This window comes from Cyprinus carpio, chromosome A14, assembly GCF_018340385.1.
Source record: "Cyprinus carpio isolate SPL01 chromosome A14, ASM1834038v1, whole genome shotgun sequence".
NCBI lineage: Eukaryota > Metazoa > Chordata > Actinopteri > Cypriniformes > Cyprinidae > Cyprinus > Cyprinus carpio.
The window spans coordinates 3,543,493-3,600,361 of record NC_056585.1 but is presented as its reverse complement, the minus strand read 5'-3'; the positions used below and the strand labels follow the sequence as shown (position 1 = coordinate 3,600,361).

Sequence of the window (56,869 nt, the reverse complement as noted above, 5' to 3'; positions counted from 1 at the left end):
GATTTGAAAAATCAAGAATAATAGCAGGTGTAATAATTATTGCTGTGCTGGACGTTCTAATTTCGATCTGCAAATGGAACCTGAAGGATTTTTTTAAACCAGAATGAACCGAAATGAGAAACATTTAGCTTTTTATCCGGTATATATATATATATCCCGTATATATAGGCCTTATATTTAATAGCTGTTTAATAGCAATAGCAAGCATAAGATCCTTTGTGTAAAAGGTCTTCTTTAATTTTTGATAGTAGACGCCCAGCCTAAGACTATCCTACATTTTGAAATTAACTCACTGTACGCATTTTTTAGTGGTTTTAAAGATGGTACAATGTTACATCATAATGTTATTGTTATTTACCTCACTCCTTTTATCTCATTTTACAGTACATTCAGTTAAAGCGAAATCCGTCTCTTTAAGCCACCTGGCGTGGTTTAAGCGAATGAATTTAGCTGCAGCGACTGACTTGCGGTCTTGGCGACCCTCTGCGGCAGTCTGTGTGGCGGTATTACTCATTTTGGTTATCTACCATCTGTAGATCCAGCTCTACAGAGGGTAAAATAAAATCATCTGGATCAGCATGAAGATGTGGGCAGTTGTGTTGATGCTCATGGTCATGATATCAAACAGTACCATAACAATTTCCTGAATTTTTGCATTTGTTTCTAGCCTGAATTTCCCATCTGATACTCTTCCTGGAACATAAAGTCAACCATGTCCGAATGTGTGACACTGATTATATTGTGCTTTTCCTCCTCTCTGTCTTCACGCCAGGCCGGCATGAAATTCTCACGGTCCACGTCAGTTCACCCAACACTCCCAGCCTTCCACGGCTGCGGCCATCATCAGCATCCCGCGCAGGGAGTGGTCTTCATTTTTGGGCACCCGTCCTGCTCCTGGTTCTGCCAGTCCAGGAGGCAGCACTTGTTCACTCCGGGCCATAATCTCCGGCCAGACTTTACTAGCGACCCACCGACAGCCGCCCAGGCAGTCACTCCACAGCTTGCGTCAGGAACTGCATCAGCTCCGTCACCTCACGAAGAATATTTGGCTCAGCAGCAGCAACAGCTTCTGCTGACCGGCTGCTCCCAAAGTCTGCAAGATCTATTCAGACATTCACGCATGCCCACTTTCGCCGTGGATGGCGAAACCATAACACCGACGCATCCACTGCAATGTTAGCATTTACTGGTCTTCATGCTTACAGTGCTCTGGTTCCTTCTTCAAGATCTCCTCAGTCTCTGGTAGCAACATTTTATTAAGCCAGATGGAGACGGGCGTGTTGGCTGGAAATGGGCAAAGATCTTCCTCAAGCGCACATTTCTTCCAAAATCCAGGAATGGAAAGTCAGTTGAGCCACGATGTTTCAGTCCCTAACCAGTCCCCTGCGCTCTGAATAACCACAGCATAAAGACGTATGAACAGTGGAATTGAAAAGGGCAGAGCCCAAAGTGCAAATGACAATATCTGAGTCTGTTGCGAAATGGAGAAATGATTCCACAGAAACGTTGCTGGCAGCAGAAACACTTTTGTAGAGTTTGTATGCGGACAAGAAGACACAAATGTATTGTCTCTTCAATCTGCTTTCAAACTGTGATTCGGGCTGAACTGATGCTATGATATTTGAATCTGATTTTTTCGATAAGCCCATTGACTATTTTTGTGGATGGGGCATAAGAAAATTGTTTGCAGATATTGAGATAAAGGATTTTGGTTTATTTCCTGTAGTTTATATGCTTTAAAACCGATTGAATGCATGGCGTATGTTTTGTGTTGTTTTTGCAGGTATGAATTGACCTTGTTTCTTTAAGAAATGGTGTAGAGTTCGAGGAAATCTAGTTTTCTGTCTAACTGTATCTTTACTAATGGAAAAAGAGAGAATATCCTTGAGCTCTGGTTATATAGTGACTAAAAGATATGATGAGATCGTGGCATTGTCATTACTGTCAAGAGTTCTTGTGTTTTTCTGAACTTTGTACTTTTTATTTTCAGGGCCTGCTCTGAATAACCTGAGTACATAACCCATAGTTCCTCTATGGCCTTGTTGTTTTTTTTTTTCATTTTTGTGAAAGGGGGGTTGTATTTTCATAAGCTTGACCACTATAATGAAGACTGTGTAAAATGCCTTTGACTGCTCATGTAATGGCTTCCATTTAATATTTACAGAAGTGAGTCAAGAGTTTCAAAAACAAACATTAGACTGAAACTCATTGTCCGTGCATGTGTTTACCGTGGTGTTCATGGTAAAAGTTCAATGCTGAAAGGACTGTGGGAATACAGGAATGCACTTAACAAAGACATCTGCTAGCTACTGTACTTCAGTATAAATCTTTTTGAAATTCATTGCCCATTATTTTAAGAAAGTCAGCCAAAAGAGGAAGCATTGTAAAACTTTATTGATTCTAAAATAGTTAATTTATTTGTAAGCAATGTTTTAATGGTTTGAATTGGGCATTATCTAGATGTTTTAAACCAAATATGAGTATACATAGCATTGTCTTCCCTTAGCTGCAGTGTAAGTCATGTAGCATATATCAAGTGTTAAATATTTATATGTGCTGTTGGAAAAAAAAAAAAACACCACAGTTCTAATTAGTTATCTCTGTATGGACAATCTTGTACAGTCTGGCCTGTTTCATGTTAAAAAAAAATGTTTGTCACATTGAAAAATTAAAATCATTTTAAAATTATAAAATGATAAAGCTCTTGTTCACCAGGTATGAAATTGTGTTGTCATTTTCTATTAATGTCATTAAAATATCTGCTGTTACAAATCTTTATTTGGAATACCATAAAATGTGTCCAATTTTATACATACTGCTTGAAGTGACAACATTTTATTAGAACCTCAAAAATAAATTTCTGATTTGTGCCTATTTTCCTATCAGCTGTATTGAAGGGGTCATCAGGTGCTCATTTGATATAAGTTGATATGATTCTTTAGGGTCTTAATAAAAAAAGTCTATAACATACTTTGGTTAAAATTTCTCAATGAAATCTTTTCAACATCTTTATTACCCTGTCAAAATGAGCTGTTTTTAGCAAGCCATTCTAGTCTATGTTGCTTTAAATGCTAATGAGCTCTACTGACCCCGCCCCTCTCTTCCGTGTGATGACGAGCAGTACTGTTTACTTTAGCCACGAAACTTGCTTACTAGCACATATTAGGAAAGGCGATTTGCAAAGATTCATAAAAAACCCTTATACTCACTTCTTCTGTAGATGAAGCTTGATCACGAATGATTCACGTCAACATAGACACATTTAGGCAGATTGGGGATCGGCGCATTCCCTTAAAAACGAAAGTAACGTTAATCCTCTGCTAATCCTTCAGCCGTACAAATGTCGGGATTTAATGATGACTGCTATGTTCATTATTACATCCAGCAACAAAACACCTGAATCGCTTAATCAGAGATGTTCTTGTCTTCCCCTGCACCGGAGTCAACACAATGGCGCACAGCTCTCAGCTCACTCAGGGCGGGTCGAAGGTAAGATGGCCTTGTCAATCAACTATCGTGGGAGGGGCCTGTGCAGAAATACATCATTCTGACAGGAATCTCAGTACAGCCTGATCTGAGAAAGGGGATTTTAAAATAGGTATTAATAAAACCACTGGGTGGATTTTTTTTATCATTATAGGATGGATGTTTACACACACTTCCAACACATATTTATGTTCAAACAACAACAAAAGTGAATTTTGTATCCAATGACCCCTTTAAACTACACTGACCACAACATTAAAACCACCAGCCTAATATTGTGTAGGTCCCCCTCATCTCTGATGCGTTGAGGCATGGACTCCACAAGACCTCTGAACGTGTCTGATCCATGAATCTGTGGACATTAGCAGCAGATCATTTAAGTCCTCCAAGTTGCAAGGTGGGGTCTCCATGGATCAATTTTGTTGGTCCAGCACATCCAACAGATGCGGTCAACTGGATTTAGATCTGGGAAATTTGGGGGCCAAGGCAACACCTCACACCATTTCTGAACAATTATTGCAGTGTGGCAGGGTGCATTTCTCTGCTGAAAAGAGACCACTGCAGGGAATTTTGTAGCAAAACACCATTGCCATGAAGGGGATGTACATATCGCTGATTGCCTGTTCCCCGTTTCCTAGTAAGCAGACCATAGCCCAGAGCCGTAACACGGCCTGCCTTCTTCCCATAGTTCATCCTGCTGTTATCTCTCTTCCCAGGCAAATGCACACACCCCTGGTCATCCACCCGATCTAAAAGAGATTATGATCTTCGTCAGGACCAGACAGCCTTCTCTTCCATTGGGTTCAAGTGGTGTGTTCCTGACCTCACACGCCCAAATGCAGATGTTTTCTGCGATAATAATAAGTGGGCCTCAAGCCTGAGCCCCATATCCAGCAAACTGTGTTTTCGGACACCTTTCTATCATGGCCAGAGTGGGTTTTTCAGCTATTTGATATAGTAATTTTCAGTGATATATAGCTTGTGCTGCCTATCATATCCCAACATTGACAGTTATATTTAAACCTACTGTATAAAAAATTAATTATTAAATAGATAATTATTCAGTTTTATTAATTATACAAAATACAACGCATAACAACCAAAGTGAGAGAGAGAAATACATTGTACAACTTCAATAATGTAACTATGTACACTGCTGTTCAAAAAGTTTGGGGTCAGTGTGGATGTTTTTGAGAAAAGTCTCAACAATCTCACTACAGCTGCATTTTTTTTGATAAAAAAATACATAGAAATAGTAAAATTGTTGTAATAATATTATTACTATCTAAAACAACCATTTTGTTCATGAATATATTTTTTAAAATGTAATTTATTCCTTGATACTTAAAAGCTGAATTTTCAAAATTTTCAGAAATCATTATAATTTGCTGGTTGGGTTTACCATAATGCTAAAGAGCGTGTGTTAAGTCAAGGATGAGTGGGTAACACTGATATATTATTTGAAACAGTTTTGGTAAATAAATTACTGGAAAGGCAAGTTTTTTAACTGGGTACTAATTCATTTTTATGAAAAGATTATTATGTATTATGAATACCTTAGCATTTCTAATTATTATAAAGTATTATGAATATTATAAATATATTATGAAACCTTTGCATTTGCATTAATTGCATTATATATTGGTGTAATACTTTATTTCTAAAAAAAAGCATTATCTAGATGTTTTAAACCCAAATATGAGTATAACTAGCATTGTCTTCCCTTAGCTGCAGTGTAGGCATGTTAGCATATCTCAAGTTGTTAAATATTTTATATGTGCGTGAAAAAAAAAAAAAAAACACCCCCGTTTAATAGTATCTTCTGTCTGGACAATCTGGGACAGTCTGCCTGTTTCATGTAAAAAAAAATGTGGGGTCACATTGAAAAATTAAAACATTTAAAAAGGATTCAAAGCTAACGTCTTGTTCACCCGGTAGGAATTGTGTGGTCATTTCTATAATGTTCATGAAAAGATCGGCGGTTAACAAATCTGATTGGAATAACATAAAAACTGTGTCCAAATTTATACATACTGCTTGGAAATAGTGACAACATTTTATAGAACCTCACAATAAATTTCTGATTGGTGCCTTTTTCCTATCGCTGTATTGAAGGGTCATCAGGTGCTCATTTGATATAAAGTTGATATGATTCTTAGGGTCTTATATAAAAAGTCTAAACATACTGTTGGTTAAAAGTTGCTCAATGAAATCCTTGTCAACATCTTTATTACCCTTGTCAAAATTGGTAGTGTTTTTGCAAGCCATTCTAGTCTATGTTGCTTTAAATGCTAATGAGCTCTACTGACCACGCCACTCTCCTTCCGTGTGGATGACGAGCAGTACTGTTTACTTTAGGCAACGAAAACTTGCTTACTGTAGCACGATATTGAATGGCGATTTGCAAAGATTCATAAAAAAACCCCTTATACTCACTTCTTCTGTAGAGTGAAGCTTGATCACGAAGATTCACGTCAAACATAGACACATTTAGGCCGATGGGGATCGGAGCATTCCTTAAAAACGAAAGTAACGGTTATCCTCTGCTAATCCTCTCAGGGCCGTCAATGAAAGTCGGGAGTTAATGATGACTGCTAGGTTCATTTATTACAGCCAGCAACAAAACAACCTGAAGCGCTTAATCAGCAGATGTTTTGTCTTTCCCCTGCACCGGAGTCACACAATGGCCGCACAGCTCTCAGCTCACTCAGGGCGGGCGGGTCTCAAGGTAAGATGGCCTTGTCAATCAACTATCATGGGAGGGGGCGGCTGTGCAGAAATACATCATTCTGACAGGAATCTAAGTACCGCCTGATTGAGAAAGGGGATTTTAAAATATGTATTAATACACCACTGCGTGGAGTTTTTTTATCATTATAGGATGGATTGACAAACACCCTTCCAAAACATATTTATGTTTCAAACAATAACAAAAGTGAATTTTTGCTATCCAATACACCTTTTAAAACTACACTGCACCGCACAACATTCAAAACCCACCCAGCTCATATTGTGTAGGTCCCCCTCACTTCATCCTGATGCGTTGAGGCAGGGACTCCACAAAACCCCGACCTCTCTGAACGTGGTCTGATCCATGAATCGTGGGACATTAGCAGCAGATATTTAATGTCTCCAAGTTGCAAGGTGGGGGTCTCAATGCGATTCAATTTTGTTGGTCCAGCACATCCAAAAGATGCGGTCAAAACTGGGATTGAGTTATCTGGGAAATTTGGGGGGCCAAGGCAAAACATCTACACCGCTCTGAACAATTATGGGCAGTGTGGGCAGGGTGTCATTTTTCTGCTGAAAGGAGGACCACTGCAGGGAATTTTAGCAAAAACACCATTCGCCATGAAGGGATGTACATGGCAATGGATGGCTCGGTTCCCAAGGTTTACCTCTTAGCAGAACAATCGCCCAGAGCGTAACCACGGACTCGCCTTCTTACCCATAGGTCATGGCCTGCTGTGCCATCTTTCCCCAGTGTGAAATGCATCACTACCCTGGTCATCCACCGCTATCTAAAGAGAGATTATGGTGATTCGTCCAGACCAGCAGTCCTCTCTTCGCATTTGCTCCGTGGTGTTAGTATTCTCACCTCACACTGCCCACTGTCCTGTAGAAGGTTTTCTGGCAGTGGATGGGGTCATCATCGGGTCTTGTCCTAAACGCAAGTCCCCATATCCGCAGCAAAACTGTGTTTTCGGACACCTTTCTATCATGGCCAGAGGTGGTTTATTGCCAGCACCCAGTTGAGCTATAGTACCAGCTGCTGTGGGATATATAGCTGTTGTGCTTGCCTACTAGATCCCGGATGAGCAGTGACAGTTATAAGTTTAACACCTAACCTGGGCATACAAAAATTGAATTATTAAAGATAGAATATCATCATGTTGTATCCACTATGACAGGATACACAACGCACAACAAACAAAGTGAGAGAGAAATTACATTGTAACTCAACTTCAATAAGGTACTATGTACGGGGGGTTTTCTGGCTGTTTCACATCTGACTAAGGTCAACAAGGTGGGGGTGCAGCGTGATGTTTTGAAAAGTCTCAACAAGTTCTCGGAAGTGCTCACAGGCTGCATGTGTGGGGATAAAAAACTTACCTAGACATAGTAAAATTGTGTAATATTATTACTAACGCTACCAACAACCCTTTTGTCACTGAATTTATTTTAAAATGTAATTCTTTTTTTTTTTTTTTTTTTTTTATCCTTGTTTTTATGTGGCTCAAAGCTGAATTTTCCTTGAGTGGCAAAGCTGATTTTTCAGGAATGTCCTTGCAGAAAGCATTAATTGGCTAGATTTGGGTTTTACCATAATGCTACAAGAGCTGGGTGTTAGTCAAGGATGAGTGGAGTAACAATGATATATTATTTGAAACAATACAGTTTTAGTGGCAAATAATTACTGGAAAGGCAAGTCTGGGAAACTGGGATACTAAATCATTGTTATTGAAAAGATTATTATGTATTATGACTACCTTAGGCAGTTTTAATTAGCTGATAAAAGTATTATGAATATTCTAAATATATTATGAACCTTTGCATTTGCTTGAATATGCATTATAATATTGGTGGAATACTTTATTCCCTAAAAAAAAAAAACCCTGTTTCTCTCTTTGCTAAGTCCAGTAGGACATGATACTTGTGCTTTTGGGGAGTTTAGCTAGCAGAGTCCTCTACATTGAAGGCTTTGTGTTAAATTTGATAGGTTTCTAGTTAATTCCGTTAATATATATATAAGATAATATAATATATATTATATATTAAATATAATTAATATAATATAAATATATATAATATTATATTCGGCTTTAGGGTGTAAAGTGTCAAATGAAATATTTCCTCGGTGGCATTCATACTCTTTCATTACTTAAGACAGTATAAATATTAGATTTAAAATGTAATGACATTGGCTAATAAAGACCACTGAGGTTTGCAATGCAATAAGTTGTAACTTGTTTTGCTGTTTTTACAGTGTGCTGTGGTTGTTTAAACAGTATCAATGTAGTTGATCGAAGTGTACAGGTCTTAACTGCAACCTACTGTAAATTGCTAGTAAGTAACTAAACTTTACAATATTTTTTTTCCAGTGGTTAATAACTTTTTCTCTGAAAAGAATATTATAAAGTATTATGAATACCGTTTTCTTTTAAATGCATTAATTACTGTGTAAATACTGTAATTATATAAAAAAATCATATTCATGAGCATCTTGTATGCATAAGATCAAAAGGTTTTGGCGTAATCAGGAAGCTAAAATACCAGCTTTTGGAAGCACTAATGGCTGCTTCTCAACCCACTTCATTCTGCTCTCAGCAGTTCTTAATGTATAGTGCGATGAGTGAGTGTCTTTCGTGAGACACAGAAACCTTGAGTGCCTTAAAAGGCCAACACCCTGGGAATGAACCGGGCTTGTTCTTCTTTCAAAGAATAAACTCTGTTTGCTTTCCTCCTTTTGTTTCAAAACAGTAAATGGATCACAACCCAACAAAACTGCAATTTGAAAGAGTGAAAAAAAAAACATCGCCCCTCCAAATGAAACTGCTTGCCAGTGGTTTTCCCTTAACGGGTAAACACTTGCGTACAAAAGAAAAAGATGCGGAGAGAGCATGCAGAGGGACAAAAAAAGTTTCTTGTAAGATGGGACTCAGAAGCCAAAGCCTTTAAATGTCCCTTACAGAACCAGGGACAAAAGCGCGTAATCTCGGTGTTGTCCTTCAGGGTCTGTCTTTTACACATCCGAATCCTGCAAAGCTGTCTTAGAGGAAAATCAACTTTTCTTACAGCCCCCTGACAACATGAAAAGCCCGAGCTGAAATCAGGGTCATCCAAAAGCCATTCACGGATGTGGGAACATCCTGTTGCAAGTGTGTTAAAGGCAGGATCGTTGTGCCTTTACAACCCCCTACATGCCCCATCTTTTCCTTTAGACCACCTCTGAAGCCACAACATCGGGAAATGCCCGTGGATCTATAGCACAGGACGCTTATCGTCCAAGGGGACGACAGTTGGGTGAAATGCGCCACCACATTAAAACAGGAAGTTCCATAAAGCCATTTACACAGATAAAACCCTCTTTCGTCAGAGCGGCCTTGAACGAACACCAGAGAGGATTCAGGCATTGGAGGAAGTGCTGTCATTGTGTTTGGCACGGTGTTGCCACACCTTGTTTGCATTAAATGCGATAAATTCCAATGGCATCATCCCCTCATCGTTGAACTTATTGCATGTAATTATTCCACAGGACTGCAGGGTCAATGACCGCTCACGATTGTCCACACGGGTTGTAAAAATTGTACAATATACAATTAATCACAGCTGTAACCAAGAATGCGTAGGTTGATGAAATGGGATTGTAGTCATCAGACTGTGTGGATAACCAAACGTTGAAGTGGAAGAAGGGTGATGCTTTTTTTTTTTTGTTTTAAACAATAATGGGACCCGTAGACCACAAGAACCAGTCCTAAGGGTGATTTATCTCGAACCCTGCGATTTACAGATACTACATCCTCTGACCTGCTTGAATAAATAAATCCTAAAAATAAGCTTTCTTCTTTGATTGTATGTGTTTGTACCTAGGATTAAGACAGATATTTGGCGCCGAAGATACAACTATTTGAAAAATCTGGAATCTCTGAGCTGGTGCAACAAAATCAAAATACTGAGAAAATCACTTTTTAAATGGTCTAAATTAAGATCTTAGCCACGCATATACTAATCAAAAAAAAATCTAGGAATTTTATATATTTATGGTTAGGAAAATTTACAAAATATCTTCGTGGAAACATGCTCTTTACTTAATATACGATGATGTTTGGCAATAAAATGAATAATTCAATCATTTTGACCCCAAACAATGTTTATTTTTTAATTTGGGTATTGCTAACAAATACCCCAGCAAACTTAAGACTGGTTTTTCATGGTCCCAGGGTCACAAATGGTCCTTTATTTCTTTCAAACCATATGTGATTGTCACCAATCAATAGCCCATCCATAGTAATAGCCTATGTAGGAATTCAATAATAATCTAAAAAATGATCTCGAAACCTTTTTTTCTGTTGTCATGTCAGGCTAACGTACATAATTTTTACAAACGTTTCAGTGTCAAAATGAACACTGCTTCTGTGTTTACTACTCGACAGGAAAAGATGCTTAACTTGGGTATTGGTCCAAAACAAACCAAAACTTAAGTTATAAAAATAAACGAGTAGGCTAATAAACAATCACATAAATTATAGCCTGCTTTGGTTAAGTGTTTTTTCAATGTGTTGGGTTCAGAAGCGTGGGGCATAAATCGGATTAATTAACCGCTGAAAGCACAAAGACTCTCTGTTTTTAAACATTGAACCAATCACTATGTGATTGTTCTCTCAGATGTTTCTCTCAAACTGTTTTCTTTATCTCTCACTGAGCAGCACAACTCATTTGTAAATACACCCTGGGGCTTACAAAGGAAGTTCTAATTTAAATTTTTCTCAGGCTGGTGATGACCACAATGACAGCCTACCCGAGGGCTGAATTTCACTTCGCTCGTGTACAGGAAATTACCCAAAATCCCTCTGAAAGCCCAGAGTTCAGGCCACATTTCACCACTCGCCCTCATAGAGAGCTGACTGTCTTGACAAAACAGGACATACTATTGGAAAAGGTCACACAGGGCAACTCAAGAAGAAACACACGGAGACGGTGGAATTACCAGCCGGGGCAAATCATGACAGGCGCCGAGTGATGATAATTGCTCTACGTAATACGGAGCCCCGGCAAGTCACTGTAGGAGAAAAAAAAAAATCAATCCGTGGCGACGGTTTTGCAATCTGTCCCCTCAGTTTATAAACCGTGCTCACGAAATTCTTAAACTGGTTCCTTCGGTGTTAACAATCGTGCCCACGGATTACTAAAACCATACCCACGAATTTTCAATCCGTTGTGCTCAGATTTTTGTAAACCCGTACCCTTGTATTTGAATCCGTACCCCACGAATTCAGAATCCGTGTGCACCGCTTTGGCAATCCGTTCCCTCGGATTTGTAGACTGACTCACGGATTCATGCCGCAAGCTCCTAGGTAGCATTGTGTTAACATACAGGTTTTATTGAATATTATTATGTGGAATAGGCCTACAGCAAAGTGTCTTAAGTGATTCTCTATCAATTGTAGTACGAGGTGGAATACAACGATTTAATAAGAAAGATGTGCAATCAAAATCTTGTTTAATTTTGTGATCATCTTATGCATAACCTGAATAATAATAGCTATATAATAGGCCTAATGATAAAAATAATAGTTATTTTTAATATTACATTATTTAAATTTATTGAGCTAAAGAAATGCTGTGCACTTAAGAAAGTAAATGCTTTGTAAATGTGTTTATACTATTCTTTGGTAACATGAAGACTTATTTTGTGATTTTATTATACTAGGCTCACCCAAACCCCCCCAACCCCCCAATATTTATAAATCATTCCCCACATATTACAAACACTTTGTTTTAACCCATAATATAATGGTGTTTTAATGATGAATACCTGGTAGCTTACCTTGGGCATACACAAAAAAATAGTCATACCATAGTATGTTTTTGTTGGTGATTATTTTCTGATGTGGTTAAGAGGATTGCTAGTTGTTGTATGATGTCTTTTTTCATGACTGAATTTCTACCTGTCAGCTAAGTGGCGTATTTGCTTTATTTACTATTAGGGTATTGAGACATGAGGCTTGTCGTGTGGTTTCATGTGTTTTGTGTCAAGCTTTAGGGGTGTAAATGATGATCAGTCGTGTCTGACACATAGTTTCCTTAGTGTTCCTGTTGGTAATATATGTTGTCTCCTTGACAGGACATTACATCTAAATATTCCCCTCATTTACCATGGCTTGGGGGAAATAACTCAACGTCACTGTCATTTCCATTCACATTTCCAATCTCTGTAATGTTTCAGCTAGAATAACGCTGTAATTAGGGCCTGATGTCACTGCTTTCATTGGGACTCATGGCTACCATGTTGGTTTGTCCGTCTGGTGATTCACTGCATATGTCCGATGTCTTTGATGTGGTACTTGAGTGTCGTAAAGTTTGCTAACATACTGCCCTGGGTATGGGATGGCAGTTTCATGTTCAGTTTTGGTTTTTCACTCTGTGCTTTTTGTGTGGCATTTGTGGCAATATCACTCTTTCTCAACTGTAATATTTCCTTACACCTCATTTCCGGTTATACAGTTAATCTCAAGACTGCTTGATTATGTGTAATGAAGTTGTTTTCACACATTTTCAACTAGCCAAAAGTTACAAAAAAGGGAATTGATTGATGTGTTAGAAGTATTTTCATAAATAACGTTATATGGAATCTAACATGATACTTTTTTGTATGTGTGCCCTCAGTTTCTGAATTCAGTTACCATTTGTTTGGGAATATGATTTTACTGGTGTTCACGGTATACTGTGCATAGGAAGTGGCCTACCACTTTGTGAAAAAAAGCACACACCTGTAAGTGTAGACATTGCAAATCTTAGTACAGTAGTTATAAATATAATATTAATGAACACAGGACACTTATATGTACTTAAGAGGAGTACACATTCATAAACGAGTGTTTTCCTAACTCACTTAAGTATCACTTAAAAATAATGTCAAATTAGGTTTTACTTTAAATATTTTTTTAAATCATAATATTTGGTCAGTGCTTTGAAAAAGACACTTATTAGATGTGATGACTAACATATAAATCACATGTAAAGTCTTGGTTTATAATTTTAATTGTGTTGTTAATATATAGTTGTTGTTGATGTATTGTTTTTCAGCAAATTCATCAGTACACTTTTAAACCATATTTCAATGACAATTAAATGAAATTTCATATTCCCCAAGGTGAACTTTAGACCTACTTAAGTCTTAAAAAAAAAAAAAAAAAAAATGGCTATTGCATTTAAATGTTAATCAAGATCATACTGCATTTTCAGGTAACACTTAATTTTAAGGGCCAATTCTCATTATACTGAAAAGCTTTTACAAGCATACAGTATGGGTGTTTATTAGTACTTACTAGTGTTTTAAGCACATGTATTTATGCAGATTTCTGCAATGACCCCATATTTTGGATCCCTTAATCCTATGACTCAAGTTTATTGAAGGCAAAAGTTGTAGTTAGCAGTTAGTAAACATTTGCGAATTTGGGACCTTAAAAATAAAGTGTGACCATTTCATTTAATTGCAATTCAACATGCAATTAAGTGTCCAAAACTACATTCAGTTCACACTTTTATATTGTATATTGTGTTTTAAATTATATTATTTCCCTTTTATTTCCATATTATTTTCACAAGATACTGTTATGTCTACTATTGAAAAAAAAAGAAGCAAAGAAAGAGACAGAAAGAATTACGATGAAAGAGAAAGAGAATACAAATAACTAAAACACTTCAAACGTATCACCTTGCTAAGTTTTGTATTGACTCCACAAGTAATATTCAGCTTGAAATATAACAGTATATTTAGCATTTTTACTTATTTTTTTGTGTAAATAAAAGTGTCTTTTGGTAAACTAATAAGCCAAGTAAGCCAAGTTCAGGCTCAATTGTCACACTGGAAAAGGAAATGCGGAGCACAATAAGACACTGCACATTGTGCTAAAAGTGCTAAACTATTCACAGAACCTTTCCACATAATGCAAAATAGTATGGGACAATAGCACTATGGTAGTTTGCTATGCCAGTGAGTCTTTTCCCACACTGTCCCTCACACACTCACTGTCAGCTTCATTCTAATGGTGAAAATTACACAACTGCATGTCTGTTAATTGAAGCGCATAATGCATCCTCCACAATCTGTACACACTATTACGCTACTGTTCAATCATGCCACCACTTTACCAAAGTTCATAAGCCAAACATGTATCCAGACATTCAGTTACAGCCATTTCAGGGCAAGCTATAGTTAGCCATTTGAAACGTTATGCCCAACCACTGATTGATTTGTGGTGATCCAATGAAATGCATTAAACCACTACCATTTCCAGTAACCTTGAAAACTGACTATCATAGATTTAGTGCTAAATTAACTGTGTACAACTGTATTTGTTGAAAATCTGCACAGTTCAGTCCCAGCGATAGAGTTGGGGAGAGGTGAGCCCTCATGATGCATATGGACGGCTAATGAGTTCCAGGTGTGTGTGCCAATGTTTCAGATGAACCTATTATAACATACTGCACTTCATACGCACAGGACATTAAGCTCCCCCTACTGAAACTAAACACGCCACTTTAATAAGCAAGGCAAGCCTAATTGAGCTCTATCTTCATTATTTTTTGACTTTATCAAACTGTTTAAGGGCCTGTGCTCACCGGTACAGCTTCATCTGAGGTTTTTAGTTATTATTATTTATTTATTTTTGTGATTTTCTTTTGCATTCCAAAGAGGTGAGCAGCCTGGAAACTTAACTGCTTCCAACAACTTTTTTTTTTCCTTTCTGTGTGTAGTAATTGTGGGAAGTGATTATTGTAAACACACACACACGCTCACTCACAGTACCCCATATGAAAGTACACCACCACATCAGGAGAAAACAGCAACCAGATGTTCTTTTAGCAGAATGACCAGAGGAACACACTGACTATTAACGCAAGAGTGAGAAAGAAGTGTAATATGAAGTGATGCGTAGTGCACAGCAAATCACTAGAAACATTTCCATTTACTGTATGCACCATATACAGCATGCATCTGTATGTCCGTATATTATATAGTTCCTATATATAATAGAATCCCTGTTATTCAAACTTAAGAAGGAACAATAGGTACATTTATATTAAAAGCACGATTCATGAATTATAATAAGAAACGACGTAACTGTTTGGTTTTAAATATGCAATTACATAATCCACCTGACCTTGTGCTTTAAAAAACATTTGTTTAATATATCTTAATAATCCTGTGTCCCCTTAAGACATTCAATCTTCCTAAACGACAAACTTTTAAGGAGCTGTACTCAGCGTAATTGTGCCATCTTTCTCAGGAGCTTGTGTAACATGGCAGATATGACACTGGATCAATCTCTGCTGTCTTTTGATCAGTTGAGGCCCTCAAGGTATAACCGTCCGTCTCTTCTTTCACTTCACACTTTACGCTGTCACAGCTCTTCAGATTTACTGAGTGCTAAAGTGTTCATCATCTCTGCAGCCACTAGATTTATAAGGATTTTTTTTTAGACAATACAAAATATTTGGTGTACCTGGAAGTGTTTGACATTTAGCATTTAGCTCTTGCAGTTTTCCATAAGTAATAAGAGCTCTGGGACTGCAGCAGGAAGGAGCACTGCAACTGTAAATATTCCTCATTTACTTGCTCCTCTATGGGCAATACGGCTAGTTTTCCAAAATGTTACATTAGATTAGCCTACACACTGGCTGTGAGGCCAGCAGGGGAGTGACCAACATTAGTGCTGTTTGTCAAAGTCAAACACTACTATTACTATTGTTCAAACTTGTAGTTGAGGGTTTGTTCGAATAAAGGAATTGTTCACCCAGAAATAAAAATTGTCATTTACTTTTCTCTCATGTCGGTTCAAACCTGTATGGCTTTCTTTTGTTTTGTTTTTTACAATGAAAGTTGGTTTAGTCCATTGTTGTTTTGGACCCCATTTACCTTTTTATTCACATATGACAAAAATATTTTGAATATACAGTGTCCTCCATAAGTATTGGGACAGTAAAGACAAAATAGCTTTCTCTGCTGTGGAGTCAAGCCATTTGCAAATATGATTAAAAGATGAATATGCGACAAAACTACAGAATGTCACATTTTATTATTAGGTCTTTCAACACATACATGTTTTATAAAATAAAAAGGACAACACTTTTAGAGTTCATCCCACTATTTGATGTGAGCATAAGTATTGGTGACATGTTTTACCAAATAAACAGGACAGCACTTTTAGAGTTCATTTAGTGCAGATCCCTTGCATGCAATCAGAGCAGTGAGTCTGCAACCCATAGACATCACCAGACTCTTTGTCTTATGCTTTGAAATGCTTTTCTCCAGCCTTTAAAGGAGCCATGTGTAATGTCTGGCAAAAAAATCAAGTCATACTCCACATTCCATACCAGATGGGGGCAGTATGCCTCAATAAAGTGAATTGGTCTACTCTAGAGTAACAAACGAGAAACGGCATAGTCTCTATGCTCCGCCCCTACCTTCACAACAACCCTAGAGCCATAGCCGAAGCCTAAAGGACGTTTTGCCTCCAGAGGAACGTTGGGTGATGTCAAGTGATTTTGAAACATGACATCTTCTCCCCTTCACCTTTACCAGTGAATATGTTCATATTCGTTTTGTTCATATTACATTTTGAATTGTATATACACATTATTGAATTAAATTAATTTGACAGACAGCATTCTGTCAACATCATTGGTCAACATCAGACAGCTGATGTTGACCAAGCTAGTGCCAACCAACGTAACCAGAGCTGCCAACTCTCAAGCATTCACGTGAGACACACGCAATTGACTCTTTTCACACGCTTTCAAAAACTTGACCGCTCTGAATATAGTGAGTGAGTGCGCGTGCGGGTAGCGCGCTCTCTCTCTCTCTCTCTCTCTCTCTCTCTCTCTCTCTCTCTCTCTCGGTTTCATTATCATCGAAGACATTTCAAGCTTCTTAGGTAATGTTACATTTTAGCATCAGCTTGGTAGAGACGGGGCTTTGGTAGATAACAGGTAAAAACCGGATCGGATCTGTGGGTAAGTTATAGCTAGCTAATTATCAAACGCAGCTACGGTTAGCCATCGCTAACATTAGCACGTTTATCGAACAGCTTTCGATACATTTCTATGTTATAACTTCCCGAAAAAAATACGCAAACATATAAAACAAACTTCTAGCGAAATACTAACAGCATCTTACTTACCAAATCAACAAAGAAATGTTGCAAGTTCGGAGTCGAACCTCATTTCTTTCAAGTCCATCAGTTGTCTCCAGCGATGGAAAGCAGTGCCCATATTTACTCTGTTTTTCGGCTCCTTTTCTTATCGGATTTGATTTGTGATTCCGAGCGCGGTTATTTCCCTGTAGCGGGTGGTGGTGGTAGGTGTCTCTTGCCAAGGGCTTCAGCCATCCTTCCGCTGCTCTCTTCCCTGAACTGAAATGAAGTAGTGGGCTGTACCTTCCACACGATTGACATCAGGTTCAAGTACGCCCACAAGCCGTGCGAGTTATTCGTGTATTGCATGCAGCGAGCCCTACTTTGTTGCCCGCATACCGCCTCCCATGGCCGAAACTGGTATTACGACACCTGTCGGGCCGTGGCTAGTAATGCTAATGCTAATGCTAATTAAGGTTGATATCTCTGAAGCACTATAACGTGACATTTTTTTAATGACATCATCTCCCTTATTTCTTCTCATTCTTTTGATGCGTGTCGGTCATTTTTTGGATATTTTTACCTCAATTTTTACACATGGCACCTTTAACCCTCTTTGCAGCCAATTCCAACTGTTGCTTGTTTTGGGGAGTTTCTGTCTTTAGTCTCCTCTTCAGCTGGTGAAATTAATGTTCAATCAGATTTAAATCTGGAGACTGATTTGGGCATTTTGTGTCTTTTTATTTTTTTGAAATTATTGTTTAATTGGATTAACTGGCAGTGTGTTTTGGGTCATTGTCCTGATCCAATATGAAGTGCTTTCTAATGATTTTGGTGCCATTTTCTTGAATATTGGTAGCCAGATGATTTTGTACCCTTCCAAATTCATTGTGCTACTGCCATCACACATTAAGTCCATCATTAAAATTAAGAGGTCCTGTTCTAGAGACAGCCATGCATGCCCATGCCATGACACCACCTCCACCAAGCTTTACAGATGAGGTTGTATGCTAAAGATCATTTGCAGTTCCCTTTTTTATCCACTTTTTGCTTTCCAATCACTTAGATAAAGTTTAATCTTTGTCTCATCAGTCCCATCAACTCAGTTCCAAAACTCTACTGGCTCACATTTGTGAAGAATCTTGCCTTTTCTATTTTGGTGCTGATCAGAGGTTTGCATCTTGCGGGTAGCTTCTGTAAATTCTGTGTCAAATTTCTCCTGCGGGACTGTAGATTGACAGAGCATCACCCAGCCTTCTGGAGGTTGCTGGTGATTTTTACAGACATGTATTTTAGGGTTCATTTTCACAGCTTTTATGATTTGTCTGTCATCAACTACTGTTGTTTTTCTCAGCCGATCAGGTCGTTGTTGGTTGCTGATGTCGCCGGTAGTTTCCAAACTCTTGATTTTCTCCATGCCCTTTGTTTTTCCTATAGTTCCAATTGACTTCTCCTCTTTTTCTTTTAGCATCCAAATTGCTTGGTTTTCCTTTCAGAGTCGGCTTCCTTGTCTTCTTCATCCTGGTACAGTATGTGTGTGTCATCATCGAATGCAAGACTTAGAATGCAGAAGCAATGGGATATAACTGATAAGACACGTTTCCCTGCTTTTAATATCTAAAGAATTAATGCAACAGGACACATCTGAACACTTAGAAAGACATGTGAGGCAACTGTTCCAATACTTATGCTCATATCAGATAGGGAGATGAAACTCTGAAAGTGCTAATCTTCTTAGCTGGTAAAACATCTTTGTGTTGAATCACCCAATAATAAAATGTGACATTTTGTAGTTTTGTCTCATATCCATCTTTTAATCATATTTACAGATTTCTTGACTCCACATCAAACAGAACAATTTTGTCTATATATATATATATATATATAGGTGCATCTCAATAAATTAGAATGTCGTGTGAAAAGTTCATTTTATATCAGTGATTCAACTCAAATTGTGAAACTCGTGTATTAAATACATTCAATGCACACAGACTGAAGTAGTGTAAGTCTTTGGTTCTTTTAATTGTGATGATTTTGGCTCACATTTAACAAAAAACCCACAAATGTCAACTTTTTAGAATACATCATAAGACCAAAAAAAATATAAATAAATAAATAAATAAATAAATAAAATCTTTTTAGTGAATTGTTGGCCTTCTGGAAAGTATGTTCATTTACTGCACATGTACTCAATACTTCGTAGGGGCTCCTTTTGCTTTAATTACTGCCTCAATTCGGCGTGGCAATGTAGGAGCGTAGAGAGGTGATCAGTTTGTGGCACTGCTGAGGTGGTATGGAAGCCCAGGGTTTCTTTGACAGTGGCCTTTCAGCTCATCTGCATTTTTTGGTCTCTTGTTTCTCATTTTCCTCTTGACAATACCCCATAGATTCTCTCTGGGGTTCAGGTCTGGTGAGTTTAACCAACTTTTGGTGCTTTTGGCAGTGTGGGCAGGTGTCAAATCCTGCTGGAAAAATGAAATCAGCATCTTCAAAAGGCTGGTCAGCAGAAGGAAGCATGAAGTGCTCCAAAAAAAATCCTGTAAACGGCTCTGCAGTGACTTGGTTTTAAAAAAAAAAAAATGGACCAACACCAGCGGATGACATTGCATCCCAAATCATCACAGACTGTGGAAATTTAACACTGGACTTCAAGTAACTTGGGCTATGAGCTTCTCCACACACAAATGTTTCCAAATGAAATACAAAACTTGCTCTCATCTGAAAAGAGGACTTTGGACCACTGGGCAACAGTCCAGTTCTTTTTTCTCCTTAGCCCAAATAACATGTCCTGATGATGTCTGTGGTTCAGGAGTGGCTTAACAAGAGCAATACGACAACTGTAGCCAAATTCCTTGACACGTCTGTGTGTGTTGGCTCTTGATGCCTTGACCCCAGCCTCAATCCATTCCTTGTGAAGTTCACTCAAATTCTTGAATCGATTTTGCTTGACAATCCTCATAAGGCTGCGGTTCTCTCGGTTGGTTGTGCATCTTTTTTCTTCCCACACTTTTTTCTTCAACTCAACTTTCTGTTAACATGCTTGGATACAAAACTCTGTGAACAGCCAGCTTCTTTGGAAATGAATGTTTGTAGCTTACCCTCCTTGTGAAGGGTGTCAGTGATTGTCTTCTGGACAACTGTCAGATCAGCAGTCTTCCCCATGATTGTGTAGCCTAGTGAACCCAAACTGAGAGACCATTTTGAAGGCTCAGGAAACCTTTGCAGGTGTTTTGAGATGATTAGCTGATTGGCATGTCACCATATTCTAATTTGTTGAGATTAATTGGTGAGTTTTTGTTAATTGTGAGCCATAATTATCACAATTAAAAGAACCAAAGACTTAAACTACTTCAGTCTGTGTGCATTGGATTTATGAATAAACAAGTTTCACAATTTGAGTTGAATAACTGAAATAAATGAACTTTTCTACGACATTCTAATTTATTGAGGTGCACCTGTATATATATATAATATATATATATATATATATATATATATATCATATATATATATATTATATATATAATAATTATTATTATTATTATTTCAACATACTTCAGTTAGTGTGAGACTAGTTTCATATTTCCTAATTTTAGGCCATTTATATTTGTGTTAACTATCTATCTATTGACAATTTTATTTTTAGGGATTAAATGTATGATTAGTACCTGCTGGATAATAAACCTCTAATAAACTTACTTAAAACTCAAAAATCTAACAAAATGACATTCAGGGTGGGATTTTTAAAGACCACAGTGTCATAATAATCGTAATAAGGGTAGAATCTTTTGACCCTAGAGACCTACTGCACTTGAGCAGGCCATCAGTTTTGGCAATCAGGCATTGTTTGCTCATATTTATCTAGTACAGTGTGAAACATGTACACAAACATTTTCCAAAGACAGCCCACCTTCCAAACCCCAGATGATTTGTTTGGATGAACCCAAGATTTGATTAGATGACTCTCACAACTTCATCTTTGATGACATACTAAGATAACAAACAAGAAACAAAAACAACAAACAAAAAAACTAAACTAACTCAAATCCACATTATCAGATGCATCATAACACCTTAGCGATCATATGGCAACAACTTGGCACCACCCACCTTTACACAGTGGAGTTTTGCAAAATAAATAAATACAATTATTTAAATCAGTGTGAACAAGGTTTGAACACCTCAGTACATTGGCATCAGTGTGTTAGAGGAGAAACATGCTGCAGAGAACATTTTGGATGTGATTAAGAGCACATGCTGCCAACACAATGTGAGTCATGCGCAAAATGGCATATTAAAATTCACACTCACAAACTGTTCAACAAGGGTCTGTGATTAATTGCTTCAATTCATTTATGGAAACAAGAGCACAGATGTTCACTGTTCATTGAGAGGCAGCGTTTAATGTATTGCGGCATCATAAGAGAGTCAGTTACAGGTCAGCACTGCAGTGTGTTCATTGCTTGACTACAGGCATGGATGGAGATTACATTAATAGGCCTGATGTCTCTTGCCTAAAAGGCTCTGGTAAAAAGTCTGAAAAAGTGCTAACAGTTGTAATAAATAATAGTGATATCTATGGATTTTTAAGATAATCAGTTAAACTAGCTAGCTGTTTTTATGGTTGACGTTTTATGCTATTTTTTTTATCTAAATGTTAGTGAAAATAAAAATATTTTTTTTTTTAGATATCAGTTTGCATATGTTATGGACATTGGTTATGATAATCTTTGGTATCTTGAGTATAACTGCTTCATATTTAACGAAGCATATGCAAAGGCTTAAACTGGAAACGACGAGATCCGGTAAACAGAATTTTGGAAGTTTGTTGAGCATAACCCCTATTGTTTTATGTTTTTTTTTTTTTTTTTTTTTTAAGATTTTATTTTTCTGCATTAACTACAGTGAGTTTTTTTATACATTCATATAGAAATACTCACTGTAGTTATTGCAGAGAATTTTTTTGATATATTTTATACCTTTCCAACTAATGGCCTAAAACAGTATTACCTGATTAGTGTGTTTTAATCTCTTATGATTGATTATTAAATGAAACAGCAATAATTATATTATGGTGAGATCAGGGTTATTATATTTTGAATGTATAATTTAGATTTTTTTTATTACAGGTTTCAGAATATCATTGTTAGTTTTTTTTTTTTTTTTTTTTAGTTTCTGACTTTTTTGTTTTGATTTTTTAGTTTTTTGTATTTAATGTTTAGTATTTTAGTCTTTTCATTTCATTTCAGCACAGTCTAGTGCCATCTCTTTAAATTTAATGCAAGCTGAATGTAAAGGCCTGCATTAAACCTAAATTTCAGGGTTTTATAATATTGTATTATAATTTTTTAATTAATTAGCTAATAATTGTTGTTGAAAGGAATAAAATGTAAATAGTAAAAGTAATTGATATTGTATTAACCACAACAAGCTTGATTATCAGCATTTGGTCCAGAATATCCAAAACAGTGCAGTTCAGGTCATGTCATCAAAAAAAAAAAAAAAAAAAAAAAACATGTTACAAAGGTAGCGCAAAAGCGCCATCTAGTGGCTATTAGTAGATGTGCTGGAAGTGATTGCACATGACAATAACAGCTGCGCCACAGGAAAACTGTTCCTGAAGTCGCGATGCAGTGTTGGGGTTAATTATTAATAAGTGTGTGCGTCCATTTGAGAAAAGTGAGTCTCTACCTTTTCATCATTTGTTTAAGATTTATTATATATGTGAATATCTAGAAATAATCGAGTATATTTGGGTAATACATCCACTCGATAGAATTGATGAGTCATGCCATGTTGTTAGTATAGGATGAACGTCATTGTAAACTGTTCATGCACGTTGTTTGTTAGAGATTGAAGTGTTGCTGTTGGATTATTGAACACACATACCTTATCATTTGTTATGTACAAATTAATAAGTGCAGAAATTGTGACTTATAAGTTATGATTCATCCTGGTTAAGCTGTTGTATTGTGCTAGACATGTGCTTAGCTAATCAATATCAATAATTATGCTTTAAGTAATATTGATTACTGTTTTGTTTATTTGCAGCCACACACACAACCCAACATGCTTATGATTATGATTTAAATCTACCATCTCCATAAACCTAAAGCGGAGTGCCAACGGCTGTATCCAACTTTGTACCTACATTGTAAAGTGTGGCAACGTTGCTGTCTAATGGATGTCTGTGCTGCTGAAGAAAGTTCAGTAAACAGTTCAAACTGATTCCTGCCTCCTGTCCTGCGTTCTGACAGACGCTCCAAGGCGAGAACTATAACCTCCTAAGCACCTGTGGTCCTTTCTCTCAAACAAAACAGCAATGATGAGTATCTGAAAATAGAATAACAGTGGATCTCTAGTGCTGACAAACCTATGCGGCAGTCCTTTGGTGAGCTTCTAAGACAAATTTTTTCTACTAAGCACATCTGGCTAGATGGAAAAACAGAAGTATATATCACGACAGGGATGTGTATTCTCAACAGTAATGACACAAGGATAAGTATACAGAAAAATAAAGGACGTTTACTGTGTGAGTGTGCCCCCTTCTGTGGATTTCTATGCTATCAGCTCGGAGACAGAACAACCAAACAAATGTTACAATCACAAGCAAAGTCATTCAGTGATTAAAGCACAGACTATTCTGAGAACTGAGAACAAGACATGAACAGATAATATTCATAGACTTGAAAGTGATTTTTTTTTTTTTTCAAAGAAACCCTCAAACGCAGTCGACTGGATGTGCATTAAATAAGGTATACATTTCTCTGTCATGTCAGTTTGTTTTGCTACAGTTGATTATGAAACAGTGTGTAGTATCACTGAATCAAATATAAAATAAAGAATTATGAAACTGTGAAAGGTGAAAAATAAAGGAATTTTAAAAAGTTTTCTCAATGTTTACTTACACACTAGAACTTAGGTTTAAGCCTTATTAAGAGATGAAAGCTGATCATATACTAAAGGCTAGCAGTAGGACAAGGATTGTTACAGTGAACAGTGGTGACAACATAATAGGGAATTGTCTGTCTTGTCACCGGGGGAAACTGAGGAAAAAAAATAGAAAAAGAAAGTAATGAACAAGTAAACATGCTCTTTGAAATAATATAATTACTCACGAAACCTGTGATCATCAGTTCATAGTTACTTAGGGCTAAGATATGTTGTAAGCTGCTTAAGGAGAAAACTGTAACAGTTGGAATAATCTGTTCCAGCTTACAGGATTAAAGAAAGGCTCAGCAAAACAAGCTAAAACGCAACCTTCGTCTCTGACTTTGCGTGACTGTACATACTCGGTTCGTGTTGTCAACTGTAATACCAGTCTTGACTTGGCTCTGTTTGAAATGTGAAAAGTTGTCTTACATTAATGATAGGTACATGTTTACAGTCGTTTTCTCTTCTTCAAGAATCCTCTGTTTTTCCTACATCCCATACGGTAAGCATCACGTTGTTGATATCTGTCTGAATTGTCAGCATCATGACTCCAGTGGTCAACATCGATCTTGTATTTTTTCCCCTCAGAAATCATTCTAATAGGCGTTTTCTGGTTCTGGGCTTAATAAACATTTCTTATCACAGTGAAGATCTCTTCATTCAGTACATATTTGAGTAAAGTGGCATATACAATGCTGCTCGTAGTGTGACTACTAGCTTTAATGCAATTTCACAATAAGTAAGAAAGAAAAATAAATAATAAACAGTAGTGAATGTTTGCCATGAAGTTGTGGGGATGCTTCTCTGCCTCATGCCCGAAAAGGCCTGGTAAAATTGATGGTAAAATACACAAAAACCTTAGTCAGTCAAGACAACTGACAGTTGTGGGGAGAAACAAATTTGTTTTACAGTGCCCCAGAGCCTACAGAAGACTGGCTTAAAGACAGTTGGAGTCCAGGAGTCCAGCTTCTCAAAATCCAACTGATAATTTATGGGTTGACTTGGACACAGTGCTGCCCGCCGTGATCTCCATGGCAAACTAAATGAGATATCAAACGGTTCTGCCATAGGGGGGAAAAGGGGGGGGGGGGGAGGGGGGGGGAAGAAGAATGAAAATTGAATTGCCACTGGACATTACACAGGTTGTAGTTTCCACATATACTAAAGGACTGGAACTACAACTGCGTTCCAAATTATTAATGCACGTGATATAATCAGTAGGATTTGGGCTACACTAAAACGAGTCAGATTTTTGTTTGTGTTGTGATTGTGTGGTTTTTCACATCTTTTTAGATAACGGCTATAAATCTCAGCGACAGGTTTGTTCAATAGTGTTTTTCCCGAGGTCTTCTTCAGGTAAATAACTGATGACCAGTTATCTAAAAATATGTGAAAAAAGACCAACAATAAACAAACATGAACAAAAATCTGACTCTTTATTGTAATGAAATCCTCATTGATATATCACTTGCATAATAATTTGGAGCAGTGAAAAAAGGGAAAAAAAAATAGACTGACACAGGTGCATCTACTCTAATCCTCTGTGGTTTACTGTTGTAACTCACAAAAATGTCCAAATTTACATAAATCACATTGACATACCTTTGATTTTGAAAGTCATCTCTAACTTGCTATGTAGGCATTCATGTATTCTGAAATGTTCCTGTACAAATTAGAAAACAACGGAAATGAGGCAAAAGCAAAAAAAATATAAAACTTGGCGCTAAAAAGGGGCCAGTCCTCATACATACTTTTGACAGCTTCTGGCAGCTATCATGTTGCATTTTCCATGGCCATCCTCCTTCATTCTCATTCTCCTCAGTGTGTTTTTTTATTTTCACATTAATTGCGATTTTGGTGAAAGTGTGTCTCTACCCTGTGCATGTTAGATAAGAGAAAAACGAGGACTAGAATAAGCCATATTAGCAAGCCACATCTCCCATATCCAATATCATAGATAGTCATGTTAAGGGACAGAGATTGCTCTCACCTTCTGCCTGATAATGGTCCAAAAAAAAAACTTTTCTGGTTTCTGGCCTGGAATTGTAAAAACCTGCAGAGCATAAGAAGGTGTCTTGATGCCTTAAGGTTAATGATTAACATCGCTGCAATAGCCTCTTGTGTAATGTAGAGGATTACCGTGCTTATCTCTGAGAAGTACTTAACTGCAACTGCACTGATCTCTGAGAAAAGCTATTGACCTCTGAGCTACTGTATGAGAACAATACACGAGATTAGTGGGGGACCCAGCTTATTGAAAATTAATTTACAAAAAAAAATTGTATCTTACTTTATCAGACTGTGGTTGCATCTGACAACTTTGCTTGAAAAATGAAGCATTACGTCCGGGCTTTCCTAAAGGCGCGACAACAAAGACACCCTCTCTGTGTAGAACGATATTATTCCAGCAGAGGGCAGTGGGCAGTATAATCCCACCACATTTTAATTCATGTTCTGACTAAATGTAAAACCAGCACCCATTATACCGTGTTGACATCTGAATATTAATTTAAATATAATGTAATGTTAATGATAAGGTTTAATATAATGTTTTAAGTTGAATGGGCCTAGCTCCCTCTGAAAGCAAACATTCCAAATGATGGTGATAGTAGTTATGTGACAGCCAGCTGACGCTCATTGACCAGATGACACGAACGCCCCACGAGTGTACAGCAAATCAGGTGAGACCTTATTCTTTTTAAAGTACTAACAAACATCATTGTACTCTTGTGTGCTATAAACTTCTAACCATGTGAACTGTTTTTACAATACTAGCCTCTAAGTAAATAGGCGCTAAGATTTAGCTTGTAATGGACCGAAACTGCTGCTATCACATACTGCCAGGAACATGTCTGCAATGCACCTGTTTATGCCAGAAACCCTCTCTAGGTGTTGACTGCTCACACACGGTTTTTGAGACACAACCTATGTGTTATTAGATCACACATATTATTTTCATAGCAAACCGATCCATTCTCGAGTGCTTAATTATTCATTTTAAAATAACGACTGTGAGGGAAGAATTGATTGACTTAAAAATATGACAAAAAAAAACGATAAAGTGATTTAAATGTACATTAATGGGGGATAAAAATAAATAAATAAAGGTGGATGTGTTGGAGCCAAAGATACAAAATAATGTGAAAATGTCCCTGAGGACTTAACGAAATTTCTGTGGTCACAAAATTTCTAAAATAACTACATACCTGTGTCTTTTTTACACACGCTATCAGATTTATATCAGTCGTGTGGACCCTAAATGTGCAGGTTTAGGCTACTAGTTATCATATAACTAATTAGCAGATTTTTCCAATGCTTTTTGAAACGACACTACACATTGACTAAAATTGCCGCACTCCTCAAAAAGAAATAAATAAATAATAAAAAAAAGTCCAATTGTAGTTTCCGCCCAAACGATCCGATGATCGGAAATTATAATATGAATTAGGCTAAATATTTACTGTTAAGTCAATATATAAAACGAATACGTTTATATTTGTGATGGCGGTGTTTTGATAGTTAATAATCGTAGTTAAAGGGCTGATCACTGTATGTTGGTGGTAATAAATTAAATATATTCGTGGTGGAACACAATGTTAGATGGTAATAAAACACAAAGAGGATAACGATAGTTATTTAATAAGTATTATGAAGGGAATTCAAATCACTTCATATGACACATTCGTGCAGGGTAAATGCTCACGATGTTATGCTCAGATGAAGTAATTTAGACTTCAACATTCTTCAAACAATGTTTAGAGTTTGTCCAGCCCCACACAGTCGTCATGTTCATAAAAGCTAAACCAACTTCTTTTCAAGGAGAAAGTTTTTTGAGGTTTTCATTTGCCAGATTCCAACAGAGAGGAGTATTGAATGTCTGAATAATGGCCCACCACAAACACGTTTCCATGTTGTATCCTCACTCATTTGGCGAAACTTCTCCTCACGTTCCTGGTTGCAGTAAATAAACAGATACAAATAGCACAATAATCACCCAGAGAGTAAAGTACCCCTTGGAAAACATGGGGACTAGCAGATGACATTCGGTTCTGGTTCTTATTCTGATCCTGGCAAGCAATTAATATGGTAACATTTTGTTGTCAGGCTATCCTGCCTGTGTTTGCTTACCCTTTGGAAATTTTGCTGCCTGCTAATGTATCGCATCTGGTCAATGAGATGTTGCAAGTTGTACTCCATTGCTTTCATCGTGTCCTTTGCCTTCGCAGCATTAGGATCAATGGTATGCTTGCCCATCTGGACATCTAAATGCACTTTCTGTATATAAAAAGAATAGTAAGCTAGCTGACATTTTAAAATTCAACATATGAGGCCACATTTCACATCTCACCAAACGATCTCCTGCAAACACAGAGAACCTGGTGGAGTTGGACTGCATGCACAAGAAATGTTGACCCGAAGCATGGGAGGTAAAGGTGAATTTTCCATATCTCCCAAAGCGTTTTAACAAGACCACCTGCATATGACAGAACGTATCAGAGGAATTGTTGCAGGTGGTTACAGTTAAGAGAAAGTTTATTTGCTGGAGTTGAATGCTTCAGACCGCATGGTCAGGGTCTCTCACAGTCACGGTCAAACCAAGATGTTGGATATTGGCCTTCATATTTTCATCCCAGTGCTCTAGCAGAAACATGCCTTAAGGGAGAAACCAATAGTCAGTGATACTGTAGTCCCTATTGCAACAGGACCAGTGTAGCTACTTTCTATGCGCAGTGCACTACTTTACTCCATGACCCACAAAACTGAATTCCCTATTGATACATGTTCAAATCTTGCTGGAATAAAGCGTTAAATGGATCATTCACCACATGAAAATTTAATTTCTGTTATCGTTTACTCACCCTCATGTTGTCATTTAATCCAAATTTTTTGAAGAGGTTAAGGAAATAATTATGCAGGTCTGTGTTTTTACTCCACAATATGTAGTTTCCATAACTATTAAATTTCAGCCCCTTTTAATTCTAGATGTCATGGATTGACATATTTTAATTACTCATGATAATGCACTTTTTACCTGAAAAAAATAAAAACAAATAAAAATGACACTATTTTTGTACCACTATTTTGGACAGATCTCTGATCAGTTTAGTAGCTATAAGCCCCTAAATAGTCTCTGACTTGTGGTTAACAGGCTGTTTTTGTCTTGATAAGAATGGGCTAAATGAAAGTATCACACCAATTATCTAAGACAACTGCCCTCCAGAATTTATCTTGATGTTTGGACCACAAACAAACAAAAGGCCCAAACATAAAGTCAGCAATAATGTTCCACACATATTAAAAGTAGGATATATTTTCAAATTGTATATTAAATCACCTGTTAGTGTGAGCAGAATATAAGGAAAAAGTGTTCCGGACCCCATTCAGGATCAAATAACTGATTCATGTAACTCATGTAATAGAGCAAATATGTATAACGTCATATAACAGCCCAATTCATCTTCACTGACCTGACACAAAGTGTGTCCTCTGGAATCTCCGCAATGATACCCCTTTCCTCCGGTTCCCCTAAATCAAAATACATTGCCGGAGCCAAAATGACAAGACTGGGCTAGCATCAGGCCCTGTCAGCCTCACATTCATTACTGTAAAACAATTCATGTTTAAGGTAAGAAAGTTACAAGTAACAATAACATAACACCATGAAAGCTTTATGGGCCCAGCAGGTTTAGTGTGAGAGAAATCTCCAGCTGCTGTTTGTAGAGTCATGTTTAAACAAAGTAAACAGAATTTAATGATAAGAATAGGGAGAAACCTAAATTTGTTGATAGAAATAGTCAATCGTAAAAGTCAAACCTGTCTTTTGCTTTGTTAGATATATAGTTTTAATATATCGTAATTACAAGTCCAAGACCAAAAAATATTTAGAAACGACACCGTGTCACACATGAAAATTGCTGTGCATTAGAATACACAATATCAAACCAAATGTCATTTATTAGAAAGATCACAGTTTTTCGACCAAATATTTCACAAAAGGATTCAAAAGAGGATCAAGACAAAATATTTTGTGATACTTTGTGACCATAGTTTATGTCCATAATCACTTTGATGAACAACACCAGAATGTGGTTACTTGTGTGAACACTAGAAATGATTCATTGACTAAAATGCTTATTAAAAGACATTGAAAAAGGGGCTTTCTATAGTGAAATAAAAAAAAAAATGTCTGGCATCATTTGATTTGATCCTTGATATTCACACATTTTAAGTATGACTTAGATGCCCAAATAGATGGACAAATTATATTGCAGTTATTATATTTTAGAAAAGTATAATCATTTTTCACACAAATATTTATTTTTCACACAAGCATGACAGAAATGTGTTTTATTTATTTGTATGTACAACTTCTATTACAGTTTTGCAATTTAATGTACAGATATCATCCACTAATGTAACATTTTGAATGGAACAGAGTACTTTTTACTGAAGATGTTTATCTCGACTACTGAGCTTGATAATGTCAAACGTGAGTTTTTTTCCCCCACCAGAGAGCACCAGAATCCATGAACAGTGCATGAGGACAGTGTGAAACTTACAGCAAACGCAGCCTATAAAATAAAACTCCTGCTATTAGAGCAAATATTGCTGTATTGAAAGTATTTTGACATCTGCAGTTCCTCATATTTTACTCTCAAATGTGATACATTTACTGAGAATTTACTTTGGGTACTTCAGTCTTGGCCTTTTAACTTGGAATATGTTGCCTAGACTGTTCATGACCACGTTTAAGCTTGTTTAACTCACCCGCAGCATCACAGCTTTAAAGAACAAAGTTATTCTCTTTAAAATGTCTCATTTTAAAGCTGTTAACCAGTAAATTCTTCCCTGTGGATGAGGTATGGATGGTTTTGGGTCCTCTTTATATTCACACACAGTTGGTCAGGGATACAGAGCTTCTTTTCTTCTAGGGGTGGGGCAGGCAGCCCCATTGTTTGCAGGATGCATGTGAATATAGCGGGTTCTGTGTTTTACCCCTTTCTCACCACACTGACCTTTGCAAAGACCCCAAGGTGACCAGACAGACACCTCACAGTCCAGAGGGTATCTGTAGAAAAGAGATGTTGTTCAGTTTAAATAAAATCATCACAAAATCACCCAATCAAAATGTTCATGTTTTTGGTGCACTATTCCTTAAAAAGTGAAGTGACAGTGATGTGACGTGTAGTCAAGTATGGTGTCCCATACTCTGAATTTGTGCTCTGCATTTATCCCATCCAAGTGCACACACACAGCAGTGAGTAGTGAACACACACACACCCAGATCAGTGGGGCGCCATTTTTGCTGCGGCACCCACGGATCAGTTTGGGGGTTTGGTGCCTTGCTCAAGGGTCTCACCTCAGTTGTGGTATTGAGGGTGGAAGAGCGCTGTACATTCACTACAAAACGTATGAATAGGCGCTGTACAAAACGTATGAATGACAATTGTACTAATTCCAATGAGTTTGTCACCAATTTGGCAAAACATTCATTAAAATTGGCATGAAAATGTTTTGGGCTAGGTATTTATATTATTATGAAAACATTTATATTATCTGTGAAGTGTAAACAAAAATGGAAAGTTGCCTAAACGCTAAATCACTTTAATTTAGTATTAAATTTAATGTTTTATGATAAATTAAGGGTTAGGGCTACTTACTCTGAATTTAAATTAAACTCAGACAACAAAAGTAAATTCTTTATATTTTGCAGAAATAAATGCTTTCTCATCTTGAACCCTGCCTAGAGAGATCTCATTCACTGACCTTGTAAAAGGTTGATATCTATCACAGACTTCTGTACAAGTAGGAAAACAGAAGCATGGAATCAAAGCACACATTTCACTTCTATGACAAACACTTCCTGAGTTCTGAGTGGCGAAGAAAACGTTTTAAACCGGTTGTATACTCCATTATCATGTTTTGCAGTTTGTTGTGTTGGTTACCATGGGAGTGTATAAACCTTTCTACAGCCTGCAATTTAATCACCACAATTTTCTCTCTATGGATTTTATGTGTTTCCCTCGAAACACATGCGTACTTCAATGCAAGTATATCATGAATAAGTTCTGTATGAGGAGACTATGCCAGGACCATTACATTTTTTGTTCACATCACAATTCATTTTTTTACAAACAATTCCCAATGCCTTACTTATGAGAGACCCATCTATCTCATTCCCACTTGGAATCTGATTGGACTGGGTCGGCTGAATGGTAAGCTGAAGATCTTGGTTGTTCTTGATCTTTGTTAGGGAGACTTTGGCTATTGGGGGGAGATGCTTCAGTCTGGGATAGTAGAAGGAGTTTTGCAGGGTGACTTGGGACTGACTGCGGTTATACTGTTGAGAGAAGACATATCTGTAACAAGACCTCCAACCATGCAGTGGTTGGAGGTGGTTAGGTGGTCTGGTCTGCTGGTTTTAGGTCGCGTTTTGACCACTGACAAACCGAACCCAGCTTAAAAAAACCCCGCTTAAACCAGCAAACCACCTTAGGCTGGTTTAAGATTGATTCCCAAAGTAGGCTGTCTCTGTTGGGGAAAAATACATCTTAAACTGCTTAAGATTGTTTTCCTGGTTCCTCTGGCCTCCAAGTCTGGTCAGCTGGTCTTTTGAAAACGTTTCAGTTGGTGAGGCTGAGAAGATTTGCCCAGCTAAACACTAACTTGGCCAGGTTGGGAGAACAGCTTAAAACAAAAAAAAAAAGACCATCAAACCAGCTCATTCTGGGTCTAAGAAGCATTGTTTCTTGGAAAATATTATAAATATTATGACTTGTAGGGTTACCTGCATTCAGACATTACCTGAGTGATCTTGTCTTGAGGAATGGTCTCAAAGTTTGGTGAAGAGAAGGTGAAACCACTGTCTGTGCCGGCATCGTAGGGGGTAGAGATCTAGGCTTATGTTTCTATCCAGGTTATCACCCTCGCACAAGTTTTAGACTGTCTATTCCAACAACCATTCAGGACTTGGCACAATGCGGACAATGAAGGACAGCTGCAAAACAAAGAAGACCATTAGTGTTCTGTTCCATTCTGGTTTTTAGCTTACTCATTAGCTATTATGGAATGCTGGCTGGCTGGTGGGGGGGGGTTTTCATTTGGAAAGTTTTATTAGTTTTATAATTCTCTCTTTAATATTTTATATGGAATGCCTGGAAGGCCAGTGAAGTATGTGCATGTAGAGAGACAGTTCCAGAAGATGCTTTGGACACAGTATGGAAGTGTCCACATCTTCTGACTGAAAACATCTGTAGTTTTTACTAAAAACCTGTTATAATAACAGCTTAAACCAGCCAATGTGTCGTTTGCTGGTCATACTGTACACGTCAAAAGATGGTCTAGTTTGGTTATCTCAGTATAGCCAAATCAGTTGATCTGGTCAGCCTCGTGGTGTTGTTTCAGCCTGACCAGCTAACCAAACCCTTCTAATTGGATTTGATATTCATTTTAGTATAATACAGCTGCATAAAAAATATGTCATATGCAGGGCCATGATTTGGTGCTGAGAAGGCTTTTTCCTTGCTTTAACCTACTGCAGTGTACTTACTAAGGAGTGTCTTGCATAGACTTCAAATTCTGTGGTTGCCTGACCAGTTCCTCCAACCACAGCTGGTGCTGAAAAGAGGCCATAGACACTCTGGATCCGTTCCCCAGCTGCCCTCCACTTCCTTTATCAGGAGCAGGGTCCAAGCCTCTCCTCTCTCAGAAAACTCTCTCTCACCCCATTACTGGCGTACTCGTTCCTTTGCCAGATGTGATAGTCTGAGCTGTGAGTTACCCTATAATAAAAATCATAGTTTTCGATGTGTACTTCTACTTCAGTGCATAACATGCTACTCAAGCTCTGCCATCATTGTCCTTGCTCAGACCCATTGGAACAGAGTTTGAGTATATACAGTGGCTTGTGAGGGGTTGCCTTTGTCTTTATAGGAAAATTTTAGGCATAATCTCATTTTGAGTAACTCAGATTAATTTTGGCATCCCTAAAGCACACGTTTAACCTGGCCAACTATCAGTTTTTTACTGTAGTTTTTATATGATTTTGTGCTACTATACAAAAATCTATAAGAAAGTTTTGAAATAATTACTTATTTTTATTATATACATAATCTAATAATGATCAGCAGCAGGCATGCAAAAAAAAATGCACATTGGCTAATAAAATTTATAAAACGTTTGTTAAAACTTTTAAAAAAAGCAATGTTTTTACTGGCATGTATGGTTCCATGAACCTTTGGCATCCATGAAAACTTTCCACTGCACTAAGGTTCTTTATAATGATTGGAAAAAGTACGTTATCCAGATATCAAATTGCGTTCTTTGCTGCTCAGAAAAAATGGGGGGTTCTCTGACAGGTTTGGGGGGAGATTTTGGGGGAACCAAAAATGCTCTTCTATGGCAATCACTGTGGAAAAACCCCCTTTTTGACCCTTTATGTCAAGTGTTTATATACTCACCTCTGACCTTTGTTATGACTACCTTTGGAGGGTTAACTTGTAGTTTACTACGGGGTCAAAACCCCCTCAGTAGGAAACAAGGTGAAAGGTTTGCGTGAACAGAACCAAAAAAGGGGTGCAGCAAAATGTTAAAAATTTTGCTAACCCTGTTCTTACTCATAAGTGCAGCCCACTCCCCAATGATGGGAGACCACTGAGCAGGCGGCCTGTACAGAGCGGTAGTGTTTTGGGGAAGGCAGTCTGAGTCCACTGGCTGGTAAACGCAGTCTGTACTTGGCTGCGGACGTTTGCCATGCACCGCGGTCCACGTCAACCGGCATTGCGAGGACTTCCACTCAGCAGGGGCCAGAGTCACGGTAAGCCACCGCAGCCAGCAGTTCACTTTCAAACATGTCATCTTTTCCATGCTGGTTCTGTGAGGGAACAATAAACTGTTTTACCAGACATGTGGATGCATGCCATAACCAGGTTTGGACACTTTGGACCACTCCTTCCATACAAAACAACTGTATATGACAATGGTAAAAAGGGGAATTAAAGACTTTAGATAAACTCCTCTATGAGTCATTTGGTATGTGTCATTCACTGACTAAGAATGAAAGAAGGATAACCAAATTCACTCTGTGTTTTCAGGATTCTTATATGAAATATTCAGAAGGATTGGCACTGAAATTGCCGTGATCGGTGTGGTGAAATTTTGTTAAGTGATACTCCAATATAAAATTTTTATAATTTCTTTTTGTTTTTATAATCCCTAACTTATATGTAGCATAGATTAGCTACATCATTTATATTATCTAATACCATATGCCAACTCCATGCACCATGCAAAATAGGTATTAGTAATGTATACACAGTAGTATTTATTATGTGACATATTACCATAATACATATTGCCAAATTGTACATATAAAATACTCTTATTATTACTTTAAAGTGCATATGCCCTAAAAAAAGGATTTTTAACTTAATTCATCATAAATTAAGCAGAACCAGAAATTCAACACTGTGTCAGCACAAATAAAACATATATGTTACATAGAAAGCACTTACAGGTTTGATGAGGTTTTTCTTGCAATCAAAGCATTGAGTGGAGCGTCACCTGTGCCAGCATTCCAGAGAAGAAGCCTGCAAGATTACCTGTGTGTCTTCCAGCTATTTATGCGTTTCCAGCGGCCCCCCCCAGTCTAACTATGTGAATAACCTCCTGACCCCTCCCAAAGTAGTTATCAAGCTCTCCCCAAAATTCACCCTTTTTTACAACTCGCCTGTATGATTTCCTTTTTGTTCTCGTGCAAAACGCAGTCACCGTTTGAATCATGATTCACCATTTTTTTCCCCTCTCCCAACCAAACTGCATAGAGCAAAGCAGCATTATGAAGCTCCTGAGGTTTTCGTAGTCAGTTTGAGGAGGCGAGATATTTTAGGGTTGGTTGATTGTGGAAAACAGGCTTGGCTGGTGGATCAGCAGTGTGGAAGCACCCAGTAAGAGCCGACAAGCTACAGAGATCCCGCCCTTGCAGCCAGTAATTGCTCCACATGCTCACGTTCTTTGCCCCTCACCCTTCTCAAATTCTCTCCAGTTTTCTTGACACTTAATTTGCTGAGAGCTGTTTGGATGTGGTTTTCTGCAGACCAGTTCCATTTCTGATCTGAGAGCTTAATTGAAGGGTTTTTAATATCCTCAGTTGAAATAGGGATTGCGACCATCTAATATGTTTTATGCCTGTCTCAATCTGGGGTCAGTTTCTGTCAACCCATCCCTCATTGTTAATTTGAGTTGTCTCTCACATGTCACTCCATTTGGTCACATGGGACTAACTAAAATATGAATAGAAACTACAGAAGTGTGTATTACAACACATTGTTCCAGAACTGTTCAACCCAAAATATCAGATGTGTTGCAACGCAAAAAAAAATGTTTTCAAAACGGAGGATGAGGACTGTTTCCTGAACCAGTAGCTACAAATGCCGGTGTCTATTTCTATGAAGTGGGTCAATTCCCAACTTTGCAAGGACAGTCTGGCGCTTCTGACTCACAACCTGTAAGTACGTTTATATATTTAAAGAATTTGCCACTGATGATTCAAACGCGAGTTTTAAGCAGTGTAGAGTTGTGCTTGTTGTTTGTCGTTTCTCTGATCACAAATGCAGACATGGTTTAATGTTTACGCAGCACGATACGCAATGCAACACACTGCAACGCGACGCCGTATAAAAACACAGTATAAGTCATTATAATCAGTTAATTATGTCCCTGATGGATGCAACCAATGCCTCATTTGTAATGGGTTTTTATTGGTTTGTCTGGTCGTGCCGGGACCACGGCATCACAGTATGTTAAGGGGCGTAACATTTCCGTTACACGCTTGAGGTATTCAGCCAATCACAACGCACTGGATACCTGGCCAATCAGAGCACACCTTGCTTTTTCAGAATGATGAGCTTTGTAAAAATCAACACGTTTCAGAAAGGCGGGCATATAGAGGAGCAACAATAATGTACACTGTGTGGAAAATATATGTTTTTTGAACCTAAAAAGAACCCTAATTTTAATGACAAAATTAAAATTTTGTCATTAATCACTTACCCCCATGTCGTTCCAAACCCGTAAAAGCTTCGTTGTCTTTGGAACACCAATTTAAGATATTATGGATGAAAAACCAGGATACTTGTGACTGATCCCATAGACTGTCCAGTAATGTTACACTGTCAAGGTCCCGAAAGTCATGAAAAGCAGCATCAGATACTCCATCCTGCCATCGGTGGTTCAACTGTTGTAACGTAATGAAGCGTATCAAGAATACTTTTTGTACGTGAAGAAAACCAAATAATGACAAAACAATTCGTCGTTCTGTGGTCTCCTCCCGCATCACCCGTATCGCCATTTGTAGAATATGAGCTGAATGCAGGACAGCATACGCTCTTGGCTGTGTCATCTGGGCCACAAGGATACGTGTTTTTTACGTGTATGATTACGCTTTGATTTGAAAGAAAACAGCACATCCTTGAGGCGTGGCTGACACAGAAGAGCGTACGCTGCCCTGCATTCAGCGGGTATTATCCAAAATGAAGCTACAGGTGATTGCGGAGAGACACACAGAGGAGACGAATTGTACTGAATACAAATTCAACTTATTTTTGTTTTCCTTTGCATACAAAACAGTATTTCTAGTCACTTTATAACATTACGACTGAACCACTGATGGCAGATGGACTATTCTGATGATGTCTCTTTCATACTTTTCTGGACCTTGATAGTGTTATTTTACTGGGCAGTATATGGGACAATCACAAGCCTCCCGGTTTTTCAATTCAAAATATTCTTAAATTGTGTTCGGAAGATGAACAAAGCTTTTACAGGTTTTGGAACGAAACAACATGGGGGTAAGTGATTCATGACAAACTTTTTCCATTTTGGTGGTGGGATATCCCTTTAAACTGCATTAAACACATTGCGCTATACACCATGTATACACAAAATAATGTTATTTTTTAGCAATGTCATACACTGTAAAAATGATTCACTTTTTACTCAATAAAATTGTGTCAACAGATTAGAAGCAATATTATTAATTTAAAAATTAACACATTAGAATTAATTAGAATTAATAAAAATGAGATGCTTACAACAAACCACTTCAAATGAGTAAAATAACATTGAAAAAAAAGTAAAATTTACAACACAAAATATTGGTTTCGTTGGACAACAAACAAGAAGCCCCAGCTGCAGCCTGCAGATAGAGGTGGGGTTGCACGTGTTGTCAACCCACCACATACCTAGTAGTTATGGCGATCAAGAAAACACAGCGAAAAACGGAATACGCATGCACCATGCCTTTTCACAAATTCATGTTTTTGATTTTTTGATTCCATGGAATGATACAGGCATTGTGTTCAAAAAACTTATGTTTTTCAAGCCCCCAAAACAGGAGTTATTGAAGACACCTGATTTTAACACACAGAATCACTGAAGGAGAAAATCTATATTTTGGTTACCATTACGGTGGTCAGTGTTTGCTTTAGTTGGGATCTTGACCCTTAAACTTTTTAAACAGAATTTTTTTCTTTTTTTGTGGTTGCTGTAGTGTGATACAGGCACGCTAGACAAGCCAAGAACGAATCAGCAGATCATCATCACTAGTCCCTTGATTTCTGAGTTTGGTGTGTCTTACCGAATAACAGGCGTCCCCTGTGGTTGTACAATATAAGGTCGGGTAGTTTCCACATAATCAGAGAGATTCTTAGAAAGCACTTCTGCAACAAAACTATTTTAAAAATAAAACTCTTTCATTTAGGCACACCAGACTCAAGAATCAGCCTGAGGACCTCAAACAATGGTGACCATCAAAAAAGCATGGTGCAGCACTGCATTCTGGGTGTGTCACCATCAAAAACTCATTTATGGTTCCCCTACTGCTTTGCAGCATTAATAATTAATGAGCCTGAAGTGTCTTCTATTGTATTAGTAACTATTTTCTTTTATTTTTACTGTTTTGACGAAAATTTATTTAGTTGTTGGTAAATGAGTTCAGATATTCAGGTCAAATGATGATGATTATGCTCAAATTCATAACCAACACCACCTGATCATCTTTACTCTTAGCTGTCTACTGTTATAGCTCAGTTTACAACAGCCATACAAAATGTAATATAACAAAATCAAGGGTCAAGAGCCCACCTAAAGAAAACACTGACCACTATCATGGTACCCACACAATTTATTTACCCTTGTCTCCTTCAGTATGATTATGTTCGTGAACTTTAGGTGTCTGCAATTAACTCTGTTTGGGGGCCATAAGCCACAAGATTTAAACCTGATGCCTGTATCATATCTATGTAAGCAACAAAATTGTGAATTTGTAAAACGGTTGACGTCATGTGCATGGCCATATAATGTTTTCGCAGGGTGTTTTCGTGATCCCACAAATCTACTGGCCTGGCATGCATAACAGAGGATTCGTTCGCATAGTGTGTTTGTTGTTTATTTTTTTGTTTTTTTGTTTTTTTTGTTGTCCCACTGAAACCATTTATTTGTGTAAAGTTGTACTATGGTTTTGTCATGTTAGTCTATGTTATTCTATGTTTGAGTATGGCTTGTAATCTGTTTGACACAATTTTATTGAGTAAATAAAGTGCAATCATTTTGACACCGTTAACAATAACTCTAAGGAAGTACTAAATACATGATAGTATCTTTTAAAAGCCAAACATGTAGATTATCAATTTGCATAACAAAAAAAAAAAAAACCTCACGCAATCCTCATTTCTTTATCAATTACAGCATCCCGCTGTAACGACAGGACAATAATTGCACAAAACGCATATTCATTGCACTACTTTAACTCATAAACTAACTAGCATGGTTTTTGTGTTGAGTCTAAAGACAGGCTATGTTGAGACATTTTTCGCCAGAGTTAAAAAAGATAAGTTGGAAGACTTTGCATTGTTTAGGGGGAAACTATGTTTTGGTGTGGCATTACTGGATGCCCAGTTTTACAGGGTTCTGCGCCTGGGGCAAGGGAACACCTTAACGGATTACCAGTTTATCATAGTATCAAAAACCAAAAGGCACGTCATTACAATCTAACATGACAACTTAGAAAAAGATTTTAAGAAATACTTCCGCGGCCAACTTCTATGAATTCTTTATCCAAAGTGACCACCCAGGTTTGTTGCTTCTGCTTTGAGCCTTCCCTGAGGACTGCGATTTATTTTTTGTTTATTTCTACAAGTAAACAGTCGGTAACGTGTCGTTCTGGGCGGTTTTGGGAACTATGTGGTTGAAACAAAAATGTGAACCAATGCAGACTATTCCGTTCTTGGCAAGAAGTTTATGAACAATGAGCTAAGTTCCAGAAAATTATGCCCTTAAATCGGGTACATTAACAAGTACCCGGTATGATCGACTTATGCACTTGGATTCTGGAAGTGTGCAAACATACAGTGGACACTTACATTAATTCTCAATGCGTAGCCACAGGGAGAGGATTCTGATCGAATGGCAGACGGCCGCTGCACAACTGATGATCGGTACGTATTATCTCCAGTCAAAATGTTAATGAGGTGCCCATTGCAAAGCTCTGATGACTGTTTTGTGCAACAACTGTCTTGCGGGCGCGGGAAAAACTTAACCCCCCCTGCAAACTTATCTTGCCCTTTGTCGTGATATATTAGCTTAACTTAAATCATTAATTTCATTTGATGTTGAACCATCAATAAGGCGTCATGCTGAAAAATAGTTTTGCATTAGCGCGTAGATTAGGTTTTTAGCTCTGTTATTTACAGAGCCCATGTTTTTATAATTTTTGTTCTTGTGATTTGGACAGTCTAAACGTGACATTAAGCGAGCGAGTAATCACACATTTTTATTTTCTTCGATCCTAAGTGAGGTCCAATACATCATGCGCTGTCTGTAAAACTTCCGATGAAACCACATTAAAACCCTTGGCCCAACCAGCGAGTTCCCCTTAATGATGTTTTGCACTATGAAAAACGTGTTTATGTTTTTACCATGTAAACTTCATATAGCCTATATATGATTGTAGCCAAATAAATAGTTGTGCTGCTACACACAATGCATACTCACAAGTCCTAAGCAGTTCTCCTTGTCTCACATTATATATAGTCTGTTTGGATTTCTCTCCTGTTGTATGAAACTTAAACCTTATGAACGTTCACCTCTCATTAATTGCAGACCATGTTTAACTACACGTTCAAGACCTGCTAAGACTAAGAGACAGGACTCCTCGACTTGTCGAACTGTAACTGTGGCAAGCTACAGGCCAACACCATTTTTAGGTATGTTATGTTATTGTTATAACGTTTTTACCGTGCACGGCCTAGATCGCTGTAAGTGAATCTAAGGGTCAAGTTATTGCGGTAAGCAAGGATGCAAGCGATTGCCTAATAAAATCACCTCGTCTGTCAACCTCGAACTAGAAACAGCTGATTGGCCAAAATTCAGTTCACAAAAATTCCCACCCAGAATTTAAAGGAAGGATGCAGAAAAATTTGAACACCAGTCTAGCTGAGTTTAGCCGAAAGTACGATACTTCATCCTGAAACGTCCATGAACTGAAGTACATCAAGAAGAGGTGGTACCCCTTCCCGCCGCTGCCGTTTTGCTTTGCAACCGTGACAAGGTCACTGAGTTGTTGTGCCGTCTGGACGTTTATTAACAGTTCTGTAGCCTACACGTACATTTATGGATGCCCACACAATCTATATATATATCTGATCTCTATCTCTATATATGTATATAATGTCTTGTATGGGTGTCGTGTGCCTGGGTGTATAAGCCATTTGAGACAAACAAACTGTCTGTAGAAGTTAACTATCTATACTTGATGGTTCTTGAAAAAGGTGACTTTTAAACGTGCATTGTCAAGTATTTTGGCATGCTGTTATGTTTCATTGCCAAAAAGTACGTTGTGGAAAGGAACTTGGTGTGAAAATTTATTAGGCCCATTGTATCGGCAAGGATCATAGGCACAAGAATACCATACCACAGGTAATTTACTCCTGTTATTCCTTCGAGGCATTAGTTTGCCAGACAATGTTAGTCATGTTGAAATCATATTTTAGTCAATTTATGATATAAGAGCTGATATTTTTAAGGCATTTTTAAAAGATAAAAAGACGCTGATGTTTTCACGAGTCACAATACATGTTTTAAGAAATCGTTTTTATTTTGCCCACAGCGGAAGTTCCAGCCGCCATGAAAAAACATGGTTCGTGAATCACAGCAAACACAGCACATTTCCTCATCTTAAGGTTGGGGGTTGATGGTGAGCAACTGTCATTAGAGGTCACTGGCACTGACTGACTGTTTCTTGTCTAGTCACACTCCCTTTCCTTCTGGTAAAATGGTATGTTACATGCCTATAATCGTCGTACTCACCGATTGGCCGTGATGGTGCAGAAGCTTAGCTTTTTAATATTATTAATAATTTTACAATTAAACTAAGTACACCAAACCTTCAAAATGAATTTCAATAAATTCTTACTAGTCACCAAGCGCTTGGAGGAGCATCGTATTCATATATGAATTTAAGATTCATTACAAATATAACTTCTGCAACTGCAGTAAGCACTCAACAACTCTAAAATAAACAACAGGTTGTTTTAAAACATACATTTTTAAACACATAATTTCAAATAAATCTACAACTATCTATAAAGGCTGTCACAACCATGTATGAATGATAATGACTATTTTAAGATTACCTCGAATGTTGAGTTGGATGGTGTCTTAAAACTACCCCTTGTATTTTTTATTTAGTGCTTTTGTGACAAACGGAATATAGAAGAATTAGTACCAGCTCCTCAATATTACACGGCTAACATAGCCTAGTTACTTTAAATTTTATAATGCTTTGAAAACATATTAAGTAATATTAACTTCACCAAAGGTAAGCAACAATTGATTTCCTTCCAGTAGAGAGTAGCATTGCATCTTTATCACGGATGCATCAGTGTTTGATCACGCTAATAACCCGAACCCAAACCCTAAAATCAAACCCTCACAAAAAACCTGTGAAATATCATTAATCTTTAAGTACAAACCATAATATCGACCACACCCTTAATGGTCTGTGTGCTTACCTTAGCCAGGACTATAGAGCCCTGTCAATTATCATGAGACAAAACATCTTCAGAGCATAAGTTGTATCCAGGAGGAGTATCTTCATATAATTGCGGACATATCCCATTATTCGGATCAGTACCTTAGGATGATGTAAGGTTAGCTGTTACCCAATTGTAAAGCCAGCTCTGCCTAAAGCACATTGTTTTGGACCATACCTGGGTGGAAAGGTATGTGTACTCCTATGATATACTGAACATCCTCACGTGCGATCGACGACGCCTTTCAAAGACACCCAGCTGCCTGACTTGAATCGTGTTGTTAGCCTCACTAGTTCACGAAAAGCCCAACTGAAAACTTTTCAGAATGGGGGTTCAGTCCGTTCATGTGGGCGATTCTCACAAGCACATGCAATGAGACAGCATGAGAGTTCACTTACAAAGCGCTCATAAAACTTAATGAGCACCTCAATGACAGCTGGGAGAGTGACAACTAACTAAAATAAAGCCAAACTTATTTTAATAAATTGTAAAGTTTGTCATAAGCCAGATATTATGATTAAAGAAATTATTTGTCAAAATCTACTTACAGCTTTTCCACTATGCGACAACACAAATTTTGTAAATGGCCGTCAAGCAAGAGCAATTCGTGAAAAACAGGAGGACAAAACAATAACACATGTGTTGGCAAAGCCGGGCTTCTGTCCAAAACCGCGCAATTTTTTTTTCTGTGCTTTGTTGTGTGTAGCTATTTTTTCTAATCTTTTCTTCAGAACAGCTTATTTCTAATTGCGGATCTCCATTGAAACATAATGTAAGTAGTTGAGTAATTAAATATTTTATAACAATTATTTTTTACTTTTTTGTTATGTTTCATTTTATTTATTTATTCATGTTAAAATCTTGGATTGATTTGGATTGATTAGAGACAACAACCAAGCCATTTTTCAGTTGTTTCAAAGATACTGCAAATATCAGATAGATCAGAAGATCAGAAAGAGCTTTATTGTCAAGTACATTTGCACATACTAGGATTTGTTCAGGTGACAGAAGCTTCCAGTACACAAAGAACAACAACAACACAGATAATAAAAAATAACTACAGTATATGTGAATAAAATACACGTGTGTGTGTATACATTTTCAAGAACCATAGTAAAGTTAACTCCACAACAGTTTGTTTGTCTCAAATACACACACACACACACACACACACACACACACACACACATAAATACTGGTGTGTACAAAATGTGTGTACAGGTGTGGTATATAGAGGAATAGAACAGGAATTTATAAGGACCCTTATGAAAAAAAAGTTTATTCAAGGTGCTATTAGCTATACTTCTTTGAAACTAAAACTAGGAAAGTATGCTTTTACTTTCTTTTTAACGTCGAAATTGGCTAGGTACTTCTAGAAATAGGCTTCTGTACTCCTCAGAAAGTTATTTTAAAATGAAATTGAAGTATACCGACTCTATACTTACAAAAAGTCTAAGATATTGAGAATATACTTGTGCTCCTAGAATCTGTGTGAAGTGAAGAACACAAGTGAAGAGAAAAAGAAACAACAGATACTAACACATGTAATCTAACACGATCATTTGCCAGGGAACAGCATCAAAACTGTAACGTTTATGGGAAAATAATGTCGACGGAGATAAAGAGGTAATAATTACGGTGCAGCTTTAGGCGTGTTAGATCGACGGTACATCAAATGTTTTGAATATTCATTCTGAATACTAATTCAGTCTTGTTTTTCAGCTTTTTTGCTCAAAAGTGGTTATTTCTTTATTGTTACAGTTGTGCACCAAAAAAAAAAAGATGAAGGGACATACAGCCAAGTCCGGTGACTCGCATACTCAGAATTGTTGTCTGAATGTTAACCCATCCAAGATGCACACACACAGCAGTGACACACACCCAGCACGCGGGAAACACACAAGCCCGCAGGAGGCATGGAGCAGCCATTAATGCTGTATCTGTGACCCCAGGTAACAACGCGAGAATCAGGTGGGGGTAATCGGAAAGCCTAATGCGACAAACGGGCAAATCAGTCGTGGTATTGCGCGGCCCGAGACTCTCAAACCCACAACCTTAGGGTAGGAGTCAAACTCTCCAACTAACTAGGCCATGACTTCCCCCATGACTTTTGATGAAACTTACCCAGGATAAAGTGTTAAAAAAAGAATGGCATGAAGCATAGAATAAAAGGTTTTTGTTTACACAAGCAGATTACTCTGGTTCATTTCGTTGGAGTGTTTTGCATGTTCAGCATATTCAATACGCCAAAATATATACAATTAAAACCTAAATAGGGACATAGTATATAACCTGATAGTATGATGTAAAGTTCACTTAAGAAAACTTAGGAGTATTACTTGCAAGACAATAAACTACATGAAACTAGTGGTTTACGTATAGACTATAACATATCAGAATAGTTGTCTACGAAAGTATTTAATAGGTAACCTATCTGTATACCTGTAAGTTCGACTTTTAGTAGTATAATTGCAGTATACAAAATAGCAAACTTAGAGGCGTAAACTAGTTGTGTACTCAAAGTTTGCTACTGTTATGACTTAAAGTATATACTAGAAAGTGTGGCCAATTTAGTCCCAATAGGGAGTTATTGAAACAGTACACTTACAAGGTATACTACTAAAAACACTGTGATACTTTGTATACTGCGCTACATAAAGTCTTATATTTCCTCTCTTAAAATATACTTGAACTTTACTTAAGTATACTTAATCAAAAATAAAACTTGAAGTATATACTTTTTTGGTAAGGGGATGTATTTTAGTAATTTTAGTAAACACAAGTGGTTTTTGCACATAGTTTTTTATTGGTGGAGTAGCGGAGAGAACATTTATTTTATGATTATATAATAAAAAAAAAACATCATTGTCTATATAGACACAACATATTTTACATATCGTTATAGCATGAGTGGGGGTTTGGGGGGCGGGGTTATCTGTTTGGCAACCACTGACTAGAAGAGAGGAGTGTTTTGGATTGTCTGAAAATAGTCTTTGCTTAACAAACTATTTAAATCAACTAACCAGACTGTTCCTATCACACTACCATGAATCGTTTTATGGTATCATATTTCCAAGCATCAGTGTCGCTGCTTCTCCTTCTTTCTTTCTGCTTTTTCGTCTTCAGATCATGGTCTTTGCGATTCCACACTATGTGATCGTCAACTCATATAAATTGAGGCACCAATTTGCCACAGATTTCGGCCTTTTCGTCAGCAATCGCCAGAAGCAAACTGTTTGCACTCCGAGGTGCAAACGAGTGGGCCTAAATTGTCATGTAATGTATGCCCCGCATAAGGATGAAACCCAATGCTTACATTTAAAAGTGTAAACTGGACTCCCAAAGGATCCATCTAGCTATTGTCCTCCTTCATGGGCCCTGGTAATGAAGGTGCCATTGTTGAGGGAACATTTTTTTTAAGGAGCCTTCAAAGCAGTTGGTGAAGGCGCTTTATCGGCTGTGATATGCATTAGGCCTTCATCGAATGCAAAGGAGATGAGGACAGGTTTCAGCTCCTATACTCTCTTTGGGACTGAGTGTCGCGAGAACTCTGAGTGGTCCTCAATTAAAGTAGCAGAATGAGTGATATTGCATATTAGTGATAAATCTAAATCCCTTTCTGTGCTCCACCAAATCCAAATACAGTGCTGTATTCGGGATGACACCTTTTTTTTTTATGGCCAAAAACCCGGAAATGAGTTTAGCATTTAAGTATTTTCCATCCGGATCCATCGCCTGAAGTCAATGGTTATTTTTTTTGTAATCCGGATTATATACCCCGCCTCGTGTGACTCGATACTCTACTCACTAGCTAGCACCTGTTTGTCCAGCTTTGTTGTGTGGTTATAAGTGTGCCTCTAACAAACTCTTATTGTCTATGAACCAGCATCTAAAATGAACTCAATGTTGAAACATTTCTACGACAATGTTTTTAAACAAAGCGACTGGTAAAATAAAGCCTGTCATACGCTCTTAAGCCTCGCGGGGTGACTAAAAACTATGAAAAGTTACCGAATGCCACTCTAATCACATGTCCATGAAATGGTTCACCTGTCAGACAAGTTTTCCGAGGGTTAGTCTTGAAAATGCTAGAACAGTTTTTGTAGTACCAAGGGCATATTCAGCACATTTCGTTTCTCTCATTCCAATAAAATGGATCAAATATTGAATATTTTTCCATTCATATCATTTCTGGGCCAGTGTTTAATTCTTTATATATATATTTCATACCATGATGGATTCTAGTATCTGGGCATATATAATAATTATAGAAAACAGTATTCAGCAGCTCAGTATGATATGTAGGTGGGTTTTATTGTAAGGTTATTTGTGTGGTTTTAAACAGGTAATCCTTCACTTGAGCCAGTACCAGTGGGTTGTGTGTATGTTTTCTAGTGGTATCCATGAGGTTTGTTTTTTTTTTTTTTTTATCCTCTTATCTTCTTTATAAAATAAGAAACTGATGCTGCCAGACAGTGGAGCTTTGGAAGTTTTCTCAGGGAAAAGGAAGTCTGGTAAAAAGTCTGGCTTATTCAGAAAGTCTATGAATTGACAAACCCAATGCTTCTTAGAGATTTGAGTTTCAGCCGATCCTATAGTTGTTAGTTCAAACTCTAGCTGCAATTTACCGTATTGTTCCGAATATAAGAAAAAATCTTGGCCTTGACCTAATTCATTCCAAAAAATATATAAATAATAATAATAGATAATAATAAAGCATGTATTAGTAAAATTGTGGTTATACCAATGGTAATCAATACGCCAAAAAAAACATGGTTAATTCCTACATTTAAAACATGGTTTAATTTTGGTCTATTTTTATTGGTCTCCAAGCATAGTGATGATCTATCATCGCTGAATATTCTGCCATAGTTGTTAAATTCGACCTTAGACACCTGACAATTTAGCTAGATGAAAATCCACTTTTAACTAAACACTCCTGGAATACAATCACAGTCTGAAAGGGGTGCATGTTGAGGTCGTTCATAATTACCATTTTTAAGCAGAGGTAACAGTTTTTGGAGGTCGGCTGTTTAACCAGTGTCTGATTCAAGTTTCAGTAGATATAATTATTCTGCCATCTAATGGTTGTTACTAGTTATAAATATCTGAAAACAGACTGCTGCCCGTATTTTTTTTTTTGGATGTGCAACCTATCTCCTTACTCTACATATGCATATAAAACTAGATGTTTCATTCTCTGTAGATAAGAGTTGTGCTTTGCTACATCTAAAGTTTGCTGCCAAGAAAACCAGCTTGTTATGCAGCTTTGCTGTGAGCTTTTTCAGGAGGTGTTTTTAATCTGCGTTAAGGTGTTGTTAAGGGTGTTGTTACAGCACATAGCTGGCCCCCAATCGTCAAATGTGCCTACCCACAAGTCTGTAAGATAAGAGGAATATTCACTGAAATCATAGCAGGGCAGAATGGAAAGCTCAGACAGTGTATGTCAGTAAACGGCGATAACACCAGTGCGATATGGCCACATGCATGTATATATGTAATGATAAATGCTGAGTGGCACTTCATTATTGACATATAATGAAGTGGTGGCACATTCACATATTTATAGTACCCTCGAAAATAAAACTTTTATAAAAGGGCTGATTTTTTCAACACAGGACAAATTCTATTACTACATTACAGGTGTTTTTAATATTGTGCAATGTACTGGGTCAGATCATACCTTCAATGCAGCCACAACTCAATCCAAACACCTGTCAGCAATGTTTAAGGTTTGAAACTTGTATCTACTAAAAATCTCAAAGAGATATTAATATATATGTGACAATAAGTAATTCCACAATTATAGAAAATAAAAAGATCTATAGTTTGTGGTCTAAGAAAAACCTCTATTGTTACTGTACCATATTTTTCACAGAAAAATCATTAAGTAATCATTTTAATTCTAATTTGTTTCTATAACGCCCTAAAAAATGTGTCACATAAATCTTCAAAAGATACTTCTGAACCAGTCTAAGGCATAATAATTATAAAACACAGACACACACTTGCACACACCCAAATAGTAATAAATTATCTTCCAATACAATAACTAAATTTATATAATTTCAGACATTCAAAAAGCCCTATAAATCAATAAAACATGGGAAAGCTAGTGATTGTGAACCTCTCACATACAGAAAATTTAGTGAGTCGGTCCAGATGCACTGGTTCTTTGGAAATTTAGGCATGGCTTTCCAATTTCCCCATGAATATGCATATTTATATTCCTTAACTTCTGGTTAAATAGTGTAAAAGGGGAATTAAATTGTTCAGCGATTGTGGGTGGTATTTTATTTGGTTTTCTGTAGCACTGGGGTGTCCAAGTCTGCTTCTCTGGGGGACCATTGCCTCTCTCACGCAAAGTTTAGCTTCACCTTCAACCCTAATTAAAACCCCTTGAACCACTGCTAACGAAGGTCCTCCAGGATTACTAGAAAATTCAAGGCAGTTTGTATTGGTTCAGGCTGGAGCTAAACTCTGGGCAGGATCATGGGGCCCTTCAGGAACAGGACTGTGGGCACCTCTGCTATAGGTGCTTACAGAAAGTTGTTCACTTTCATACTTGAAACAGACAAAACAAAATGCCAACGCTCTGGCGTTTTGATAACACTTTCTCAATCAAAGTACTTTATCAAATATCTCTTTGCACTTCGAAATTCAGTCTAATACTGCAGTGTATCCCAATGGTCAAAAACTAGCTTCACAACAGATACTTCTGTAGGTAGCTACAGTACACGTCGACCTCAGCTGAGAGCAGAGGGTGGAACAGGAAATTGAAGGCAAATGCAAAGGGCATTTCTAGCATTAACCCTCCAGTCCTGCTCAATCTTGAACTGTTGTTTTATTGGTACAAGCGGCGAGGCACATGTTTTGCAGCCGCAAGGCTTTGAGCTCAAACACAGGCCATTTGCTGCCCAGTCTATACCCTCAAGTACCGTGCTAAACTCCACCATGCTACCTGAGCTGAGTGCCAGTAGGACGTGGCAAAATTCGTTACTAGCCTGCAGCACAATGTCTTTGGTGGCATCATCAAAAATCTTGTGCCCCATTGCGCCCCTTCTGTGGCATCCCCATAATTACTTCAAACTTGTAGTAGTCAAAAAGTTTTTGACATAGCACTTGTGCTTTGCAAGGGCCTTGAGCTGACACAGTGGTTCAGCGGGTCCCGGCTGGGTCTCTTCACAGGCAGGATACTCCTCGCCGTATAGACATCTGACCCAGTCCGCTACAAAGACGGGCAGAAGGTTGATGACAGCTTGCACACCGTTCTCAATCTCAGTGACGCGAACATACTTAAACTGGCCCTCCCATGGTACCCGGTGTCCCTCCAAGTGGCTGCCAGAGGATCTGGGCATGTGCCATGTTACGCTCCTTCCATGCACGATGGGCCGCACAGGTCGCTGTACTCCTGCCATGTCAGGGTGGAGTTGTATACCTTCATCCCCTCCGAACGGTACACATAGAACCAGCTGAAGAGCACCAGAGCTGAAATCCACACAAGGATCAACTTGACCACACTGCTACGCTGCAAAGAGCGCAGCACTGCCGAGGGCGACACACTAAAACGGTTCCACCCAGCGCAGCAGCACAGGCAGCACACAAACGCACACCGTTACAATCATTTTGGTCAGTTCCAGGGTGAGGAACCACCCACTGCAGTAGCTGCACCAGCATTACAGCTGCTAAAAGCCAGCGATAAACACCGGTAAAGCAAAGAAGTAAAAGGAGGGTAGCCCACAGCTGTGCTCATAAGCCCCAATGCAGTGAACTCTTGCAACAGCGTGACGGACAGTTCACCTACCCAGATGAAGCACACCAGGTAGGGCAACAGCACACAGTATGTGCCATGTGTACCACCTGTTTGTGGCCATACGAGAACACAGGTAAACGAGGTAGAGATACAAAACACAAGGCACACCCACATGCAGTAACCAACCAGTCACAAAGGTGCATGGTGAACCAAGCGCCACCAACTATACGACCCACCGAGCCTCCCAGCAACTGATTCATGAATGCAGAAATGGCGGAGGCAACCTGGGAGAGCAGAGCAAATCTGGCATGCTGCTGTGCTGCTAGGGTCGCAGGCTTAAGTAGCTGCTTATAGTGAAAAAGACTGCAACCATAGCTAGTTCCGAACATGGCAACCAGGACTTGTCTGCCACAGAAATGAAAGGATGAGGAAAAGCGCAGAAAGGAGGAAGCAGAGGTATGGCTCAAGGTGATTCCGTGTGAAGTTGGACTCGGCCTGCTCATGGTCGATCCCCGGCTCAAAATGAGATAACATGGCTGTCAGTGCTCTAAAGTTCTCCCATGCCTTACTGTTCTGGAAGACTCGGAGTGTAGAAATTACCATTGACACAAAGGAGAGGTAGAATATAATGAGGGGAATGACAAGGACAAAGAACTCCAGTGTTAGATTGGAAATGATGAAGAAGAAGATGAGGGCATTGATGTGATGAGTAGGTATGAGAGAGCTTATCCACTGCATGCCAGCACGTGACGCCCAGTCTATTAACACCTCTTTCACCTCCATCACAGCATGAAGGGGAAACTTCAATACCTGTAGGTATGAAGAAAATGATTTGTTATCATTTTTAGTACAGTTAGTATACTATTAGATGTGTCTCAAAACATAGTGAGCTGGTTAACTAAATAGTAGTGATTTGTCAATTGTCAGAAATATTAAGAATTTGTTCGTCATTAAAGGGATAGTCCCACCAAAAAATGAAAATATCATTGTTCCAAGCCCATAAGACTTTCGTTCATCCTCAAAACATAAATTAAGTTATTTTTAATATTCTCTCTCAATTTTTCTTATCCATTGAAAATCAACACAACCAAAATGTTTCATTTCTTGACACAGCAGAACCGCCTGGGGCTGGTTTTCGTGCATCAAGCAAGCATGTTTAAGCTTCTGTGGCTGTATTTGATGTTCTATGTATGTGTTGATCTGTCATCCAATATATCATTTATATATGAATTAAAAGCCTAAATTAAATCTCTTTGTTCATATAAAAGCGATCAACAGTCCGACTCGAGTTAAACCACTCAACAGCATCCTGTGTGTAATCATCTCCTATTGTCTATGAAGAGCATCTAACATCAATTACTTAAAAAGATTCCACTTTGGATAAGATACCATTTGTGTGGACAGCTGGCCACGTAGGCAGTACACAATGAATCACCTCGCCAAGTTTTCACATACTGTACATAGATTTCAGCAGAAATGTAATAACACCTTCTGATGCAAAGGGAGTTCATCCTGGGTTCTTTACTGGTCCTTCATCGTCATCATCATCATCATCATCATCATCACCACTTGTGACCCCTTCCATGGCAGGAGTTGGGGAAACACCCTCAGCATATTGTTTAGTATTCTCAACAAACTCTTCTACACCTAACAATGATCACCCCCTGCCAGAGAACAGACACACAAATACAGGACATTATATGCATATCTGCTGATTGGATTAGGCTTTGCCCTGGGTTATCGGAAAATTCAGAAGACGGGAACAGCTGTCCAAAGCCTCACAAGGCTGCCCGTCATGCTATGAAGCAGTGGGCAGAAGTGGTCAGCATTGAGACTGAGACTATTAACCGCAATATGGATAACACACGAAGAAGAACTCACGGCTTTGGAAAGGAAATTGAGAGAATTTGGAGACCAAAATGGACAATGAACAATCATAGTGACCGTTTAAAATGGAATGCCGGCTGGCTACTAGACCAAACAACTGGTATCATATCTTCTTTCGGCTTTCTCTACCAGCCCTGGCCTTGGCTGGATAACATATATCTCCCGGGTGAGCACGGCAGCGAGACGCTCTCGCATTCCTCCCCCCTCCCACAGACACCTGATGATTGTTGACTCTGTCTAGGACCTGGCCAAGGCTGTCTCCATGGCAACTTGGCTGTGACGCTCTATAATCTGCGGACTGAGGCATCTAGAGAGAATCGCAACTCTCCAGGCCTACACATACACTAACTCTTACACATATACAGATATCATTCACCCCCCCAACCCCCATCCCTCGCCTTCGCCGCTTTGTTCCAGCCAGTCTAGCGGGTCTGTGACCAGCGCTGTAATGGCTGCAGGACCGGATTGGGCGGTGATTGCCTGGGCTGGATCACCTCGATCCCCAACTTCCGTCCCCAGTTGCAAAGTCATGTTTTATGGTGTATTGATTATGTGCTTTTGTGCTGAGGTGTTTTTTCCTGTCCTCAAAAACGGTGCTCCCAAAGGAGCACAGTCTGGGTGTTGGTTTTTTGTTTTTTTTCCTCTCTTTCCTAATGTTTTTTGCTGTTATCTCTTCCCCTGTCTACTGTATTTCGTTGCCTTGTGCCCACATGTGCAATGACAATAAAGTTGAATCTAATCTAATCTAATCTAATCTAATATTACCACATATGTAATAAAAGTCTAAAACATATTAGACTCTAAAGGAAAGATAACACAATGCATTCACCATCTCTTATGACCAAACTCTCCAAAACTTTTCTTTGTTTCTGTGTTGGGGTTGAGAGAGGGCTGTTGAGAGCGCCATCTAGAGGAGAAGGAGGACACACACAATAATGTTAAATGTTCTGGAGATATTTACAGTCGACCCTGTTGATTTAGATATAAAAGATCTGCATGAAGATTCTACATTTTTTATTTTGGAAAATTATAACAGCAGGTTGGGTACAACACAAGGGTAATGACAGAAATGACAGAAGCACTATTCATTCAACATCCTCCAAACTTGTTGACCACAACAACAGATTCATGTTGTTTCACCTGTCTCAGCATTGAGCTGGCTCACATTTTCCACAAGTTCAGCGGCAGTGATGTTTTTCTTCCTCTCTGGATTGAGTTTCCAGTACATGAGCAGAGCTGCTTTCCTTACACTGCGCGCTGAAACGAGATTCACATGACAGGGAACACACCTCCTCTCTGTTTTCTCAGCTGTGATGCCTGGCACAAACACACACGCAAATGCATTATAAATTCAGGCTAAATGTAAGTACAGAGAAAGGGATGTCATATGTTTATAATCTAGATATCATAATAAGTTTCTACTTTACCTCTTCTTTCATGCAAGCAATGCTGTAGCAGTTTCACTGCATCTTTCTGTCCGTTTTTCGCTGCCTGGAGCAGCCATGTAACGGCAGTAACCAGAATTCAATTCCTCGTCTTCTTGCTCTGCTAATCTCAGGTAATATCTACCAATCTGTTCAAAAACACATTGTAAGTTTTACTAATTACTATGAAGATGTATAGTGTGTCTGTGTTTGTGGCACTCAGACCTCTGTCTGTGCTTTGGTGTCTCCATTCTTTGCCCTCTGTTTAAGATCATCTTTGCTCAGTTCCTCTGGGATTTCCCCTAGAAAATGAAAAGAAGTCCACATACAAATAGCCTCATATTCATATTATGCTGTCACAACAAACATGTACAGTAGTAAGCCAGTCCAGTTTATACTAAATATGTTCACACAGCAGATTTTTACACACACATTGTTTTTTCAAATCAGATCTTTGAGACTGACTACCTACATCTTATTTTGCAACTGTTTGCAAAGCAGATCAGTCTGTTCAGGCAATGTAGTCCTGACATATCTATGATAATGTGTTAAATGTAGCTGAGTGTACTACTCTTTCCTTGGTAGTTAAAATCAGAAAAACACAAGGAAGAAAAACATTAAGACAACTGACAACATATCAGTGCTCTTCATATGGCAATTTGATGTATTGTACTGTTTATGACAAGTTTGTGCATGTCAGCATTATTGTAGTATTTTATATTATATTATTATTATATTATATATGTGAATATTTTAAATTAGCTTAAAAATCAGTTTTCATTTTAATTTGAGTATTTTTTTTAAATGTGCTGTCAGTTTTTATTAGTTTTGTTTTTTTAAATATTTTAATTTACCATTCATAAGTAGTTAAACTTATTTCTATTAGTTGCCAAGGCATCATTTTTAATTGTAAGTTTTAAAAGGTTAAGTTTTTAATCTAATCTTTATCATTTATTTTCATGACTGAAAACTATTTTCAATATTTTTTAGTTAGTAATAACAACACTGATAATAACAACACTTAATAATAACAACACTGGTGTGTGTTTGTGTGTGTGTGTGTGTGTGTGGTAGAAGATCTGAACTAAGTCAATGATTTCATGACACAGGAACTTGGGGAATACCAGCATGGGGATATGTGACATCTGAGCTGTGCATTATCCAACAGAGAGTGAATCTGTACCCTGTAGAGGAAAAGATGATTGTCCTGGAAAAGCAGTGTGGGAATTGCTGTCTGCATTCAGTTGGGATCGACCTGTCTGTGAGGAGTGATGTGGGGGTGGAGTCATTGTTGAAGGGGAGGGGCTAGACATTGAAGAAGGGGACATTGGATGAATGGTGTGCCCAGATGCAGAGAAAGCTGTGGGGACAGGCGATGCCGGGGATGGCAGTGGAGATTTAAGAAGAGAGGCATCCATTTCTAAGCTTAAAACAAAAAGACACAAAATTTGTGATAAGTGCTTTTTAAAATAATGGAGAGTTAACTTTTCATTGTTGTACATCAGTTTCTTTTTTCTTTTCTTTTATATGATTTTTTTTTCTGAAATCCTGAAGCCCTACTTCTCCTTCATAGCTAATCCTGTAGCCATAATAGATATAATGAAGTAACATGTAATGAAAAAATATACTTAAAATACACTATAAAACTTAAATTAACTTAAGTTGCATTTTATTAATATTACTAGTTTATTTGTATTTTAAATTACTATATTTAAGACCCAAAAGGATGTTTTATTACATTAAAAAAAAGCAAATTTACACCGTTAATTTTAAAAGTACGCTATGGTAACTATAGATTCTGAAAGATTCTTAGGGAGATCCCATTTCAATTTATTATGATTTTAAGATAAGTTGAAATAACTTCAACTGAAATTCAGGGAAACTACATAATGAAAGCCATTGTTACCATGGTAAATGTTTTGTAAACAGTGTATTTTGCACCACTCGGAGATAAAAAATAAAAAATAAAAGGCTGAGCTGTCATTCTGTCATTGCTCACCCGTGTCACCCTCACTACTGACCGGCCGGCAGAACAGAAAGTTAAGTTACACTCAAACAAACACTGATCAGCAATCACGGTGGAGCAAACAGATACCTCCGATCACTTCCAAACGCTTAAACTGTTGATTTTTCTTTATGTCTGCGAACGTTCTTTACAGATATACAGTACATAAATGAAACTACACAGCGAGTCTTCAATCACCGACTGCAACGACATTTTTTTTTCTTACCTGTGCTCCTTTATCACTCCTTCATAACTATGACAGAGCAGCCTTTATTGTATTCTGACACCAGACACATAACTGGAATAAGTGATGAGCACAGCGGACTTAGCAGGGGCCCGTCCAGATGATGCTTACTAAATAAACCCTCCCCCACTGACTGACTGGACCAGAATGTTGACATTTACCAAGTTCCTGTTGCTGCCTTCCTGGATTT

The 56,869-nt window shown here is 37.9% G+C and overlaps 3 pseudogenes; all 3 read right to left on the bottom strand.

The window, feature by feature from the left end:
- Nucleotides 1-28,076: 28,076 nt before the first annotated feature.
- Nucleotides 28,077-29,918, bottom strand: LOC122147398 (annotated as a pseudogene).
- A 1,190-nt stretch (nt 29,919-31,108) lies between these two features.
- On the bottom strand, nt 31,109-35,385 carry LOC122147370 (annotated as a pseudogene).
- Nucleotides 35,386-50,069: 14,684 nt separating this feature from the next.
- On the bottom strand, nt 50,070-55,923 carry LOC122147369 (annotated as a pseudogene).
- Between the last annotated feature and the right edge of the window lie 946 nt (nt 55,924-56,869).